Source organism: Vigna unguiculata, chromosome 4 (assembly GCF_037176805.1).
Source record: "Vigna unguiculata cultivar grain cowpea cultivar isolate G323 ecotype 2 chromosome 4, ASM3717680v1, whole genome shotgun sequence".
NCBI classification, from domain to species: Eukaryota; Viridiplantae; Streptophyta; class Magnoliopsida; order Fabales; family Fabaceae; genus Vigna; species Vigna unguiculata.
The window spans coordinates 14,522,271-14,594,359 of record NC_140795.1 but is presented as its reverse complement, the minus strand read 5'-3'; the positions used below and the strand labels follow the sequence as shown (position 1 = coordinate 14,594,359).

At 35.0% G+C, this 72,089-nt stretch overlaps 3 protein-coding genes and 1 non-coding gene across 5 annotated transcripts; 1 reads left to right on the top strand and 3 right to left on the bottom strand.

Moving 5' to 3' along the window:
* Window positions 1-10,478: 10,478 nt before the first annotated feature.
* On the bottom strand, window positions 10,479-10,585 carry LOC114172267 (small nucleolar RNA R71). Its single transcript, XR_003601971.1, has one exon. It is a non-coding gene; the product is annotated as a small nucleolar RNA R71 (small nucleolar RNA).
* Window positions 10,586-10,643: 58 nt separating this feature from the next.
* Window positions 10,644-15,564, top strand: LOC146886832 (uncharacterized). The gene is made up of 9 exons (XM_085671895.1): window positions 10,644-10,781; window positions 10,865-11,254; window positions 11,351-11,533; window positions 11,645-11,861; window positions 12,212-12,550; window positions 14,036-14,224; window positions 14,391-14,497; window positions 14,740-15,200; window positions 15,345-15,564. The coding sequence occupies exons 1-9, from the start codon at window positions 10,644-10,646 to the stop codon at window positions 15,562-15,564; spliced, it is 2,244 nt and encodes a 747-aa protein (XP_085528021.1).
* A 12,135-nt stretch (window positions 15,565-27,699) lies between these two features.
* Window positions 27,700-30,026, bottom strand: LOC114180474 (uncharacterized). Its single transcript, XM_028066790.2, has 4 exons — window positions 29,904-30,026; window positions 29,689-29,827; window positions 29,395-29,594; window positions 27,700-29,289 (listed from the first exon to the last, which is right to left on the bottom strand). Exons 1-4 carry the CDS (start codon window positions 30,024-30,026, stop codon window positions 27,967-27,969), a joined length of 1,785 nt encoding a protein of 594 aa, XP_027922591.1. The 3' UTR covers window positions 27,700-27,966.
* A 9,523-nt stretch (window positions 30,027-39,549) lies between these two features.
* Window positions 39,550-50,404, bottom strand: LOC114172269 (chaperone protein dnaJ 72-like). 2 transcript variants are annotated; one of them, XM_085672719.1, is made up of 3 exons: window positions 50,007-50,404; window positions 48,846-48,915; window positions 39,550-39,615 (listed from the first exon to the last, which is right to left on the bottom strand). In XM_085672719.1, the coding sequence occupies exons 1-3, from the start codon at window positions 50,402-50,404 to the stop codon at window positions 39,565-39,567; spliced, it is 519 nt and encodes a 172-aa protein (XP_085528845.1). In that variant the 3' UTR covers window positions 39,550-39,564. The 2 variants fall into 2 exon arrangements, with proteins under 2 accessions (XP_085528845.1, XP_027912657.1); XM_028056856.2 differs by lacking the exon at window positions 39,550-39,615 and adding an exon at window positions 45,846-46,170.
* Between the last annotated feature and the right edge of the window lie 21,685 nt (window positions 50,405-72,089).

Sequence of the window (72,089 nt, the reverse complement as noted above, 5' to 3'; positions counted from 1 at the left end):
CTCTTACGAAATGATATCCCGGTCTTACCGGTTATTACTTGCGCGACCTGGTACACTTGTCAGAGTCTTAACATCACGCACAACACTTAGTTTCAGATTTTCAATTCAATCATGTGTAGGGTTAGCCTATGCACATAAAGTTATTTCATTGTTTCGTGAGCTTAACCCACTCAAAGCCTACACAAAACTGAGGAGATACGTTGAATTATCCACATTTACGTCGTCCTGACCAACGAAAGCTTTTTTAAACTTTTTCAAGTTTTTCTAGTGTTCATGGGTTTGACCCACGCATAGGAAATTCTTATTATATTCTTTAATAGTTTTCGTCTGTTGAGCCGATGATAAATTCGCGACAAAGGTTCGTCCTCGTTTGGCTGACGCTGGACCGATGCCTTCATCCCCTTTTCGTTAGTTTTACACTGGTGGTGTCCATTTTTGGCCAACAAAAAACAGTAAATTCTTGTATTGTCTATATTTTTGGTGTAGTTTTATGGATATTTTATTTAATAAGGGAATGCATCCTCTCTCATAGGGCTACATTTTTGTTGTAGATTGTGTGTTCATGAATCACGTGGCAATCATAGTAGTGTGTGAGTGTGTTGCCAAGGGTTTGTGGTGCATAGAAATATTTTCGTTGGTGCGTGGGGTAGAATACGTAAGGTCTGGCATGCCATCTTTTCTATTTAATACTAACATATATTCTTATTGACGTGAAGGGCATTGCATGGGAGTGAGAGAGTCTTTGTGGGTCGTGTTTTATGTAGTTTAGATGAAATGTTTTTCTTAGCTTTTAAGTGCAACTTTTGGGTGGTGCAGACACGTGAAATTGTGTAGATTATTTCTCATGCCATTTGGTTTTCTTTATGTATGGTTGAGTGTATTTCACGACTTTTTTGGTATTTTAGGTTAGTTTGAAGTTGAATTGGTAAATATGGGTCATTTGACTTTTTTAAAAAAAAAACAAGGTGAAGTTGTCAAGAGTGCAGATAACATCAAAGCTGAAGTCATCATGATACAAGCCGATTTCCTTTTTTTCTTTGAAAAAGCAAATTCATCACTAGTCATGACAATTTCAGTGTATCAGAAAAGTGAAGTCCTCATGACGACTTCAGTGTATCAGAAAAGTGAAGTCGTCATGACTCATGACGTCTTCGGTGTATCAGAAAAGTGAAGTCATCATGAGTCCTAATGACTTCACTACTTTGTTACATTGAAATCGTCATAACTCATGACGACTTTGTTTTTTTTTTTAAAAAAAAAGGGGAAATTGTCCTGTATCATGACGACGTCACTTGTAAAGTTATTTTGACGACTTCACTCTTTTTTACAAAAAAATAAAATAAACCAACCCATATTTACAATTTTCACTTCAAACTACCCCTCAAATATAAAAAAGGCGCATTTCACACGTATTTTCATAGTTTAGGTTAGATTGTGCCTTTCCCTAGTTTTCTTATTAATGTTTAATGTCAAGTTCACGTAAAAGCATGGTTCTCTTATCCATCCAGTTTTCACATGTTTTGGTAGCCTTGCATATAAGGGTTTTATTTTCTTGTTTGTGGTGCATGCTTCCATTGAATAACCAAGCATATTTCTTCTTTTTCTCTCTTTCCATGATTGATGGAACGTGATGCTTGGTGGGCAATTCATGCATGTTTCTTCTTTTTCTCTCTTTCTGATAACGTTAGCATAGCTAGGTTGTCTTGTTGTGATGCTTGGGAGAAGAAACCCACGATATGTGCAACTTTTGGCTCCCAATTATAATTGTATATTTGGTATTGATGCTTGGATAGGGACCCGCGACTTGTGAATCTAGATTCCTTGCTTATTTTATGGTTATGGTGTAATTTCTATGCGTGGGATTACTATTTCTTATATCTTGATGTGTGATGCACGTGCGTGATGCATGTGGTCTTTCTTATAGCGTGAGTGTGTTCATGTTTGATTGAAGCCGTGGATAAAACACTACATAAACAACGTAGGGAATGATGGATTGAATTGTAGTGAACCCATTTGTTGTATGAGTATATTGCTTTGGTGTAGTAAATGATAAAAGTGCGAGGGTTTTGAGTGAAGACATACGAGTGGTGGGAGGTTTTCTATCGTATCTAGAAATCCAAAGATGACTCTTTCGCCTGCACCAGACAGTGGAGGAGGATGGGTTCGAGTGTTGTATTCTCTCGCCTGCGCGAGGGAGTGGAGAGGGGAAAGATGTTTCACCCTTAGTTTTGGCTCGTTATTGAATATAGTGCCTGATGAGCGATTCACCGAAGTTTTCACTCGTATGTCTTTGAGGAACAAGGGAGGTAGATCCTTGCCACGAGGGTAGGACGACTTAGACCAGATAGTTCTAGGGAACTAGATCTTGAAGTTGAAGGTAGGTGACAAGAAAATTGGAGTGTGGGAGTGATTACCATGTTGAATATCGTGACAAGAAAACCAGAGTGTGGTAGTGATCGTAACAACCCAATTTTTTGGATGTCATGGAAACTTATAAAATGAGCACTTTTAGCAGAAATGATTATCGATAAAATGAACCTAAGTAAAAATTTATAATTTAATTTATTAAAAATCATAGTTCAAACATCCATTGTCTAAAAATTTTAAATAACAACGACATTGAAAATAAATTACACCGTCTTTAATGCGTAATGTAACAACTTAATAAAAAAGAACATAAATCCCGAGTTGACCCCTTTCTCTCGTTAGTTTACTCCCCGTCAGAATAATCTGCAATATCATCTACTCCCGTTTAACACACGCATCATACGATCATCACACACACACACATACAAACAAACACAGACAACCAAATAGGGGTAAGCTAACAATACTTTTGATATATAAACGAAAGTTAATAAAATAAGGCATTGTAAATAATACTGAACATCACATCTAAATACAATACTTAAGCATTATAATCACAACCCAGCTCTAGTTTTATTTTATTTTTTTCAGAAATCATACTTCAGTTACTCATGCACACATTATTTCTTTTTCTAAAAATTAAAAGTTCAATACTATTACCTATTATTATATTCTACATTAGTTTTAGATTTATAAAGACTTGTCCAAGAGAAAAAATAAATAAAATTAATAAGTGAGCATATAAAATAACATGTGATCATCCATCTCTTTCATTTAAATAACATAAAAGCTATCATCCAAATTATAATATTTATTATAGCATATGGCATAATATTTTAATAAATAATATATGTATGATTTCCTATTTCACGTAGTTTATATAAAACAAACGCATGCATGTTTTTCTTTCTTTTTATTATATTAAATATTTTAATATATATATATATATATATATATATATATATATATATATATATTTAAAGTGAACCAGGACTTTAAACCCTTTTTCCTCACGTGGGCCCCCTCACAAACCCCTTTTTCATGTTTTATACTAATACATAAACCCAAAACATCTCTGCATCACTCATCATTAATGCATTTCAATGTTAATAAAAACTCATGGGCCCTCCCCTATGCACCTAAGCAACATATAGAATTTAAAAGTGAAAACATAGCTCCACCTTGTAACACCAATGGACCCGCACCTAAAAGAAAATAGAAGACCTTGCATGAGTGAGTAACAAAAAGCAAACTTTACTATCATGCAAAAAGTGAAGAGTGTTAAATAATGCTTGATGGACCTTTAAATGCTTGGCTCAAGAGAAAACAAACCACACATATGTATCAAGAAAACGAAAAACGTAGCCTATAAAAATAAACCCACACACAAAATGCATCGACTGCATCACATATGTATGTATTCTAACGTTGCGTCATTGCAAAACCAAAGGAACTAGGAAACCATGCAACCCAATGCATGCACTTGATTATTTAAGTTTTTAAGGACCCTGACCCAAGGTATGAAGACATACAAGTACTGCCACAACATGGACTATAGCACAATGCAATGAATTAGGGTCAACACTGCAAAATGTAGAGTAAGAAAGCATAGTCTAAGGCAAGTCTGCAACGAAATTCTCTAACGGGTGAGTTAAAAAAATGCAAGGGATTCACACCATGCCTCACATAACACATGAACACAACCCAAGAGTACCATGTAAAGGAAGAGAAAGAGAACAACAAGGTTGCCCCACCACCAACTAAAACATTCACCCATGAAAGGTCCATGCTCTAGATACAAAGACAGCAAAAGAAAGAAAGATGGGTGCAAAACTATCCCCTAGTTATCACGGAACACACCACCACAATCAAGGCTTCAACACATTAACGAAAAATAGAATCAAATGATAACAACACGCGTTGGATCACAAGCACAAATAACATAGAAGCCTTGGCAGACTAAGTAAACCCATAAAGCATCGAATCAAGCAAGATAAAAACTAGTACATAAATATCAACAATCAAAATGAGAGTTTACCCACTACAAAAGGACGTAACCCATCTGCAAAAACTATGAGAAGGTTTCAAAGACAACCACCCATACCATAATTAAATTTTCAAATATTATACTAGTCAACTAAGCAAGAGTAACAGACCCCAAACTAGCGGAACCTCACCAATATCACACATAGAAAGGAAAATATATCATTCAATTATCAAGGAATGTGTGAATCAGGAACCACAACAAACAAACCTTTTCATCATGTATACTAACACATTCCTACTTTCCACCCTTCATCCATTCGTAAGTCAGAGAAAACTATTAATAGAAAGAAAAGTCGTGGTTTAGCTTCCCCATACAAAACATCATCGGAACACTAATAACAACATTATTCAAGCACATAGAAATATCATTCATCAAGGAAAATTAACAACGATGTAACCTCAACTACCACACCATTAACCCGTGAAAGACCCCTCCCAGAACTCAAACAATGATCACACAGAAAACACCTAAAGGTTCAATTTCATTCATCAAGAAACATTAAACAAGAAAAAGCTTCCCATACCTAGTGAGTGTCTCCAAAACATGTTTCCTTCTTTGCCTCACTTCACTTGTTTATGGCTTCTAACCTTGGTTTTGCTTTTCTCTTCTCTCTTTTCCAAACACTCCATAAAACCTAAAGAAACGAGAATGGTTTATCCCCCACAATCGTCCACACTCTCCCCACTTACTATTTAGGGTACTCAACTTCCTTGGTTGGCAGCCACATGAAAATTAAGTGAATTTTCCTCACTTTTCAACTCTAAAATTAATTAAATTAATTTAAAAACGAATTAAATTAATTCTGCCAATTAATTAGGTTCTTAAAGCCTAATTAAGTCCAATTAACCTCTTTATTTGTGTCCAGATTTGTGGAACCTATCTCCAGCTCTTCATCTCCTCAATTCGTTCCCAAGGCATAAAAAAAATCTTATGATTTTACTCTAGTCGAGGTTTGAACCCACAACCTCCTAATTACCAAGTACATGCACAACTATCAAGCCAATTCATATTTATTGGTAATTCAAACTTATATATGATTTTATCTTACTACTCTAGTCTCAAGCATACACGCAAAATAATAAAACAATTAAATTAACAAACAATTGGCATACTCAAGACTCAAACCCATCTCCCACACAATCAAGTACTCTCAACCTTTTAAGGTATAATACTTTTCCACGTCATGTAAACTAGCATTAATTGTCATAAAGTATCCCACTACCCGTATTTATTAATTAATTAAATTTCTCAGGTCTTACAATGATTACCATGTTGAATATCGTGATGGGAAAACTAGAGGGTGGTAGTGATTACCATGTTGAATATCTTATTGGTCTGATGTGATAATTTATTACTTGCAATGACTTGATCTGCTAAATATCCTTAAATATACTTTTGCATGTAGTGTACTCACTCTGTTCTATTTGTTTGTTATGTGTGTTTATGTGATGATCGTATAACATGTGTGTTATACAGGAGCAGGTGATAATACAGGTGTGTCAAACGTGGTGTAGATTGACGAGAGGATGGCATGAACTCGAGGTTTCATTTGTTAAGATTAATTTCGAATAAGTATTAAAGGCAATGTAACTTAATTTAAGTTATTGTTGTTATTTGAAAACTTTTGGAAATTTAGTTTGTTTGACTTACGCGTTTAAAGATGGCTTTTATCTTTGTTGTTTTTCAACGAAGCGTATGTTTTATAACTGCTCGTGACATCCAAAATTGTGGTGTTACACACATGAATTTTTCTTTCTTCAATAACTTTAGTAGTGGCACTCTCATGCCTCGAGTTCATGTGATAAAGTTAAATCTTCATACTCTTGTTCCTTCTAGTGAGTCCAATTTGCCCATGTTTGTGTTTTAGAAAAGGAAAATAAAGGTGCCTATATTTCTTCTTCACTTCCACTATGTAGTATTTTTGCTTACCCATGGCTATGTAAGTGTTAACCCATGCTATACATTTTGCACATAATTTTTTCTCTCTTGGATAACTTATGAAGTGGCATTATCATGCCTTCATGACTATATTAGACAACTACATCTGACATTAATTCCGTTATGACCCAATTTGGTTTTAGATAACTATTTAACATATCCAAAAGCAATAGTAATTGTTAAGCCAAATGTAAATAAGTACTTACCCATGTTAATCATGTAACACAATTGAAGTACCAAGTAATGGTCAAACATAATAACTTAGTTCATAAAAAAAAGTGCAGAAAATGACCTTTTTGCCATGCTTATGGACCATGGTCATTAACATATACAGTTTCAATGTCAAGGAAGTTGGCATATAGAATCTAAATCATTAAATTTGAAACCTAAATTTTAGGGCCATTTAGAACCCCACATCCAAAACATGAAATGTAATGGTCCATATATAATTCTAATGGCACTATTGTTGTGACTTGGAGGACTCTCCTTTATAAATACGTTGAAATTTCTTTAATGGATCAACCTGCTCTTTCATCATTTCACAAACACTATTGTTCATGATCATGTCATCATCACTATTATCCTCAAAGGTTTGTTGAATGAAGTCGTCATTGTTGTGGACATTTGGGTTCACATTTGTGTCCATACTTATGTCCACATAGGTTACCACATTGTTGTGCACGTTGTTATCAACATTGCTCTCCATATTTGGCTGTATACCCCTTTCAAAATTGGTTTCCACATTTGGCTTCTAAACTGCCTTCTGTTCCCCCAAAAGGAACTAAAGCATCAAGTTGTTCCTTTGTGGGAAAGTTTATGTCATGTTTGAAGACTTGCAATGTTTAATTCAATTTTAACATTGTGGATGTAAAAGTATTTAGTTGTTGACGCTAGCATGGGCTTGTATTTGATTGGTCTAAAAATGAATAATACAAAATATAAGTACATGAACCAGGCTATCTTTTAGACAAGGTTATACATGCCAATGTTAACAAAGTTCACCTTGACAATAATACACACAACCCCTAACCTAATTGGGTAAAACTCCTTGACAACACATGCGACAAAAAGCATTCTATCAAAATACTTTCTAATGTTGAGTGCAATCACATTTTCAATGCCACCATCCTCAAGTAAAGCTACAATTTGTAATCAGTTTTTGTCCATAAAATTTGTGGGAAATAAATATTAAAAAGTATATTCATAACAAATCAATAATATTATGCCAAAATTTTGGTAAATACCATGTTGTTTGATGAACCTCGTGTCCCAAATCAAAGCATTTGTGCAAAAATCATGTGCATATGTTGTTGCAACAATGTTCTCCATAAATTGTTGTGTACTCTAGGCTTCCTCACACTCTCGATTCATCAACACTAGGAAATTCCCAACCGGTTCAAGGATGAAGGACGTTAAACTGCAACGTTGCATGAAGGAATGAAGCTTCCAGAATTGCATTTATGTGCGCCACATTCCCTCAAGTACGTTGAAAAATGCATTGATGAGTCATTATTTTCCTCCATTCCTTTAGCCTTTGTGTACCCATTTGACAATTGTTCAGTGCTTAATTGTTCATTTTTAGTTTGTTTTCATCTATTGGGCTTTATTAAGCCACTATTCCGAATTTGAGTTAATTTCACATTATTTGACCTAATTTTTGTTTTTTAATTATTTTTAGGTATTTGGGTGAAGCAATTTTGGAGCTTGGACATCAACATTCAGTTGAAGAGACTTCCCACATCGTTGCCACATCATTTCCACGTCATCTGAGTGAATAGGCCAACATTTGAGGCCCAATAGTGGCATGTTTGTAATTCTGAGTGACATAATGGCATTTTTGTAAATAGTGCTCCAAGGGTGATGGGACCACGCGAATTATGTCATTTGACCATGCAAACAGCCGCACAATTCTTCCACTCTTCTCCAACTTCCATTTTCGTTCTCCAAGCTTTGGTGGGTGTCCATGGAGGTGCTCCTTGCGATTCTTCATGTTTTTGCCTAGTTTTTACTGTTTTTATGCACATTTGACAGCTCCCAATGTGGGTTTTATGTTTTGAATTCTTTTTCTAGCTTGGGCAGCTCATTTTGTGGATTTTATTAACTTGGAACAACACCCATTGGTGGGGCTTTCGGATTTATCTATCACAATAGTGTTTTTCATTCCGTTGAAGCTTTAAAATCTCTCTTTTGCTCTTGATTTGCGTTAATTTTTCGTAGGTTAGGGTTTTTGATGTTCTGTTTTGTTGCATTCAGATTTGAAGTGCTTAATTGCCCCATTTCCATGTCTAGCTAAATTCCTGTATTGACTCCTTAATGAAAAATGCAATAAAGCTTTGAGATTGTGATTGTTTTGTGAAATCTGCCATGTCTCTTTGTTCTAAATTCGGGGAACATATGTGCTGAATCTGTTTGTGCTTGATTTACAGAGTAATTGCATGTGTTTGATTAAGTTATGGTCATGCTTAATGTATGTAGCTTGGTTGTCACGAATTTAAGGATGTGTGCATTAATTAATTGCATAATGAACCTGGATTGTAATTTTTACTTAGTGAATTATTATCTAGTGGATTGAGAGAAGGCAGAGGTGTTAATTTGGTGGCCTATGATAAGTGAAATTATGTTTGAAGCAAGGATGTCAATACGTTTTTAATCATTGTCGCATTTAATTTAATTTGTTAATTAGCATACTGAATCTGCTAACCACCCTTTGTGTTTGAATCTAGAAATTGAAGCTTTGAACAAGAAAATTGGTCATTGAGAGACGACTTGGTTCAACTATTACATACAGCCTCTATCAAATTTGGCGCTGTTGCCGGGGACCAATAGTTTTGTTCGAAGTAAAATTTTCAGTGCGTTTGTGTTTAGTGTTTTGGTGTGTGTGTGTGTATTTCAAGTGTGGTTGAGTTGGTATATGTTGATTGTGGTATTGTTTCTGTGTGTTTTCGTGTAGTGTGCGTATTGTCTGTGTAGTAGAGTGAATAGTGTCACGACGCGCAAGAATAATGTCAATTATAGTAGAGTGAATATTGTTGAATAGTGTCTGATTTTGGCATTTAACTTGTGGATTTTTGTTCTAGTAGCTACGGTGCTTGTTTTGACTTGAAATTTTTCCCCCCACTTCTAAGACATTGAACTTGATGGGAAAAATAGTTGGAGCAGTTGCTATGGTCTGATGTGAGAGATTCAAAAAACATTTTGGACTGATTTTTAGGCAAACTTCAGAGAACCATAACTTTTGTTCTGGTTATCAGAATCAATATTATTTTATATGCATTTGGGTGGAATTTCATTTCCTACTTTCTTAATACCCGCTCTGTTGGTTATCAAACTCGTATTCTCCAGAAAATGCCATTTTCTACATTTTAGCAATGTTTTTTGTGATTTTTCTTCATTTTTTCCACTTTTGAAAACATTTTAAAAATACTCGCACTTTGAGTTTTGAGCTGAAATTTTTGGTGGTACTGTTTGAGCACTCAAAGGACAATCCTACTAATTTTCAAGTCATTTGGAGTTTGTTTGAGTATACTTGTAGTTATACCCTATGTTATGCCAATATCACTAGAATTAATGTATTTTGGTGCATGACTAGGGGAAACCCAAGTGAATTACGACCCATTGACCCTGAGATTGATAGGACATTCCACAGAGGACGTAAGCATCTTAGGAATTTATCTTTGCATGCTGAATATTCAGTGATTTTTCCCGACTCTTCTGATTTGAGCATTCTGATTTTCATACTGATAACATGGCTCAACCTCCTCCACCTCATGAGAGGACCATGAGTGAGCTCATTGCACCAGAGTTCACTTATGACAGTTTATGCATTCAATACCCGCAGGAGGAAGTTCCATATGTGTTAAAAACTGGATTAATACACTTGTTGCCAAAGTTTCATGGCCTTGCAGGTAAGGACCCGTGCAAAAACTTGAAGTAGTTTCATGTCGTTTGTTCCACCATGAAGCCTGCAGATGTCCAAGAGGACCATGTATACTTGAAGGCTTTTCCTTATTCGTTGGAGAGCAATGCGAAAGACTGGCTGTACTTCCTTGCACCCACGTCCATCACGAGCTGGGATGATCTGAAGAGATTGTTCCTTGCCAAATTCTTCCCTGCTTCCATGACAACAGCCATAAGGAAGGAAATCTCTGGCATTAAGCAGCAATCTGGGGAGACCCTCTATGAGTATTGGGAGAGGTTCAAGAATCTTTGTTCAAGCTGCCCCCACCATCAAATCTCTGAGCATCTCCTTCTATAATATATTTATGAAGGCCTACACCACATGGATAGAAACATGATTGATGCCGCAAGTGGTGGCGCTCTTGGTAACAAAACCCCAGTTGCAGCCAGGCAACTAATCGAGAACATGGCTTCCAATTCTCAGCAATTTGGCACAAGGAGTGATGCCATAGTTGTTAGAGGAGTTCATGATGTAGGGGTAGTCGAATACACGAAAAGTTGGAGAGTAAGATTGATGCTCTTACCACACTGGTCAACCAACTTGCTTCCAATCAGATAGCACCAGCTGTTAGAGTTTATGGCCTTTGTACATTTTTTGATCATTTCACAGACTCTTGCCCAGCATTGCAACAACATGTTGCTTCTTCTTCTACACCAGTGGATACTCCTCAGGCTTATGCAGCCAATATTTTCAACAACAATAGGCCCCAACACCAGCAACAAAACCATGATTTGTTAACAAATAAATACAATCCAGGATGGAGGAATCACCCTAATCTGAGATGGGGAAACCAGGGCAACCAACAGCAGCAAAACCAACCGTTTCAAAACGTGCAGCCACCTCCTCAACAAAGAGTTGCACCTACACCACAAGCTGCTCCTGTTTCACTTGCTGCTACCCCAACTCCCATTGCACCTTCATCTTCTACTTCATTGGAGGAGTTAGTCAGAATGATGACCCTTCAAAATATGCAATTCCAGTAGGAGACCAGAGCTTCAATTCAGAGTCTGACAAATCAGATGGGGCAAATGGCCACTCAGCTAAACCAAGTACAGGCTCAGAATTTTGACAAGCTTCCATCACAAACGGTGAAGAATCTGAGAAACATGAGTTCCATCACATTGAGGTATGGGAAGAACATTGAAGTTCCCACTCCTGAGCCTACACCTCCAAAGGAAGTTGGCCCTACTGCTACACTTCAGAGAAAGTGTGATGCTCATGCAGTCGGTCCTTCTACATCTGGTGTCACTTCTACACCTTCCACCTCTACTGCTCCACCTTCGATACCTCTTCCTTTCCCTCCAAGAGCCATTCCAAGCAAGAAGATGGAACAGGTTGACACGGAGATCCTAGAAACATTCAGGAAGGTGGAAGTGAACATACCTCTGTTGGATGCCATCAAACAAATTCCTAGATATGAAAAGTTCTTGAAGGAGTTGTGCACGCACAAGAGGAGGCGAAAGGGAAACGAGAAGATCAGCATGGAGAGAAATGTGTCAGCATTGATAGGTAAATATGTTCCTCAGATTCCTGAGAAGTGCAAGGACCCAGGTACATTTTGTGTACCTTGCATCATAGGCAACAATAAATTTGAAAATGCAATACTTGATCTTGGTGCTTTGATCTTGGTGTTTCAATAAATGTAATGCCTTTGTCTATTTTTAAATCTCTTTTTCTTGGACCCCTGCAACCTACGGGTGTGGTGATTTAGTTGGCAAATAGAAGTGTTGCCCACCCCGCAGGTTTGGTTGATGATGTTTTGGTTCGTGTTGGTGAATTTATTTTCTTTGTTGATTTTTACATTCTTGATATGGAAAAGGGATTTTCACATGGTTCTGCACCAATCATTTTAAGCAGACCATTTTTGAAAACTGCACGAACCAAGATTGATGTTCATGCAGGTACTTTGTCGATGGAGTTTGATGATATTGTTGTGCGATTTCATATTTTGCATGCCATGAAACATCCTTCTGAGGATCATTCTATTTTTCACATTGATATCATTGATCATGCTGTTAATGGATATGGTTATGATTTCCACCCTTTGCATTGCATGAAATATGCATCTGTGTTTGAATTTTCTGAATTTGCATGCATTGGTGTTGATTGTGATTCATATTATGATTCTGATTCTGAATATGATGTGGCTAATGTTGAATCTGCTGAGTTCGACTCTTTGGATGTTGTACCTATTAACTTTGATGTTATACAATTAGATTGCACTAACCATGTTGCAAGAAGTACATATGCATCTTATATTATGCTGAGGTACAGGTTGTGGAACCCATTTCTCCCTCCCCTCTGGTTCCTGATATTTAGCCAGCATCCAACACTCTAGAGTTGAAACCCCTGCCACACAACCTCAAGTATGTCTACTTAGAGGAGGAGGAAAAACTGGCTGTTATCATTTCCACCTTCCTCACTACTAAACAAGAGTAGAGATTGTTGCATGTTCTTAAAAAGAACAAGAAGGCAATTGGATGGACATTGGCTAAAATTCCTGGTATTAGCCCATCAACATGCATGCATAGGATATTGTTGGAAGATGGAGCAAAGCCAGTGAGACAGTCACAATGGCGATTCAACCTTGTCATCTCAAATGTTGTCAAGAAGGAGGTGACCAAGCTTCTACAAGCTAGGATCATCTACCCTATTTCAGATAGTCAGAGAGTCAGCCTCATCCATGTTGTTCCAAAAAAGACAGGCCTTACTGTAGTGAAGAATGAAAAATAGGAGTTGATTCCAACAAGAGTGCAAAACAGTTGGAGAGTTTTCATTGACTATAGAAGGCTAAATCAAGAAACCAGGAAAGACCACTTCCCCCTGCCTTTCATTGATCAGATGCTTAAGCGCTTGGTAGGTAAGTCCCACTATTGCTTTCTTGATGGTTTTTCTGGTTACGTTCAAATTCATATTGCACTTGAGGATTAAGAGAAAACCACATTCACCTGCCCCTTTGGCAATTTTGCCTATAGGAGGATGCCATTTGGCCTATGCAATGCCCTTGGCACATTCCAGCGGTGCATGCTTAGCATTTTCAGTGATTTTCTTGAAAAATGCATAGAGGTGTTTATGGACGATTTTACTGTGTATGGATCCTCATGTGATGCATGTTTAGATAGTTTGGATATGGTTTTGAATAGGTGCATCCAATCTAACCTTGTTCTCAATTTTTAAAAGTATCTTTTCATGGTAGAACAAGGCATAGTATTGAGGCACATAATTTCGAGTAGGGGCATTAAAGTTGACCCTGCCAAGATTTCAATTATTTCACAATTGCTTTACCCATCTTTTGTGCGAGAGGTTTGTTCTTTTCTTAGCCATGCAGGGTTTTACAAACGCTTCATTCAGGACTTCAGTAAAAAGGCCCTTCCACTGTCCAACTTACTACAAAAGGATGTTGACTTCATCTTTGATGAAGGATGCAAAGAGGCTTTTGATTGCCTCAAGAAAGCCCTGACCACCATTCCAATCATTCAGGCGCCCGATTGGACAGCCTCGTTCGAGCTGATGTGCGATGCATCCAATTATGCATTGGGGGTTATTCTAGCTCAAAGGATTGACAAGCAGCCAAGGGTAATATACTACGCCTCCAGGACATTAGATGTTGCCCCAAGCAAACTACACCACAACAAAAAAGGAGCTTCTTGCAGTTGTTTTTGCGCTTTAAAAGTTTAGATCTTATCTGCTCGGTTCTCCTATTGTTGTGTTTACTGACCATGCAGCTCTTAAGTACCTGTTGAAGAAGGCAGAATCCAAGCCCCAGCTGATAAGATGGATGCTCTGGCTCCATGAATTTGATTTGGAGATCCGTGATAGGAGAGGAGCAAAAAACTTGGTTGCATACCACCTGAGCAGGATTGAGAGGTCTACTGATGATGCTTCACTGATTCGGGATGACTTTCCCGATGAAAGTTTGTTGACACTCTCTACTTCTCCCTCACCTTGGTTTGCTAACATCGTGAATTATCTTGCTGCTTCTATTTTTCCTCCCCTAGCATCAAGAGCTCAATGTGATAAATTCAAGAGCAATGTTAGGTATTACATTTGAGATGACCCTTATTTGTGGAAAATGTGCAGTGATCAAGTTACCAGGAGATGCATTTCGGACCATGAGATTGACTCGGTTCTCAAATTATGTCATTCATCTACACCTGGTGGTCATCTTAGCACACAAAGGACAGCTCGTAAGGTGCTAGATTGTGGATTTTATTAGCCCACCATCTTCAAGGATGCGTGGAGGATTTGTAGCACATGTGAGGAATGCCAACGAGCAGGAGGAGCCATTTCTTGGAGACAATAGATGTCTTAACAACCTATGTTATTTTGTGAGGTCTTCGATGTTTGGGGTATAGATTTCATGGGCCTTTTTCCTGTCTCTTTTAGTTTCGCTTACATCTTGATTGTTGTTGATTATGTTTCAAAATAGGTGGAAGCTAAAGCCACTAGGACTAACGATGCTCGTGTTGTTATAGACTTTGTCAGGTCTCACATATTTTGTAGGTTTGGAATTCCTAGAGCTATCGTTAGTGACCAGGGCACCCATTTCTGCAACAGATCCATGGGGGCTTTGCTTCGAAAGTATGGGGTTGTGCACAAGATTTCTACACCATATCACCCCCAAACTAACGGGCAAGCCGAGATCTCAAACAGAGAAATTAAGCGGATCTTGGAGAAGATTGTGCAGCCCAACAAGAAGGATTGGAGGAGCAGACTAGAGGACGCTCTTTGGGCTCACAGGACTGCTTACAAGGCACCTATAGGGATGTCTCCTTATCGGGTTGTCTTTGGTAAGTCACACCACCTTCTAGTGGAGATAAAGCACCGAGCCTACTGGGCTGTCAAGTCATGCAACTTCTCACTTGATCAAGCTGGGGAGGAAAGGAAGCTGTAATTGAACGAGTTAGATGAGATTCGTCTGGAGGCATATCAGATCTCTCTGTTCTACAAACAAAAGACCAAGAGATTCCATGATAACTTCATAGCTAGAAAGGAGTTTGTTGTTAGTCAGCAAATATTATTGTATAACTCCAGACTTGGACTCATGAGGGGTAAGTTGCGATCAAAGGGGATTGGTCCTTTTGAGGTGACTAATGTTTATCCTTATGGTGCAGTTGAGATCAAAAGCCAATCCACCGATAAGAGCTTCAAAGTGAATGGGCATCGTTTAAAGCCATTCCTCAGCAATCCTGCCTTGGTGGATACTGTTGTAGAGAAGACTTCCATGCTTGACCCCACTTCTGTTTCACCATGATTCGGGGAGTTTTCTTTCCATGCTTAGAGGTTTGTCTGTTGTTGTTTCCTTTTGTTTGTTTCCTTTTTGTTAATTTGTGTTAATTTGTGTTATGTTTTTGTTTTCTGTTTGGGACACTCACTTCACTTTTGGAGGATGAGTTATTGGTTATTCTGTAGGCTGATCTCCTTCCTTTCTCTTTGCATGTCAAGTTGCTTTTGGAATTGTTTTACCCTGTGTGAGAATTTGAGCCACTCTCTGTTCTTTAATTGTATGATATATGCCTCTTGAATGCTTGCACAGCGGCCTTGGCTTGACCCTTTTTTGATGCTTTTCTATGAGCCTATAGTCAGATGAGCCTACCTTGAACTGTTTCTGTTGATACCCCTTTTTGAGCCTGCATACCCTTTCATTGTTCTACAGCTCATTACAAGCCCTTAGCCTGAAAAAACATGATTATTCCTACCTTAGGAAATTTTGGAGCTTTCGAATTGTTTTGAGAATGGGTGCTCAATTAAGTGTGGTCGCGCACAACAAGTGTGGTTGTGCACGCACTTGTTATTGGTTCTTGGAATTGCTCATTTATATACCCAGGTGGGATTTCAAAATTGTTGTTTCTCTACATGTTTTTCGTATATAAAAAAATGAAAAAGAGAGAAAACAAAAAGAAAAGAAAAGAAAAGAAAACAAGGAAAAGAAATAAAAGGAGCTTGGGTTTGAGCATTGTGTGAGAACCATATTTGGAAGTGTTGGTGTTTGGGATTACTTTCAAGCTTGATTGAGACTTATTCCCCATTGCTCCTCTATTCTTTTGTTGCTTAGCTACTTATCCATATGTTCCACACCTTGTCCTCAACCCCATTACAACCTTGAGAAGTCCTTCTGATCTTGACCTGCATGTGTTTTGATTTAGTTGTTGGTTCTAGAGGCTTGCCAAGTTTGTTTGATGTCTATTTTTCAGGGGTGCTTTGAGAGTAAACAGTAGCCTAGAGATTTGAGTGATATAATGCATATTTTGTGAGGTTATGTTGCTTTCAATTCTCTCTCTGAGCTGAACTAAGTACTTGACATGTTTTGAACTGCTTGGATGATGTTTGTAAGACCCGTGAAATTTAATTAATTAAATAATTAATTAATTAATTAATAAATGCGGGTCGTGGAAGCCTTTATGGCATTTAATAGTGATTGATGTGATGAGGAAAAGTACTAGCTCAAATGGTGGAGAGTACTTTATCGTGTGAAAGGACTTGGGTTTGAGTCTTATGTATGCCAATTGTGTTTATTTAATTATTAGTATTTTTAGTAATATGCTTGATCATGTTAAGTTATAATATAATCATAGAATTATATTAATCATCACGAAACATGAATTGGTTAAATGGTTATGCATTGATATGACATTGGCAAGGGATGGGTTTGAACCTTGGTGAACCTAAACTAAACTTTCTTTTTGCCAAAAGGAAAAGGAAAAACCCTAGCTGAATTGTAGCCAAGGGAGGCTGGAGAATCAGCCATAATGGCCCTTGAATGGTATTTACAAGCACCATTAAACCAAATTTTCGTTTTGGTAATTAACCTAGCATTAAGGCACACTTAAAAAGCCAATTTTAGGTTAGAAGAAAGGTTTGCAAGGTTGCCATTGTTACATAGTGAGAGGAGAGCGAATTTGAGAGTGTGTTGAGAGAATTAAGAGTTTGTTTGGAGCTGCAATGCGGGAGCACTAAGGGAAGAATTTTTTCTTTTCCAAGAAGAAGAATCTCACATTCAAATTAAGCAAAGGAGACCAGGTAAGGGGTGCTGATTAACGTCATTTTAATTGGTTAAAAATTAAATGTATGTTGTATCGTATGTTATTGCATGATCAACGTCTATTTTTGTTGAATTTCATATTTTTGGGAATTTTTCCAGAAACCGCCTAGCAAGTGATGAACTGCCGCCAGGCGACACATGCATTTTGCCTATTTTTCTGGGTTCCTAATAGGAACCGCTTGGTGGTGAGCTTAGTGCCGCAAGGCGACGCAAGCCCCGCCACCCAGTTTTCTGGGTTGATCATGAACTGCCTGGCAGTGAAGAACACTCGCCAGGCGATGCTTTTCGTTTTGATTCAATTTTCGGGTTCTGCATGTTCTAGGTTGCTTTGGTTCGGTGGAAAAGGAATTTTAACAACATTTGGACCAAAAGGAAGGGATTAATTGTGAAAAGTCATGGTAGTGCAAAGGAATCAAATGAGATTGGCTGTGAATGAATGTTAGGGTGGAAGAATTGCGGTTTTCGGAAATTGTATAACAAATTGCGTAATAAACTACAAAATTATTGGATGAATTGTGATCCTAAACCTTTGAGTGGTGAGTATTGAGTCGAAACTGAGGATGGTTGGGCTGGTTGAGGTTCGTAGGCGCAAGGGAAGGGTTGTTGGGTTCCTTGAACTGCAGGAACCGCATGGCGGCACCGAATTGGCCTCCAGGCACCACACCAGAGGTGCGTGGTGTGTTGATTCACGAAAAACGCTATTTTTCGTACTTTTCGCGCAACAGTAACCGCCGAGCAGTAGTTTATTCCCGCTGGACGAAAGTCGTCTGATTTTGGGCGCTAGGCGCCACCAATTTTTCTGGTTTGCGCAGTTTTCGTAAAACTGCATTTCCTGGTTCGTTAATCGTCCGATTTAGGTAAAATTTGACAGGTGGTCCATAACATGTGGTTCTTCACTTTGAACGGTGGAGATTGGATTTGGAGGTCAATAGCTAGAGATATACATTACTTAATATTGCTGATTTTGGAGTTTGTAAAATACATGAATAAGCCCTTGATTAGTTCAAGTAACTTCTAATGAAGCATAATTGGGTTATGTGGTAAGTCTCTATCAATTTGAATGTTCCTTTGGGTTAGTCACATGTGGAGAATTGGTTTGGTTAAGGCATGTGTGTCAATATTAAATTGCATCAGTGCATAAGATCATGTGCTTAAAATTTTTAGAGTGTCGCTGCTTATATTTTGTTTGAGCATGTTTGGGATGGTCTATACGACTAGGGGATGAATGCACATGTGAGATGCTATAAGTAGGGATGTCAACGGGGCAGGGAGGGTACGGGTAGTAGCTCCCTCGTACCCTACCCGCTGGATAAATATTCGCCTCATACCCGTACCCATATCCGTCGGGTATCCGTTATGCGGGTACCCGTCTATTTTTTTCATATCCGCGGGTATCCACGGGTACCCGCGGGTATTTACAAAAATATTTTAAAAAATAAATATTTAACCATAATTAGTGCTTAGATCAACAAGTCCCCTTTCTCCGATTGATTCTTGAAAAACAAAGAAATAAAAAATCACTACCAATTTATATTGTAGTTTATTTTTGAATAAAATATTAAAGAAATTACTAACTTTATAAGTTTCATGTTTGTCCAATTTTAATCTAGAAGAGCCTTAAAACATAAGAAGTTCAGTAAAAATTTTTAACAATCACTTAATTAAAATATCTAAGTAAAAGTGTTAATTTCATTACCTTCCATGTTGGTCCATCACCAGTCTTAGAGACACATCAATGCCTCCACAGTATATGGAAGTAATTTACTCATTTGTGGGGTAAGAATTTGACCACCATTATTGAATGAAGACTCATAATATTTTTTACTAATATATATATATATATATATATATAGAAGGGTACAGTTTAGCGGGTACGGGTATCCACCGGTAAGGATACTATGATACCCGTACCCGCCCCGTTAACATGCGGGTATCAAAAATACCCATACCCGTGGGTAGCGGGTATCCATTTTTAATATCCATTTCCTACCCGTTGTGGGTTTTATCCACGGATACCCGCGGGTACGAATTTTTTTGACATCCCTAGCTATAAGGCCTAGAACATTATAGATGGAAATGCTTTTCATTAGGGGTACTCTAGAATGAGAGCAAATGAGAGCAACCTGTGTGAAGTGTACTTGAACCTGAACTAAAACTAGTAATGTGCAAGTACTGGTGTAGCGACTAGCGGTACGTGTCCCCCGCCAGGCGATTTTGCTATAGCAGATTGGTGTTATGCTTGTTATGATGTGCGTGATCTACAAGGCTTCTAGGATATCTTAAAGGTCGGCTTGCTGGTGTTCCTTGAGTTGAGCTCGGAACGTATCCCTTGAGTTGAGCTCGGGATAGGGGTTAAGCATGTGGCATTCCTCGAGTTGAGCTCGGAATGGCATCCCTCGAGTTGAGCTCGGGATGGCGGATGAACACGAGGAACCCTTGAGTTGAGCTCGGGTTGGCGAGTGTTGCCGATATGAGTGTGCTGGTTGTGGCCAGTACGGATGGGTCCAGATAGATTGCCCTGCTCAGTAGTTGACTGACGAGTTTGGTAGTCTTGGGACGTTACAAATTATGTTCGTATATGGGAACTCCACCTGGCGTTACGGTGTATGATCCGTAGCATGGTTACCCGCATATGCTCTATCGGTTGTGGCCGATAGGTATGGCAGCAAGACACCTTGAGGTACCCACTAGAAGATCCAGAACACGAATAACATGGTGGTGGCCATGTGATGTGATATCAAAGGATGGAATTCCTTTGGTGTGATTGTTGGATTGGTATATTTGTGTCATATATATATATATATATATATATGTATGTATATATGTTTATTTTGTTAGCTCACCCTATCTGCTTGTGTTTGGCGATGATCATGTACGCGGTACACGAGAGCAGATGATGTTGCAAGTGGATCTGGTGAGGCTCAACAGCGGAGCAGGGAAAACTCATGGGAATAGTTTTATAGAGTTTTATCATTTATGGTTTTGGATTAAAAATGTAATCTATTATGAGACTGTTTTGGTATTTCATTGAATTTTGAGAAGATTTGAACTCAGAGTTATCTTTATTATGAAATAAATTATTTGAAATTTCCCACGTTTTTGGGAAATGGATTTATAATTAATGCGATTTATTTTTCTTATTTTATTTTTTTGTTTAAACCCGTAATATCCTAACGGGATGTTACATTTGGTATCAGAGCAATGGTTTTCAAAAGATTTTTGGGCCTTGGGGAGTGAGCTTGACGTGTTTCGATTGTATCTTGTGTGTTATGGTTAAGTTCTAATGCTTAATTGTATATGTTTAAGCTTAGTAACAGTGTCCTTGTTGGGTTTTGTTGAGCAGGCAAGGAATGTTGCTCTCGAGGCTTAGGAAAAAGTGACGCTCTTACCTGGTTTTGGTGAACAGGTAAGGGTGGGGCTCTTGTCGGGTTTTGATGAACAGACAAGAGTTGTGTTTGTGAGGCTCAAGGAAAACAACACTCCTACTGGGTTTTGGTGAGCAGGTACGGGTTGGACTCTTGCCGATTTTTGGTGAGCAGGCAAAGGTTGTTGTTGTGAGTCTTAGGGTATGCAACGCTCTTACTGGGTTTTGGTGAGCAGGTAAGGGTGATACTCTTGCTGGGTTTTGATGAGCAGGCAAGAGTTGTTGCTTACGGGTCTTAGTAGAAGCAGCGCTCTTACTGGATTTTGGTCAACAGGTAGGAGTGGTACTCTTGTTGGGTTTTGGTGAGCAGGCAAGAGTAGTTGCTTATAAGACCTAAGGAAAGTAATGCTCCTACCGGGTTTTGGCAAGCAGGTAAGGGGTATTACTTGTCTTTCCCAATGTGTTGGTGCGCAAAGGGAGAGGTTCTTTCCAAGAAGCGTTGGTGCGCAGGAAAGGAACTTGTGAACTGAAAGTATTAAGAACAGAAAATGTCTTGGTAGAGTGATGAGGGTGCACACTCATGACTATATCTGAGATAGTTTCCCTTCTTAATTCTAAAGGTTTTGGTAAAAGAGAAAGGTGATAGGATGAGTTTGTCTTTTATACTTTCTTGTTATGTTTGCGTTTTTGTGATCTGTGTGTGTTATCTGTAATGGTTGACTACAGAATCAAGGTCAAACTTGATCTGTTTGTTTTGCAAGAGTTGGGTAGGGATTTTAAGAAAATCTCTTGATAGAAGATGTGAGTACGCAGAAGGATATCTCGGTGGGCAAGGAAAGCTAAGTTGGTTTGATGAGCCTAAAAGCGACATTAGGACCCAAAAGCAATGCGTTAGGCAAGGGGATCTTCAAGAATGAGTTCTTAGGACTAATACCTCAAGTGTTAAAACGTCTATTGGTGTCGCGAAGTTGGGAAGTTAAATTGGTACTACTCTCTAGTATAGGTATAAAGTTGGAGGTAGTAAGTGGTGGAAAGTACGAAGCAAAGGTTAAAACAAAAGGGTAGAGACCAAGAGGGATAATCTCAAGTTAAAGGTAAGTTGAGGCAGAGCTCGGATGATTAAATCGAAACGGGAAGACCAATCTGGTGGTGAGAATACAGTGTGTTCAAGGTTTTATACCTGGGTAAATCATAGGAGGTAGTTGAAATTTGTTAACAAGGACCGCGATTCAGGTCAAGAGTATAAGGGACATCATAATGGGGGTGGCTCGCAAGAGAGACAAGTTTGAGTTGGGACATGAGCTACAACGTAAGTTGTTCTTAAGGGAAGCAGGATGATAAACGGTGATGGACTGATTGAAGCAAACAAGCACATTCAAGGATACAAGGTATAAAAGTAGTACCTGAGAGGTGAATTTTGTGTTAATGGAGATCGTATACTTTGGGTTGTGCCATAAGAGATTTGGGTTCTGATAGTCTGCAGAGGGAGTTGGTAGTGAGAGGTTGGTTTTTTTCGACTATAGTTACGGCCAAGGGAGAAGTATTCTCGTATGGTGGGCTACTGGGGATCAAAGGATTCAACCTCGAGATTAATTGGAAATCGACTCCTTTGTGTGATTGGGACAGAAACGAAAGGAAAATTGGTTATTCCCTGCTTTCCTTCCCTGATCGAGGGGATACCAACAAAGTGGCGTAGATGACACAAAGGAGATAAATCGACCGTGGAGTACTATTTATTGATCAAGAGGAAAGAAGGGGGCAGAACATCATGGCAATCCGAGTCGGCTAACAAGGATGGACGAAATATAAAGGCAAGGGATTGCAATTACGAAAGATTTCTTAGATGCGTTTCCGGAGAAGGTGCTAGAATTTTCATCTATAAGTGATGGGGTTCACTACAACGTTGATGTGTCAATCAAAACCAAGAGAAATTGTATTTAATGGGATAGTTTCTACTGAGGGTGTAAAAATTAAAGAAGCAGGTGGAGGAGTTATAGGGGAGGTAGCAGTGTAGACTCAGTGAAATCGTCAGAACAAGTTTGATAAATCTTGCAAGGGAGGTAATGATATGTTAAAACCATCCCAGGGTATGTCTGGGTAAGGAGGAGTGTAGAGTTGAACAAGACCAAATGAACATGATAAGAAAGAGAAGTGGGTGAAACAAGATCTCGAAGACCTAATAATAAGGAATCAGTGTAAACCCCAGAAGGATTGCAAGACTTAGTGGATCGCTAAGGAAAATTCAGAGAGTTAAACTATACAAGTGGAGTATTGACCAAGGCATGAGTGGTACCGTAAGGGGCATTGGATGGTAAGAGAGGAAGAATGCAATGGAATGGGTGATAGGATTGGGAGCCAGTGATTATTGGACTGAGTTGCTATAATCGACAAAATTAAAGGCTATTTTAATCCAGGATTGTATACGTGTGTCACAGAACAAACAGAAGTTATATGTGGATAGGAGGAGAAGGATATTGGAGTGTGAGACTGGAAAGCATGGGACCCTTAGCATTACTCCAATTATTGGCATTGGAAGAATGATTAAAATCAGGAAGCTAACTCTGAAATTCATCAGACGATACCAGATCACGGGGAGTATATGTCCAGCCGCATACGAGATTTCTTTGGCACAGCATCGGACAAACTTACTAAATAATTTTCATGTGCCACCGTTGAGGAAGTACGTTGCAAGTTCGATGCACGTGTTAGGGAAGGAGGACGTTTAGGTGCGAGAACCCTAACGCTGAGACTAAGATCAGTGAAAAATCTTAGATTCCCAAGTCAAGCAGCTCAGAAGGAAGGAGATACGAACTGTGAAGGTTCACTAGGAAGAGGTAATCCAACAGATGACATGGGTGGTGGAAGACCTCATGAAGAAGTCTTATCCTCACCTATTTCTTGGTAAGTCCTATTTTCGAGGACGAAATTTTTAAAGGTAGGGGGAATGTAAGACCCGTGAAATTTAATTAAATAAATAATTAATTAATTAATAAATGCGGGTCGTGGAAGCCTTTATGGAATTTAATAGTGATTGATGTGATGTGGAAAAGTACTAGCTCAAATGGTGGAGAGTACTTTATAGTGTGAAAGGACTTGGGTTCGAGTCTTATGTATGTCAATTGTGTGTTATTTAATTATTAGTATTTTTAGTAATATGCTTGATCATGTTAAGTTATAATATAATCATAGAATTATATTAATCATCACGAAACATGAATTGGTTAAATGGTTATGCATTGATTTGACATTGGCATGGGATGGGTTTGAACCTTGGTGAACCTAAACTAAACTTTCTTTTTGCGAAAAGGGCAAGGAAAAACCCTAGCTGAATGGCAGCCAAGGAAGGCTGGAGAATCAGCCATAATGGTCCTTGAATGGTATTTACAAGCATCATTAAACCAAATTTTTGTTTTGGTAATTAACCTAGCATTAAGGCACCCTTAAAAAGCCAATTTAGGGTTAGAAGAAAGGTTTGCAAGGTTGTCATTGTTACATAGTGAGAGGAGAGCGAATTTGAGAGTGTGTTGAGAGAATTAAGAGTCTGTTTGGAGCTGGAATGCGGGAGCACTAAGGGAAGACATTTTTTGGCCAAGAAGAAGAATCTCACATTCAAATTAAGCAAAGGACACCAGGTTAGGGGTGTTGATTAACGTCGTTTTAATTGGTTAATAATTAAATGTATGTTGTATCGTATGTTATTGCATGATCAATGTCTATTTTTGTTGAATTTCGCATTTCTAGGAATTTTTCCAAAAACCGCCTGGCGTGTGATGAACTGCCACGAGGTGACACATGCATTTTGCCTATTTTTCTAGGTTCCTAATAGGAACCGCCTGGCGGTGAGCTTAGTGCCGCCAGGCGACACAAGCCCCGCCACCCAGTTTTCTAGGTTGATCATGAATTGCCTGGCGGTGAAGAACATCCGCCAAGCGATGCTTTTCGTTTTGATTTGATTTTCGGGTTCTGCATATTTTGGGTTGCTTTGGTTCGATTTTCGATGAAGTCCTTTATCATCATTTCCTTATTGTAGAACAATAATCCCACTTCACGACAAACATCATTATCAAAAATTACGTCTTCACCAGCTGCAGTCAACCCCAAACAAATCTACACATCTTCACAACTTAATTGTACCAAGTATTGCCTAATTTTTATGAATTCGCCATTTCAAACCCATCGACTATCAACCTCTATTATCAGTGCACAGTTAATGTTCAACTCGTCCTCCAACTTCAAGCACCATCTAAAAGGAGTCAATTCAATTCTAGAAAGATGATTAGGTCTCAATACACGGTTCACTTGAACAATATACTTTGTTTGGCATCAATGTTCAATACAAACCTACAATATAACGAAACGATTAAATAAAAAATCACAAATCACAAATCAAAATAATCTACAACATATGAAACATAAGACTAGTACATGACTACATAGCAAAATTGCACTCATATCCTTCTCTATTGATGCCTTCACTTTAGTCACTATGGTTTAACTTTACTTCTGACTTCTTTCTCCAACTTTTGCACTGATGATTGACGCTTACATTAATCATCCATGTAAGGTAATGCAATAGTAATCAACAAAACTATGCACCTTCATGCCAACAACAAAATCAAAACACACTCCGCAATCAGGATTCAAACACTCAATCAAATATTTTGGTACAACAAGCAAATACACAAAACCCAACAAAATTTTCCAAATACCAATTTAGGGAAAAGCATTTTCAAAGGAAAACGAACAATTTGAGAAACATAAATGATTGAAACTAACAACAAAAAAGTAACCCTAACCCAAACAACTCACATTCCAACAAAATACAATCTTCCACCTCCCCTTCTCAACAAGTATTAATTAGAAGAAAAGTGAAGAAAAAAAAAAGCTTTACTCAAAAACAACTTCCTCTACAAAAAGAACCCCCGATAAGCTTTGACGACAAAGACAAAACCCTCAAACACTAACGCGACGAAGCTCACCATGCCACTACACTAAAAATGGATGGCTACTTTCCAAGGGATATGGAGGCACAACATACGAAGGTTTCCACCAATGGGTAAGCCCACACCCTTGCAACGAACAACACCAACACATAAAATGACGGATAAAATGGGGTTTAGGAATGAATGGTGACAAGAGGAAGAATAAAGGTTCAACAAGATTCATCACCTTTTCAATAGTTTATCTGTCGCGGTTAAGGATGATGAGAATGTGCTCTCCAGTACAACAACGACACTCGCAGGTTTCTCCCTTCGTGCCTCTTGCTCTACCATTCAAACAAAAAATAGAAAGTGAAAAACCTTTCTCCTTTCATACAGAACCAATGTGCATTTTGAAATTAAAAAAAAAAATAGAAAGTGGCGGTGACACGTCAGGTTGTAAGAGAAGTTGTAAAAATTGGTGTGTCACTATGTCATTTTCCTTGGGGAGGATCCACGAAAGACTACAAATCGAGGCACATTTATGATGGTGGAGACAACTTGAGTTTTATTTCCTTTTCACTTCACGTTCACGGTGCAATGTAGGGGTTAAATTTTTTTGCCAAGCATCTATGTTGTTCCTTTTCACATGATTGGTGGAAGACCATGGACCCTAAATGTACTTTGTTTTCATTCTTTAAAGCTTTTGGGTTTCATGAGAGAAGTCATTCAGGTGTGTAGTTGCATATTATTTGGGTTCTCTCTCTTTTTTGGTACATGAGGGGTCCACATACACATAAACTTATTCTTTTTCCTTCCTTTGTGGTGTAGTACATGTAATTAGCATATATTCCAATGTTTTGATGGGTTGAACGTTTGTCTAGGATGTGGTTGATGGGTTGAATGTAAGATTCCATCACGTCTAGGATGTGGGGTAGCCTTGCATTTTCCTTTAGTTTTTTCTTTTTACAATTGTGCGTCAGACCTTGTGGTTTGGAAGATTACCTTTTATATATTTATTAGTAGCGTTTGGTTCAATTAGATAAATCATTCACGGGTGTAAGTGCATGACATTAGGGTTATAGTTTGGATCTTTTCTTTAATATAACCATTATATTTTACACGTTGGGAGGGGTTTTCTTTATGGAAATTTATTTCTCATGCATGATGTGATTGTAATTATAATGCTTAAGTATATTACTTGGATGTGATGTTTAGTATTAAATGCAATGTCTTATTTTGGTAAATCTCTTTTATATATCAGTGGTTATGGTTAGCTTACCCCTATTTGTTTGTTTTGTGTGTTTATATGTGTGCAATGATCATATGATGTGCATGTTATATAGGAGCAGGTGATAATGCAGATGATTATGGCACGGAGTAGATTGACGAGAGGAAGTGGTAAACTCGAGATTTTTATTCGTTTTTATTAAGTTGTTTAACTTAAGTATCAAAGACGATGTAATTCTCTTATTTGTCGTTGTTATTTGAAATTTTTTAGACAATTGATGTTTTTAACTACAATATTTAATAAATTAAATTCTAAGCTTTTACTTAAGTACGTTTTTTCAGTAATTGTTTTCCACTAAAAGTATACGATTTATATAACTCTTCATGACATCCCAACTTGGGGTGTTAAAACTATAAAATGGATGAGAGTGAATAATGTTTTTGTCTTCTTATTAACATGAACTAATATGTTAGCCATTAACATTTGATTACTTTCATTAATCTTAATAAATAAATTTTGGGATTCATATAGTAAGAAAATAAATAATATCATAATAAGAAGTAGTTTAATTTAAATAGATAGATAATTTATATATATATATATATATATATATATATATATATATATATATATTCTAATACATGAGTAACTAACTCACTTAGTTAATGTATTTTAAACAAAACAAACTTCAATCTATATTTAAAAAATCAACATGAGATGTAAAGTAATTCAAGTCAATGGTTAACATAATTGAACACTTTGACTTTTTCCTAAATTTTAAGAAGGAACATTAGCACATAGTTGTGGGTAAATTCAAATAAACAATTATAATGTAAATATAAAACAAGTTGTAACATTGATGACAATTTAACACTATCATAGGATAGTTGGCTATATTCACAAATAATGTCGAGTAATTGTGATACAAAATTCCATTACAATGGTTAGTTGTATTATATTTATAATTTCCACTTTGCCACAAAGGGGGGTATAAACTGAGAGAACTACAATGAGAAACTAACAAGCCACTTTGGATATTTGTAGGAGAAAACTCTAATATAAGTAGTCATAAGTCATTTAGGTGAAAACAAAAGAAGACATTAAGTATTTATCCTTCGATCGGAAAGACTTTTCTTATAAAGTATTATTTGGCAATTACGTTCATGTACATTGACACCAAGCTTCTCAATCAGGTTGGTTCTTAAGTCAAACCAAGCTAGGTCACCATCATTTGTTTGGAAGAGTATATTGCCCATATTACTTGTTCCAATTGGAAACGAAAGTGAAGGTAAAGGTCCAATAGTAAAGATTTTAGTCCATGTTTCTTTCTTACCAACTTCAACCAGAATTGATATGTAAAATATAGTTGTATCGTTATAATTTGACATTAAAGCAATGAACCCATTTAAGAGAAATAATTGTCTCCTCACCAAATACAAATTAAAATCATTGTATATTTCTGTGGGTATATCTAAGGGTGTGAGGGTGGTATAACATACCTCATTGCTTATGTCAAATGATACCAAATATCCTTCCTTGTCATTGTTACACAACCAATGGCACATTCCCTCTAAGTAGAATGTATCATTAATACCCTGGCAGTTAAGCAATTCAATATTAAGTTTCCTCCAAGAATTACTTCTTAGGCTATAAATCTCCCATAAATCTCTAAGATCCCATTCCCCATAATTAATTCCGTCCAAGTGTCCATCTTCAAAATAACATACGTTTCTAATCACCTTATAATCATCTCTAGCCCAATCATACCCAAATCCTTCATATTTAATCATAATGTCGACATAATACGGTATATCCTCAGTTGGGCTAGGCGGTGTGACCTTACATTCATTGGTAGAAGGATTCCATAAATACACAATTCCTGTACTTTCTAGGTAGAGGCAAATAATTCCATTAATACTAGAAGAACCCAAAATATAACATCCATAAGCGTGACCTTCTATATGTGGATTTGGCCAATTTAATATTTCCAAATTCTGAAACTTATTACCACAAAGTGAATATAAGGAAGACTTACGAATAATTTGGTTGTTAACTGGACCGAGGCATAGTAGGAGAGAGGTATCATCAAAGCATGAATTTTGGTTCCATATTAAATTAAAGCGCAAAAGGTTCGTGAAATTTGGATTTTCCAACAAGAGAGCCCATGATTTGCGTATGCACCCAAATCTTTTAAGAGATTTCAATGACAATTTGAAAAGAACGTTGAATTCAAGATGATCTGGTAAATGTTTTCCAAGATTTTGAGCCACAAATTTATTGCGCATCTCTTGATCGTGCAACCAATTGTTAATGAGTTTCCAATGGTCTTTGGTGTTCTCGCTCCAAAGGTAAATAGGATGGGTAATTTGTTGACAGTCTTTGCAAATGAGATTCTTGATGGTGGTCTCTTCCAAGTACTCCAACTATTGACAATAATAAGTGAACAAAAGATGTAACATAAAGTATATGAATGACTTAAATTGAACAGAAGAAATAATGTAAAATAAGTAATGACTTAATTTATGTACTTGATCGTCCTTGAGGAAGAGGGTGATTTTAGTTCCCCTAGGGAGTCGTTGGTCATCGATATCCTTGGTTAAAAAGAAAGACGAACCAGGTTGAGAGTCCCAAATATATTGGTCATCGTCATTATGCTTGGAGGTGAGGATAACCTTATGAGCAACCAAATAAGTAGAGTAGAAGCCAACACCCAAATTATCGACCAAATCTAAAACAAACACACAAACACACACATACACACACGTGAATACAATTAATGACAATGCAATGCAAATGAAAGTGGAATATCATCACCTACCTACCTACTTTGGTTATGCCAATACCATTGTCGATGATAGAAAGTGTTTTGTTAACCTTGTGAAGGATTAATCTAACAATTAGTTCATCATTATTTAAAATATTTTTTTTCGTGAGCCTCTCAAATTGGATTTCATCCAAAGCCTGTTCATGCATACGTTAATCAATAACAATTACAAAAAAATTACAAATAGAAAATAAAATTTGAACGATAACTTACATTAGAAGCATTAATGATAAGTTCACGGAGAAAGATTCCTTTGTTAGAATAGAAAGTCTTCTTCACCAAGCTTAACATCTCGCTCTTCTCACCTGCTAATACAAAGATCTTATCATTTGTCATTGTAGTTCCTTTGGAATAATAACAATCTAATTGAATCAATTTATCCAAACAAAACCACTCACAACCATACCTTTGTATTTGTTAACCACAACCACCCATTATAACCCTTTAATACAAAATCATCATCCATTTTTGGTTGTATTACCTTAAATTAATATTCATTAATTAATTATTAAACTTAAATAATACATAACTTTTAAAATTTTTAATTAATGTGTATCATCATCCATTTTATTAACCAATAGTTTTCTTAAATTTTTAAACAAATAATTAATTTTTTCCTTTAAATTATTAATTACGTAATTATTTCATTGGAGCATGAACACATTGTATTTAATTTGCATTATTAAAAACAATATGATTAGATATAGATAAAACACTATGAATAAAACAAATAGTGAAACAAATACTAATGAAAAATTGAAGTAAATATAAAATAAAAAGGGCAAAATATTCTACAATTTAAAAGTTTTCAAGCTTACATAATGTTAAATCTTTTATAATATTAATTGTTATTATTAAGTTCTATTCGACCAAAGTGGATACACTTGTTTAGTCGTAATCTTTATGAGCACACCACCTGTCTAGTGCAATTCTCTTTAATTGTTTGCCATTCATATGTGAGTGTGAACATATATTATTGTGCATGTTAAAACTATATTATAAATTATTTTCTTATTTTGAATACAATGAAGTTCTAACATATGCAACAAAAATATATTTCAAGTTGTAAAATTCTATTAAAATAATTTATATAAAAAAGATTTTAAAATCCTAAAGAGTCTGATTTATTATATTAATAGGATTGTAAAATCTTAAAAAGCATAATTACATATTGGCATACAATAAAATCTTACTAAGACTATGAGATTCTCTCTCCCCACAAATATTATACCATCACGCCATAAGACATGCCTTACTCATCCTCTTTCCTCGAATAGCAAAATACATCACTCTATGATAAATCACTAATCTAATTGTCATTTTCCAAGTATCTTATGTTTGAATTAGTCTTAGGTTTCTCTCAAGTATGAAAATACAAAGAAGAATTTAATTGTTAAGAAAAAGTCCAACACTTTTTGAAAACAACTAAGCATAAAGCATGATTATGCTTCATCCATAAGAGAGAAGTTTTGATAAGCAACAAATCATGAATACATAAGTGTTTTGTCTATATGATGATATAACATTATAGACTTATTACTACTTTTGATAAGCATTTATGAGCTCAAACGATAAGCACGTAGCTTTAAGCAAACATCATATTTTACCTACAATCATTTACTTATTCTATGTTGCAAAGAATGTTACCTTTTTCGTATGATCAACAAGATCTATTTTAAAGCTTTTATCACATTAATAATCCCTTGGAACTCGACGTTAAGTTGGTTTGCCTCATCAACTCCATGATGTCCACTAATGAGTGCAAATTTGAGTACTCATTTAACTTATAAACTTAGTTTCTTATTTCATTTTGTGCTTTAAATGTTATTTTAATTAATATTTATTCAAAGAAAGCTAATTAATCGTTAGTTACAAAAACATGTTAAAAATAAGTTTTTAGTTGTATAAATGTTCTATGGATATTCTGAGGTGTTTTGATGCAGTTGAATCTAAGTTTAAGCTCTTGTATTAGCTAAGCTACAAGAAATTAAGACAAACATTGCAAGAAAAAGACCAAAATACATGTAAGATGTAACATCTTGTCTCCATGCTACTAAAATAATAAAATTTTCAAACTATGAAAAACCGTTATTTTATTTCATCAACATAAACTTTCCAATTTAAAAGAATATCTATGTTCAAATCATCTGACTCATACATTTTTCCTAAATAAAAATTGTTCCAAAAAATATTAACAATAAAGTATCTTCTTCTCTTATAACCACTCATTACCTTTTATACACAACAACACCTCTTGAAAAGGGCCCTTTTGCTTTCCATAAGACTTTCAAGCATCAACTTTACCTGCTCACCAGAACTTTAGGTAAGAGCATTCTTGCTAAGCTCATGCCAAAGTCTTACGGTTACGAGAGAATACATACACCACCATCACAAACATACATACATACATGTATATTATACTTCATCATCATATGATTAACCATACATCATCATCAAACCACAACCCCAATATTATTTTCTTGCACTTAAGGATTTTAACATATAACTTACCAAAAATTCTTCATACAGAAACAACAACCATAATTCTGCACCTAGTAATATAGAACAACACAATTTTTAAAACAGCACCAACTTTTAAAAAACAGCAACAACACCATTTATTTTTAAAACAACAACACCAAATTTCTAAAACAACACCGACATCCAATTTCTAAAACAACATTTTAATTTTTAGGTTAAATTATCATTTTGGTCCCTCTATTTGTCATGAAATTTCATTTTGGTCCTCACGTTTTTCGTTGTCTCAATTTGATCCTCATTTTCTTAAAAATGACTCAATTTGGTCCTCACCGTTAACTTTGACCAGACGGTGTTAAAGTCAATGCCACGTGTCAATTTATTATTTTTTTGAATTTTTTTAATTTTTTTTGAATTTTTTTTTTGAATTTTTTTTTGAATTTTTTGAATTTTTTTTTTATTTTTGACACATGTCATTTCACCGTTGTGCCACGTGTCAAAGTGACTCAATTTGGTCCCTATATTTGTTTTTAGTTTCAATTTAGTCCCAATTTTTGTAAAAATGAAGCATTATTGTCCCTCCTTAGATTGAAACTCAATTTAATCTTTGTATACAACTTATGATGATATTCTTAATAAAATTGACATTTTTATTAAATATTTATAGAAATATTTTTAAATAATTTTGTTTAGTTTTATTATTAAACAAAGTTAAACCCCAAACTTAATTTCAAAAATTAACAATTTTGTCATCGTATATAAAGGCATCAAGTGTATCATATTATACAAACTTCGTAAAGATTAAAAATCAAATAACTTGTCACACATAAATTTAGGAACTAAATTTCAAGTTCAAAACAAAATCAAAGTCTAATGTTTTGTGTAGAATTTAAAGTTAATTTAAAATATTTATAGAAATATTTAATAAAAACGTTAATTTTAGTAAGAATATCACCATAAAATTTATAAAAAGGTAAATTTAGTGTCAATTTGAGCAAGGACAATATTGCTTCATTTTTACAAAAATTGGGACTAAATTAATACTAAAAACAAATATAGGGACCAAATTGAGTCACTTTGACATTTGGCAAAACCGTGAAGTGACACGTGTCAAAAAGAAAAAAAATCCAAAAAAAAATTCAAAAAATATTAAAAAAATTCAAAAAAACCATAAATTAACATGTGGTATTGACTTTAACACCGTTTGGTCAAAGTTAACGGTGAGGACCAAATTGAGTCATTTTTAAGAAAATGAGGACCAAATTGAGACAACGAAAAATGTGAGGACCAAATTGAGATAACTCTACCCTAGTTAAAAGAAATACTTTAATTTCATTCCAAAATTAATAAAAATGACTAAAGAAAACATTCCGAGAAAAGAAAACGACTAACTTTGTTAACCAAAAGTTGCTTGTATATTTATAGAACCAAAACATCACTTGTCACTTTTCTTTTACTGCCTATAATATCATAAGAAAATTCCAATTCACAATAACCAGTAATAAAAAGAAATTAAATCCTCCGTAAATCAGCTCACATATCCATAAAATCATATATATATATATATATATATATATATATATATATATATATATATATATATATATATATATATATATATATATATATCACTACAAAAATAATTATTTTTAGCGGGGTTTATATTTGGCATTTCTCGGGGGTTTAACCCCCACTAATGGTTTTATTAGGGGTTTGAAATTTTCCCAGAAGAGCAAGCGTGGTTAACAGATTACCGGGAGTTTTTAGCAACTCTTGGAAGTCGCGCAACTTACTAAGGGTTTCGAAAACTCCGTTAATACTCGGGGTTTCGAAAACCCTCGTTAATGCCCGAGGTTTCGAAAACCCTCATTAATGCCTAGGGTTCTGAAAACCCCCAATAATGCCTAGAGTTCTGAAAACCCCCAATAAGGCCTGGAGTTCCAAAAACCCCCGTTAATGCCTGAGGTTACAAAAACCCCGTTAATTCCTCGAAAACCCCTGTTAATACCAAAAAGTTAGTGTTCATATTGTTATGGCATTGCTATAATGCTAAAGTTGTACTTTCCTGATAATTGATTTGTTTAGCTAATTCTTTGAGTACGAAACGAACCTTATTCTATAGAATTTCATATTTATTGCTTAACATTTTGGTACCAATCAATACAAATAAGCAAAAAATTCAAGGTCACTTCAAAATAAGGAATCAATACAAATATTCATTCAAATGGTACCAATACAAATATTCATTCAAATGGTACCAATACAAATATTCATTCAAATGGTACCAATAGTGGACTAGCAGTCATAATACTCTTAATATAATAAGTGTTAGAGAAGTAGTATTTGAATGATAGTGACACAACAAGCAGTGCACTATCTACCTACAATAAACAAAAATGTAAAAGGAAATTAGAGTTGTTCCCTATTAGCATAATTAACCAAAAGTTTCCTAAAAGCATATTTGTTGACAAATTCCAAAAGTAAACGAAAAATATCATCTAATGCGGTGTTGGATGTTGATCATTTGTTTCTTCGTTAGGAACACTTCCTTGATCAGATATCTAACATATCAAAAATAATGATAATTAATAACTTTCCCCAGTTGGGAAAAGGTGAGAAAAATTTGTTGTTAACGTGCTTTGAATCTTACCCTTTATAAGAAGTGTAGTAAATAAAAACAATGTGTTTTTTTAGGTGGTCTTTAATTGCTAGAAGAATTCCTGGAAGAACAGCATGAAATAGAGAAGTATTGGACTTCGAGACTCTCGAGTTCTCGTGAATGAAGTGGCAGAGTACTACTTATTGGTGGTGTTTAGTGTAGGATGAGCAACAAGATTTTGGGTACAACATTAGTTTTAAGTTGTGGGAATGATTTTGTGAGACATAAAATGAATTAAAGTTGGTCTTATTTATTTATAGGTATTTGTATTTGTATTGGCTATAAAAGAAAGAAACGACAACTATAAAACCTGGTTTGTATCCAAAATGACTTTTTGAGAAGCTAAATATCCAAAATGTTTATATGCAGAACTTTGTTCCGTTGGTGCTATTATTACATAGAGCTTGTTGCCATACCTACTAAGAATTTACTATGAAGAGAAAACTTGAATGCATTAGAATATAATATAAAATAATTAGTGCAAAATTATTTCTAGTGATGATAGAAAATCTCCTAAAATACATATTTTGTGCTAATATAAAATGCCACTTGAAACGAAGCAATCTATTGAGTGATGATAATATGCCGAAAGACAAAGTTGCTATCTCTTTTAGTAATTACCTTATTATCTGCATATAATGCCTACATTTTGTTCTCATTTCTAGTCATACATACACATATATACTACTTTTTATAGTGCTTCTTACAGTACCAATTATAGTTGACTTCTATCTATTAATTATAGCAGAATCATTTCCTTCGTATCAACAAATCAAACTTATCAACAAATCATAAAGTAAATCATTTCTTTTATTTCATCATACACCACACACACATATAAATACACTCAATTTTCTTCTACAATGTTTGACAGAAAAACTATAGATTATACATGTTATCTAGTTTAAGAAAATCTTAGTCTAAAATGTAGTAATGCTACCTATATTTTCTAGTCTTATAAAATGTAACAATGCCTTCTTGTTTTCTTCTGTTTTCTTCTCATTATTTGCAACCAAACCCTTTCAAATTCACAAATTAATTGCATTTCATTTCAAATAGTACAAGCATCGACAACTACTTAGGATGTGCCACTTGATGATGTTATATATATAATAAAGCATTAAGCCCTATGTTAGAAAGAATCACAAGCCAATTATTCCCCATTCCCCATTCACAACCTGGTTGTCTCACAATCATCCTTAGATTCACTACAATCTTGTTTGTCTTATCTCACCAAAGGACTCATAAAGTATACAGGAATCTTTGGTATCCAGACAACACAGCTAGATCTGCAAACTTGTTCATTTGACTAGTACAATCACACACGACCCACAAACATAGACAAATTTTTTTAAAGCTAACTCCTCTTCTTTTTTGTGATATATTATATATCAGATTTTTCGATGGCTCTTTAAAGGTGCATATGAACCAGAAAGAAAGAGAAGCAGCAGTAACAACTTCAATATCCCTCCCAAAAGGGAATATTCCAGTGGTAAAATCAACTCTTTCTTGTTCTTACATGTTACAATCACTAGTACTACTTGATATTGATCAAATGAAAATGAACTCGTTTTTTCTGATTTTGGTGTGATGAATGAAGAATCTTGATGCAAATGGTTTCATGATGTGGTCCCCATAGCTACTATAGAAGAGAAGGAAGTTATTATGTCTATTCCTCAGATTTTCTGGCACGAACATCAGACACCGAAGATGGTCATATGTATATGTAACGAAGTATCTGGTTCTTGTTCGTGATTGGACATGTATATACTCTTCTCTGCACTTTTATATTTCATATATTTGTGTTCTCTCTGTGTTTTGGAATTGAACTCGTTGCTCTTTCTACCAGAAATTGAAGCCATTAAGTAATTTGTTTCCATAACTAAGCCAGTATTTAATAGAGAGGTTTCATACCAGTTTATAAGGTGATTGAAACTACTGAACTTATGCATTCATTATTTTTCTTCAGAGGACTAATCACCTTTTGTTCTCATTTCAAAAGGGAAAAGCAGAAAAACAACTCTTAAAAAATTTTACAAGTATCAAGGCTCAACCAATCAACCAAGAAACTCAATCCAAGAGTGTAAATTAAAAATGAAATCCACAAGCAGATTATAAACTAAATCTAGAAGCAAGAAGCAAAACACATCTACTACATAACAAATATGAGAGTATTTGTTCAATAAACTCACCTAACGAGACCATCTTCATTAAATCACAAATCAATCTTTAGCTTGACCAACCTTTACTCGTATTTCGTCTCTAAACCACACGAGTTCTCTATTTAGGTTAGTGTTCACAAAGGCTTTACATTTACATTTAATCAATCAAGGGTTTTAGTAGAATGTTTTACCCAAAGTGTGATAATCTAACCTTACAGCTCACCACCAGCACCGGGAATGGAGAGAAGAACAGTTTATCTTCCTCTTAGGCACTATGATTTGAAATCAAAGGAAGAAAATTTGCTGAGAGGCACACGAAGATGATAGAATGAGACGTGAGCCAAGTTGTTTCTCAGTTTTTGAGTGAAAATAAAAAATAAATAAATTCGAAACTAAATTTTACTGGGGTTTCTTGAAAAGCCCCTAAAACTTAAGGAGGGTTTCTAAAACCTCTATTATGTTTATGTCTTAGTAGAGGTTATTATAACCCCAAGTAATAAACCCTACTAAAATTATACTAGATTATTATAACCCCAAGTAATAAACCCTACTAAAATTATACTTTTTTGTAGTGTATATATCCTTTTCAAAAAGTAAAAGAAAAATAAGGAAGAAAAACACCATCTTTAAAACCACAATTTTCATTTAAAAGAAAACAATGTTGCATCCTAAATTCAATTTTGAAACACCAAGCCCACTAACAAGATTTCAAACTAAATAGAATGCAACTCGCCAGGTACTTAATGACTAAACCCAAAACGCAATTTACTATAACTCCATTGAATATAACATATAATTTATATAATTATACCCACTAACTTAAGTTTTTACATACATATAGATACTACATAGCAGTTAAGAATATATATATATATATATATATATATATATATATATATATATATATATATATATTATAATTTTATACCTATTTCTCGTTTCACCTTATTCGTACAATACCTAATAGTCTCGCATTACTTAGAAGTCAAAGCCTAAAATTGTTTAAATATCCATTCCTCCTTCCATCCTCCGAAGCGACTTTTAAGGGTAAAATCGTAACGGAATTAACGCTCAAAAGCGAACAATACCTCAAAATTATTGTGATTGATAGTGATTTTATCAATTGATTGAATACATTCATACCAGAACTATATGCAGTAGGCCTTTTATTTTAACCTTTTAAAACCCTTTTTAACATATTGAAAAAGACGAACACAAGACAAAAGATATCTTCACCATGTCATACAGTCTACGAATTGAGTCCAATCTTCATGCTTTGTGATCTTCACATCAATCTTCGAGCAAAGTGTCTTGTCTGATCACACACGTAGCACTTGCCAGTGCTACTATTGTCACTCGAGCTATTAGAGGGTTTTGGACAATCCATCCTCAGATGCTCCCCACTATAGTTAAAGCACTATAGTTTATTGGCCGACTTTTGCGGACGGCTGTAAGATTTCTTTTGATGTCTGGTATCAACCGAAGTCTTCTGTGGTCGTGCAACTCTATTGGGCCCCATCTCCAACTGCTCGACTGCCTTGGCCTACTCCACCAAGACTGGGAATTCTCTGATCCTCAAGGGTACGAGAAATCTGCGGAGCTCATGTTTCAATCCTCCCTCATATTTTCTACATCTCCACTCCTCCGTGACAGCGGGCGAATAGAACCCTGCAAAATACTCCAACCTATCTATGTATGCCTGCACAGTCAGGTTCCCCTGCTGGAATGTGAGGAATTCAGCTTCCCTCTCATGTTTGGTAGAGTCGGGGAAGTATTTCTCCAGGAATCTCGTCCTGAAAGAAGTCCAGGTCACTGCTTCCTCACGGGTCTGCACATATGTTGCATGCCTACCCACCAATATTTTGCATCTGCCACCAACAGGAAGGTGACAAAGGACAGCTTCTATGCATCAGTGCACTCTATCACTTTGCAGATCTTCACACACTCTATGAGCCACTTGTTTGCCTCATCAGGAGTGGATTTGCCCGGGTTTGTGCCTCATAAAGTCCTCCATCGTCACTAGGTGAGTGGGTGCTACCACGGCTCTAGGTTGCACTGCAATGGGCTACATCGCATCCATCATCCGATGAATCGCATGTGCAATCTCATCAGCCCCAGCATTAGTCCTCCTTCGCCTGTTTGTCATTGCTTGAGCACGCCACATTTTCAGTTGTTCACACCAAACAGCTCCAGTTAAGACTTACAAAACAAAAAGTTAGCAATCATAACTCAGAATAGTCTCGCGAGCGAAACACGATAAACTCACTCCCCATAGAACACAAAAATCATTTTGAAAACAAAGCTCTGATACCAAATGTAACATCCCAACCGGATATTATGGATTTAAATAAATAAAATGGAGAAATAGTAAATATACCTCATTTATTTCAGTTCATTTCCCAAAAAAAACGCGAGAAATTTAAAACTTTATTACATAGTCAAATGGACTAAATCCAAAATTATAATTCGAATAAAACTTAAGAGTCATATAATGTTTACAAATAACAAAGTCTAGTAATAAGAGTTACTAAATTATTACAAAATCATAAAACATTAAAACTCTAAAAAATCTTGTTCAATCGCCAGCTCCATCTCTAGGCCTCACCAGATCCACCTGTAACATCATCTGCTCTCGTGTATCACGTACACGATCATCGCCAAACACAAGCAGATAGGGTGAGCTAAAGATTAAAATAATCATATACAAACATATAATAGATATCGCATTCACACCAAAGGAGTTCCATCCTTTGATTCCATGCCACATGGCCACCACCATGTTGATCGTGTTCTACGTCTTCTAATGACTACCTCGAGATGTCTTGCTGCCACATCTATCAACCACAATTGATAGAGCACGTGCGGGAAACCATGCTACGGATCACACACTGTAATGCTAGGTGGAGTTCCCAATACGAATATCATTCGTAACGTTCCAAGACTACCAAACTCGTTAGTGCTATGCCAAGGAGGGCAATCTATTTGGACTCGTTATACACGCCACAACGTACACACTCCCTCTGACAACACTTGCCTACCCGAGCCACAACTCAAGAGTTCCTCGTGTTCATCCGCCATCCCGAGCCATAACTCATGGGATGTCATTCTGAGCCACAACTCAAGGGATGCTACGTGCTTAACCCCTATCCCGAGCCATAACTCAAGGGATACGTTCTAAGCCACAACTCAAGGAACACGAATAAGCCGACCATTAAGGTATCATTGAAGCATTTTAGACCACGCACATCAACACAAGCAAAACGCAAGTCTGGCCTCTACATTATCGCTTGGCACTACTTCTGAGCCGCCAGGCGAAATTTGCTTCCAGGCCGCCTAGCGGAGGACACGTGCCGCCAAGCGCCAAACTCCTTAGAGCACACTGACTTGCAGACATTGCCTGGCGGGACGACCTCCACCGCCAAGTGCCACACGTTCAGGTTACCTTCTGAACCCATCGCTATCGCCTGACAGCTCACATATTACCATCAGGCGCCATATCAGTATTTGCGCAATATGGTTTATAGCCATCCCAACCCGTTCCTGCTCTTCATTCAAGTCATCAAGGCTCACGATGATTCATACCAGCTTCTCAAGTGGCTAATCTATTATCAAGGTTCCTACATCCATTAAGTTTAACCACCCAATTATACTAAAATTTGGCTTCCTTAAGGTCAACTTTATTCATTCATAACATATACCACACTCCACTCACATCCTAATTAGTAGTCTCATATTAAATTTCCATTCACTACTACCCAAGCATTCACCAATACTTCAGTCATAAATCTGAATCTGTCAAGGACCTGATCAAGTTTATGGACCTTCCCCACCTAGCTTGCCCAAAACCACATTATACACTATGCTACACCTTAGCCAAAACTAAGTCTCAGAATAATCAATACCATACAAGTTAGTCCGCATTCTGTAACGTCCTAGCCAGAAATTACTTATTTAAAACAAAATTTAGATAATATATGAATAACCTCATTTATTAATACTTCATTTTCCCAAAAACGCGGAAAATTTAAAAACCAAGGTCAACTCGCCAATAATAATTAAAATTGCGGTGTTCAATTATTACCAAACATAATTGTCCTAAAAAACCATTACAAAATAGTTCATGACTAAAAACTAGAAAGAAAACTCCTATAATTGATCCCCACTCCGACGTTATGTGTCGACATGCTCACCTGCATCACCATCTGCTCCCATGTAACAAGTTACATGATCATCGCCACACACACACAAATAGGTTGAGCTCAAAATAAAAATAAATAGATACAACATGATATAATTTAAAACATCTCAAACATATAATTCATATTAGTATTTCTCATTCCTCGGTTCCTCGACTTCCCATCTTTATATTAGACGTCTCTTGATTCTACACCCTTTGGGTGAGTCCACTGATCGATCTTGGCTGCACGAGTGTCTACTCGCCCCTCCGACTACAGGCCACCACCTGATAGTCCACACGCGGGAATAATTTTGCCACGGCTTCACACCGCGACACCAAGTGGAATTCCCCAAAATGAACAGAAGTTCGTAGTTGTTCCCAGACTACCAAAACTCTATCAGATGCACTGAAGAGGGCAATCATTTGAAATCTCGTCGTACGAGCCACGATCTAGCACACTCCACTGGACTTCCTAAGCCACCAGGCTACAACCTAGAGTGGCCACGTGTTACCCCAATACAAGTTACACTCGTAACTGGGTCCCCAGCCAAAGCATCGCATCATGAACTTCACCTAACGTTGTGTAGGAATCCTCTTCGCGCTCCAACTCTGCACCCAAAACCGCTTGGCGCGCCTCTCGCGTCGCTAGGCAGAACCAGGTTCCAGACCGCCTGGCGGGGATCTTACACTGTCAGGCGCCACGCGCCTTACAATAGTCATGTCGCACCGTCACCGCCTGGCGGAACCAACCCTGCCGTCAGGCACCTCGTGTAGACAGTGGACACTGCCATTGTTTTAGAACTCTATCAGTAGCGCAATGCTACTGGTTTTTGGCATTTTCCTCAAGTCTTTAAGGGACCCCAAACATATAATGCATCATTCTTATATCAATCATAATATTTCAGACATAATACTATAACTAAAACTTAATATATACAAATAAGTCATGCCTAAATCAAGTATTATCATGTCTTAGCATGCTTTACTTTATTCACTAACTAGCACAAGCCACAAAATTGTCAATATTGTACCCACCATTTGCCACAACACAATTATACAGTAAATAGTACCATGCCCAAATCACCAATACACACCTAAATCATACCACGAAATGGTCAATAGTGTACATACACATTAAAACAACCCAAACGGCGAAGCATACAACCTAAACCACCTCATAGACATCAATCTCATTCATCCAAACATGTTTATAAATCAGATATGCACTTTTACACACTTCACTTAACATGTTTCTCCATTTATAGCATCATATCCCCTTAACCAACCATGGTACATTCTACTTTATATTCATCCCATTACAATTAACCCATCCATAACATTTAATCAACCACACGTGGTGTCTCATTACAGCTTCCAATTAAATACAGTCTCTATCATGTTCAACACACAACTTTATATAGTTTAAAACATGTATCCCAATTATCACATACTCATACGTAATTCCTTTGATGTCCAATGCTTAAGTTTCCTTGACTTCACTTCCTCCCTTATCCTTAACATACAACTAAGTTATCCAGCATAACACCCAATACACGCAATTTCAACAGCACTTAAAATGAGCAGCAGAAATATGGTGTCGCCTAGCGACAACACAGGCGCCGCCAGGCGGTGCTTAACCAATTGAGTTCTGCCCAGATTTATTTCACTTTAGCTTTGATTCCCAAGCACCCCAAATCACAGTACCCATTTTCACACTGACATAATTCACATGCACGCATATGTTAGAGTTCATACTTTATTCATATTAACATCAATTCCATCAAACAATGCACTAATCATATACATAAATCATGCTTAATTATTTCCAACCCCATCATGAACCCTAGTCCCCATTTCATACAAGAATTAATGCATTAAACATAACCATAACATTCGCAGTCAATTATACTCATCAAAATTCACATTCACACATATGAACATCACTACGACATCGTTGAAACACAAAAAAAATCCAAAGCAACCAAGAACTGGGCACCCCAGTTCGCGTCACCTGATGGATCATTCTCCGCTGCCAGGCGATTCATGAAGAAAACCCAAATAACTGGGTCTGGAGCTTGTGTTGCCTGGTGGATCACGCGTGACTGTTAGGCGGTTTTTGGAAATTTCCAGAAACCTGAGCAAACGCGAATGAATTGAAAGATTGGCATGTCCAGAAACTCAAAGCCATCACGAATACATGCAATTAAAATTAAAACATCAAATAAGAACTCCTCTAACCTGGATTCCTTGCTTAATTTGATAGTTCTAGTTACTCTTTGATCACCACTAGCCTTTGGTAATCTTCTCCAATTCCATTCCTCCTCTCACTCACCACTTAGTTGTTAGCATGAATTTTCCTCTCCTCACAGTACGTATCAATGCTAGACTCTCCCAGCCCCTTCTCTCCCCTTATTTGCTCTCTTAATCATGCCTTAATTAGAGTTAATGATGGCAAAACGAAAATTCATTTAAAAGGGTTTAAAGCTCTTGATTCACCATTAAATCATAGTTTCTGGCCCTCCTATCTGCCTCCCAATTAACTAGGGTTTTCAGGCTCTTCACATTCATGCCAAAGTAGGTTTTAACAAAAAGAAAGTTAAATTTGGTTCTACTAAGGTTTGAACCCATAACCATGCCAATGTTAAATTCAATGCACAACCATTTAACCAATTCATGTTTCGTGATAATATTTATAAACCTAAAAGTTTATACTCTCTTATCACACCCAAAACATCATAAGAAAAAAAAAATTAAATAACACACGATTGACATACATGGGACTCAAACCCAAGTCCTTTCACGCAACCAAGTACTCTCAACCATTTGAGCTAGTACTTTTCCATGTCATGAAAGTTAGCATTTAATGCCATAAAGACTTCCACTACCCGAATTTATTAAATAATTATTTATTTAATTATTTAATTTTCTCGGGTCTTACACATTCAATCTCAGTCCTCCTTCGACCAACCACCTTTATACCTCTCTCGCATCACTTGGCTACTATATCCAATCAATTCTAAGTTTTAAGCTAATTACCTTAGTTCATGCATTAGAGTTCCACCTTTAACTATTCAAAAACCTCACCAAATCCATTCTTTCAGTTCCATTTAGGATTGCAACAGAACCCAACCCAATGCAGAATCCATTGCGCTGGCGCCTAGCGGAAATGCAAGCGCCGCCAAGCGGTGCATGAAGATTTGGGAAAAATTCCATTTTTTCCCTACACCTGCGAATGCCAAAATTCCCAAAACACCCTACATTGATCTTTTTCCCAATCCCAACATCGAATGAAGAAATTTATATGGAGCAACCTCTGGGTTTTGTTGCTCAGGGGAGTCTTCTGGATTGGTATGTCGTCTTCACAAATCTTTATATGGCCTAAAGCAGTCTCCACGAGCCTGGTTTGGAAAATTCAATAGCGTTGTTCAACAATTTGGCATGTCTCGCAGTGAAGTGGATCATTCAGTTTTTTATCATCACTCCAGTGCTGGATATATCTACTTAATAGTATATGTTGATGACATTGTTCTCATAGGAAGTCACAACCTTGGCATCTCCCTCTTAAAGCAACATCTTTGTCGTCATTTTCAGACCAAAGATCTTGAAAAACTCAGGTATTTCTTGGGTATTGAAGTAGCACAATCCAATAGTGGTATTGTCATATCTCAGAGGAAATATGCATTGGATATTTTGGAGGAAACTGGGTTAATGAATTCTAAAGCTGTAGAAACATCCATGGATCCTAATATTAAACTTCTACCTAAACAAGGGGAGGCTTTCTTAGATCATGAACAATATAGACGTTGGAAAGTTGAATTATCTTACTGTTACTCATCCTGATATTTCGTTTGTTGTTAGCATGGTGATTCAATTCCTTAATTCCCCATGTGAAGAACATTGGAATGCAGTCATTTGCATATTAAAATATATCAAAAGCTCTCCTAGAAAAGGTTTACTATATGATTCCAACTCTGATACAAAAGTTGTATGTTATTCAGATGCTGACTGGACAAGATCTCCTTCCGATAGAAGATCTACTTCCAAATATTGTGTCTCGATTGGTGGTAATTTGATCTCTTGGAAGAGCAAGAAACAAAGTGTTGTGGCAAGATCTAGTGCAGAAGCGAAATATGGAGCTATGGCTTTAGCCACTTGTGAACTTGTTTGGCTTAAGCAATTGCTTTAAGAATTGCAATTTGGAGATGTCACACAAATGATATTCATATGTGACAATCAGGCTACTCTTCACATTAGTTCTAATCATGTGTTTCATGAAAGGACCAAATACATTGAAATTGATTGTCACTTCATTCGAGAAAAAACTCCTATCCGAGGACATCAAGACCGATTTTGTCAACTCAAGTGATCAATTAGCAGATATTTTCACTAAGTCTCTTCGAGGACCTAGAATTGATTATCTTTGTAACAAACTTGGTACATACGATTTGTATGCACCAGCTTGAGAGAGAGTGTTTGTTAGATGATATAGTATTTTGTTTAGTAGTTGGGCTCAGCCCATTATGTATTTCTGGATTTGGCTCATTATCATTATAAATAAATTATCCTTTGTGTAGGATTTGTACAAGGGAAATTAATCCCAAAATCTCTTTTTTCATCTTATTTTACAAATGTCATAAATCAGTATTTACTTTTATTGATAATAATAAACATGCTAAATATACTACTTTAATGCTCTATTTACAAGAATTTTGTTCGTTACAAAGTATCAGCCATAGGCTAAACAAGTAATTACATAGTAAATTCCAAAGCAATTAAAGGACAAATAAATATGAAATATAGCTGGAGTCGACAAATGGAACAGACAGATTAACAACCGCACTTCTCAATACTCTTTTTGCAACAATCATTCAATAAACACGAAGAAGCTTTCAGGTGACAAACGAAATGAGAAACAGACAAATTCAATCAAGGACGTTCCTTCATGTTATCTTCTCTATAAGCTTTGGCTTTCTCAATGGACTTCATGGCTTCTTCAAAAGATTTCTGAGTACAAAATAAATTTTAGTGCCAAGGAACAATTCGGTATCTCTGCACTTAATGTTAACATGGACGCTTAAAAATGACACAGAAAATTTACAAGAATCGATTGCTAATTGTTTTATACACATAAGCAATTACTTCAATGGGTTGATTTCTTCCAATTCCAACTCTCTTCTATTTTCTACTCATAACTAAAACGATTCATGTTAGTTTGTCAAAAGAGTATTTACAAGTTAGATTTGGCTAGCGAATCCAATCAAATTTGACAAAATTAGTGTACGTTGAAATGGGTTATTGGTAGAAACATAGCTCTTCGAGGACAGAACCTCAAGAATATGGAATATGGGAAAGAGATAATATGATATATTTTTCCTCCCCGCCATGAATCGTCCAAGGAAAAAGGCTCTATAAGAGAAGCAACATATTCCATACGAGAATTCTAACAATAATGCAATAGCAATATTTATTTTTAGCTGAGTAATTCATTTTCTAGGAGCTTCTTAAGTATAGGATTAAGTCAAGTTCATTTCCTTGGTTGAATAGTGTTCCTTTTGGGCCTTTCAGTGTTCTGTCAGTCGCTTGGTTATCTGTTTTGAGCTCTTTCATATATAATATGATAAATTAATAATTATAACACTATAAAAAATTATTTATAACATTATAAATATTAAATTATTATGTTATTTATATATATTTTAAAATAATTTTATATAATTTTATGTGAATTAAATTCTTATGATTTTATTATTCGAGTTTACGAAATTCTTATTAGTTCATGTAAATTCTCGACTTTGACAACCTTGTCAACTTGGATTCTTCCTTTTGGTCTCTCTCCTCACTAGATTTTTGGTCTCTCTCCTCACTAGTGATAATATCTCCCTCCTCATTCACCATTCATAGCCTCCAAAAACTATCAACCTTAATTGTCATTCTGCACAATATAACTGATGGTATTTTTCACCACACCTGAAGCATAGTCCATGTGCCTTATGGTTCATTAATTCGGAATAAGGAAGACGTTTCGTACCTCTATTATGTTTAGACGTAGAAATTTATCCTTGTTGGCACGTTGCACCTGTGAACCAACAACTCACAACCCTCTTTAGGCCACACTTTCGTTTGAGAATCCTTTGGATTGGACTTTAACACTTGGGCCCAATCCTACCCCCATCTTGCTTGGGCTATAACTCGACCCGATACCACCCCTATCCGGACTATCTGTCCCCTAATTATGACTCCCTCTCCCCACTCGTGCCCCAACTCCTCTACGACTTTGTTCTCCATATAATTCAACTTCGACGTTCCTCCCGATGCGTATCGCCTGCAAGCGGTTGAATAGATTGAAAGTGCAAACACACCGTCTCTGGTCGAAGTCCACCAACGAAATATCTCAAGTATTGTTCCTCCGACAAGCATTGTACTTGGGAAGAAATAAATTCGAACTCTTATAGGTATTAATTACACTACACTTCCTGTTTGATTTAAGTCCTTAAGCTCCTCAAGCTCCTCGTAAAGATTGTCACTCCGACCACCCTATATCTCCCAATCAACTCATGTTTCAACTTCATCCAGGTCAATTCCTAACCAGAGTCATGGAGGAGATTGAACCAATAGATAGTGCCCCCTCCATGCTCATCTTGGCCAATCTCACCTTCATTTCCTTAATCCACCCTGAACCTCAAAATTTGTCTATATGTGACTAATCTAGCCTACAGGATCGGTTTCGTTGAATAAAAGCAACTCTACCTTCTTCGTTGTCATCCTATCCTCTAGTAACGTTTCCGTTTTTGAAAACAACGAACCTCGACGCTTTTCCCTATGTGCCATATGCAATCTAGCAAATTCCTCCAACATGAATTGACAGAACTCCACAAACAACTGACGCATTGAAGCCTCCATTGCCGTCAAATGCTCCTCCAATGCATCCACTCTATCTGACATCTTTGGGGCATGGAAAATGGTAAGCACGCTAGCTCTCCTAGAAATGATCCGGCAGGTTGGACCAACGATAGACTTATGAAAGAAAAATCGGTCAGAAACAGAAAAGAATCAAATAGCATATTGAAAATTGTATTATTGAATATATGTGAAGAGATAGCTCTCCTTCCTTAACAAATTCTCCGTACTTCCTTCTCTTTCCCCCTCTCAAATACTTAAATTTACACTAATTCAAGATCCCTTGCCACGTCACTACCCTCCTAACTAATTAACATCTACTTTCTTTCTTCTAGAATAAACTTTCTAGACTTTGGACCTTACACTAACCCAGTCTTCTCCAGTACCTTTTTCATGCTGTATCAGTCCATCCTCAACTGTTCTATCACATTCCACCAGAAATCTACTATAATGACTCTTGATTTCATAGTTTTGAATCATCTTATTGTCGTTATGTTCTACGATTTGTGGTAAATGACTCAATAGCTATTTGTGCCAGAAATCAATTTGTATATGAGACAGTTACATCTTTTATGCAGGATTTATTACTTGAATAAACAATTTTTAACATTGACAAAAAAATCATGACTCAATACCGAGAAAACATTCATGCTTATGGATCAATTATGTATGACAATATAAGAACTTACACAACGAACCATGATAGAAAATGAAATAAAGGCTATGATTAACATGTGATATTGTATAGAAAAATTGGATGGCTAAGAAAATTAAAATCTTACCCCAGAATTCTGCATTCTCCATAAGGATTCTCGGCTTGAATCAATGACAACTATCCCGCATAATATAGCCCTGGGCAAGAACTAACATTAATTTATTGAAAATATTTTTATATTAAATGTCTCTTAACACTTGATAGTTAATCACAAATGAAAAAAAAAAGAGGGTGATAATTCCCCATCCTTTTGCGTTATCTATCCTCAACCATGCATATATATCTAGATACAGCTCATTTATGCTCAGTCTAATAGGAACTTGAGTATCATGAGGTACCTAAGTACCACATCGACTTGGTGGAGTATGTAAGTGCTTGATCATCCCTCTTTAACAGTTAGCTTCCGGTGGGTTCCCCATGTGCTTGAGTACTTATTGATTGGTAGCAAGGTTGGTTGCCGATGTCTCAGAAAGGGCTACCAACAAAGGTTCTGACGGTGGAGGGTTCTAACCAATGGGAAGTTGAAGTGTCTTAGAGAGAAAGCCGCCTAGGACAGTGCTACGATTGTGAATTGGGTATATGGAATGTTTAACTTCCACATTGAGTAGTATGGGATACTCAGTGAAGTATTTTGAGTGTTTGGTTATCCCTCCTTAATAGTTAGCTTCTAAGGGTGTGTTCTCATGTGCTTGGGTACATGACCCAGACACAACTAGTTCTTAGGTTCTTCTATCATCATGTATCTTAAATTCAAATATCAAATGTCCAGGTATAGGTCACTACATATCACAGGAAAAAAATAGTTGAAGTAAGGAAGATAAGCATAATATATCCAAAAGAATTAAAATTTTAAGGAGAGTAGATTGAGTTATTTTCAAGATGTACATTGATATATTATATAAAGATGAATAGCATGAAAATATTTAAACTTGAACAACCATCATATATATATATATATATATATATATATATATATATATATATATATATATATATATATATATATATATATATATATATATATATATATAATGTAACCATTATATATAAAATAAACACAAAAGATTACATAAAACCAACTCATGTAAGAAGTTACGGTAGGTTATTTAACAATCAAACTCTGAATCAATAATCTCTTGCATCTTGTAGATCTTCCTAGCATCAAATTTTAACTCGAACGAACAGCAATTAACAAGTAAAATCATGAGGTAAAAGGAAAGTGAATTACGCTGCGAAGCCGAGATAGAGAATTGAAGACCGCCCCGTCAAAATTCGAAGAGCCATTTCAAAATTGGAAGCTAAGCCACCACCACCACCAGACCCAGGTTTGTACTCGTACCTGCTCCCGCTCCTACTGTATCCGTAGCTGTACTGAGAATAGTGGTTGCTTCTGCCGGGGTCGCCCGAGCTCCGCCGGAAATTGTAGTCGGCTCGCTTTCGGTCATCCATAAGGACCTCGTAGGCCTCCGATACCTGCTTAAATCGAATTGTGGCATTTTCCCTAATGGCCCTCGGTGATTGGGAATGCTTGTCCGGGTGAAACTGAAAAGCTAATTTCTTGAAAGCGGTTTTGATTTCCTCCTTGGTCGCGGTTTGGTGCAAGCCGAGAACCCTGTAGTGATCCATTTCGCTGACCGAATTGGGATTGAGCTTGTTTCCGTTTTTGTTGATTGCTAGGGTTTAAGGAATTTTCCTCCCCTCTAGTGTTAATTTTCTCCGAGAAGTGGCGAAGGAGACGTACAGGAAGAGGTTCTTCCGGTTTAGAAGATTGGGGAGTTTGTTATTCATGGCTTGAAGGATCACGACGAATCGTGGTAGTGTGCCCGCTGCTTTCTTTGATAGATAAGTTTAAGATGTTTTTATTAACGTTTTTATTCTCTAATTTTATTTGAATGGTTTAATTATTCGGATGGTACTCACTTTAATATAAGTGTATCAATTTGATATTTGTTTTTAAAAAAAAATGTTAATTGCATCCGAACTTTTTAAAAAGTGCTGCAATCAGATCTAGTTCAGACGGAGTTGAGTCGTTAGTCAACGTGACACGTATCAGTACGTGATTTTTTTTTCTTTTTTTTTTTTGAATTTTTTGAATTTTTAAAAAAAAATCAAATTTTTTTGAAAAAATAAATAAAAATGCTAAGCGTCAAGTCCCTGTATGTGACACGTGTCAGTGTCACTATGTCATTATGTTGATTTCGATTTAGTCCGCGTATATGTCTTTTGGTTTCAATTTAGTACCTACTTATGTGTATCTAATTCAATCTTGACCTAATTTTTTTTAATAATTAAAATCCATTTTTTTATAAAATTAAAAGTAATTAAGTATAAAATTTTTACAAAAATTAAGTATTTAATATTTATATTAAAATTTAGTGGTAAAAGTCATTTTATTAAGTCATTTTTAATAAAAAAAAAATAGTATAACATTCAGACAAATAGATAAAGTGATTTGATATATAAGTTTAAATAGGAATTAGTTTTATGTAAAATGTAAAAATAAAATAATTTGAATATTTAGATAAAGTGATTTGATATATAATTTTTTTTTAAAATTTAACATGTATATATAAGTTGTAATTAAGTTTAATTACTAATTTGGTCTCAAATTTGAAAGAGACCAAATTGCTTCATTTAACAAAAAAAGATAGGACCAAATTTGATCAAAATTATAAATAAGGGGACTAAATTGAAAACAAATGCTGTCAACTGACAATAACATGACAGATGACAGTGCACGGATAAGACGTTAACATCAATTTAACGAAAATGACTAAATTCAACATTTTTAAGAAAATTGGAGGACTAAATTGAATAAATGAAAAATTAGGAATCTTTTTAAAAATTCGAATAAAATTAGGGGACCAAATTCGGTATTAAGCCTTTTATTAAAACTATTAAACTAACCCGTCCTTTTGCACGGGTGTTGTATTTTTTTATATTTTGTATGTTAAAATTATAAAGTAGTAAAAATATTATATAATGCAATATTATAAAAATTAGCTTATGTTTTTGTAAATGTCATTATTAAAGTAATAAAGTAGTAAATCTAAGTGATATGATAATAATTTTAGTTTTAAATATAATAAATAAAATTGATATTACAATATTTAATTAATTTTATGAAATAATTATGATAGTCTCTCATCCGAGCATGTACACATAGTTTTTTTTTCAATTCTTTTTAGCATAATAATATAAATGTTATTATATTTATTTAATCTTTAAAAATACTAATAATTATATTAATATAAATTATAAGTTATAAATTTTTAAAAGATTAAAAAATATATTAGCAAAAGTATTTAGTATAATAACGTTTTTATAATTAAAAAACAACATTTCTAACACTATGAATCGTAATTGTAACGTCCCATTTAATTTATAAACGCAATTAAAGGAAACGCTACACATAGCAGGAACTAGTTGAAAGGTCAACAGATGAAGTAGAGTACTAAGCATAAATAATACATGGGCCCAAGCCTTAAAGAAAAACCCATCAAGAAATAAGATCTAGTCTACGCGGACTATGCAGCAGAACTATCACCACCACTTTGCCCACAGGTGTTCCTCGCATCTGCTCACACCAACAAGTTGATGATCATCGCAAGAGAGAGTACCACACAACAGAACACACAACAACAAAAGTAGGGTAAGCTAAAGCACAAAAGATTTCATCCATCAAATCAGATATAATTTCACAATATCATACACTCAATTCAACCAAGCATGTTATGACTTGTCAGGCAATACACTAGGACTCGACTCGACTCATCCGGATACGTATAGCCTGGTCGGATTCAGCGGATGCTTGCACTTGTGGTGGATACCTCTGCTCACCCCCGAGTTGCTCACCCCCGAGCTATGTGTTACAAATGTTACGATGAATCAATTTCCCTAACCACAAGGTTAGCCCTTAATGAATTTCAGGCCTCCTGCTACTCTCACCACAGGAATCAGTCCGCTCTAAGTGAGACTAACAGGCTCCTTAGAGTGTCAGGATGCAATCCTTACCTTGAATCCTTACCTAGTTATACAGATGGGGCACCACCATAGACACCCACTAACAAGGGCCATGGAATTACGTCCTGACCACTGAAGCACGACCCTAAGACCCCGCCTAGAGGTCTCAAGGATTTACGCACTGACACGAACCAAGCATAAATCAACAATACGAGAACACTAATCATGCTTACAATTTCATACCACCCTCTAAAAATAATTCCGCATTCATATCACATGTTGAATCCTTACTACTGGTCATTACCACCCCATGAGTGTAGGGCCTCATCTCATATCAATGCCATGTCCCATCAATTCCAACTCACTCATTAATTTCACATGCTAAGTTCCCACAATATCCATCATTCACCATTTATGAATTTTGTCACGCATACATAGCAACCCATTATATGTATATATGTATATCATCATAACAATCATACCCAAACAATTACCAAGCATCCAAGAACAACCAAGCAACCAAACAAAGCATTGTCCCGCTCAGCCCCTCGCTCAGGCTGAAGGGTCTCGCTTAGGCGAGACGTTCTCGCTAAGGCGAATCCCCTTCGCCTAGGCGAGGGCTCGAAAGAGGGACCAGGAACCAACACGGGATCTCGCTTAGGCGAGACCCCTCTCGCCTGGGCGAGATACTCGCTCGCTCAAAAATAATGAGCGGGTCGCCTGAGAGACCTTTCGCATAATGGGGTCTGGGCGAGTCCCTATTCATCTCGCCTAGGCGAGACTGGGTTGCTTGGGCGAGATTAGCAGGTCTCACCATTGTTTTCCTGCAATAGTTACCCACGCCAGCCCAAACCACATATATTCATACATTCACAACTATCACAACATCACACCAGCCACATAACCTCAAAACAACAGTTGCATGACAAGAAAGAAACGAAACACGAGAATGAGCCAGAGCTTCCCTACTTGGAAATGGGTTTGTACGGGACTTTGACACTAAATCAAGGAGCACAACAACTCTAGAACCCGACTCGCAAACTGGAACAGCGGGTAAAACGAGTTAATATAGAGTTTCCCACTATGACTACGAAACTATACTAGACAGAGGCGATAAGGAGAAAAAGTGCTTACGTGAGCAGAACAATGGCCAAGCTAGACGTGAATCTGAAGAACGTTGGAACCCTAGTAGAAGACGACAGCAACAACAGCTCTCGGAAGTGGGGTTTCCATTTTACAAAAAGTGAGCTTAGGTTAGGGTTTGGGGCGGACTAGGTCTGTTTTCCCTTTCTAGGCCAGCCCTAAGGCCCAATGGTTAAGACAGCCCTAAGAAAATGGGCAAAATGGAAAGTGGGCCTTACAGTAATAATGTTAATAATAATAATAATAATTATAATGATATCAATAATAACAAACTAATTATTTATGCTATAAATATTAATGTTAATGTTGATACTAAGGGTAATGTAAACGATAATAATCCATAATTATATAAAGATATACATCAACAACAAAACAAAAAGAAATGACAAGTAATTGAAATATGATCTTGTAGTAAATAAAATTAAGAGGTGTGTCTATCTATAATAGTAATAATACAATTATAATAATGTCTTGTAGTGGTAAAATAATATTAATAATAATAATAACAATAATAATGATAATAAAACAACTACATATATAAAGAGATACACATATTTTATGTCCTCTTTTATTTTTATAATTTTATCCTCTTAATTATTATTTGTTAAATTTAAATAATTCTTAATGATAAAAAATTATTTGCCAAATTTATCATTTTACTAATTTTAGTAACTATTTTTTTTTTAATTCAAATAATTACACAGGGATAAAATGAATAACAAACAAATAAAAATTACAAGTAGTTGAGATATGATCCCGTAGTAAATAAAAGTAAAATATGTGTCTAACTATAATAATAATAATAATAATACAACTATAATTATATCGTGTAGTGATAAAAATAATAATAATAATAATAATAATAATAATATTATTATTATTATTATTATTAATATTATTATTATTAATAATACAACTGCACATATAAAGAGATAAACATCTTTGATGTCCTTTTTTGTTTTTTCAATTTTATCCTCTTAATTATTATATTTTAAATTTAAATAATTATTTTAAATTATGATCTTTGATATTATTAGTAATTATTTTCTGTTTTATTATTTTACTAAATTTAGTAACTATTTTTTTGAATTTTATTCAAATGTAAAGATAAATTAACAACCAAACAAATAAAAAGAGTAAAATTGAATCATGATCGTACATAACATGTAAGAGTAAAATGTGACCATAGTAATAATAATAATAAATAATAATAATAATAATAATAATAATAATAATGATAATAATAGTAATAATAATAATAGTAGTAATAATAATAATATAACAATAATAATAGAAATACTTATGTTAACAATAATGATAATAATGCTTAAAGGTGATAATAATAATGATAATAATAATTATACTTGATAACAATAATGATAATAATAATTACAGTTAATAATAATAATAATATAATAATTATAATTATAGTTAGAGTTAGGGAGGACAATAGGTTAGGTATAGATAGTAACTACTCGCAACCTGATCCGAAAAAAAAAAAAAATTACTTGTTACCCACCCGTTTACCCGTTGGGTACATGCTTAAAAAAATCTGTGGATTTTATTGTAGGTACCCATGAATACTTGTATACCTGCGAATATTTAAAAAAAAATATTTTATAAATTTTTAAAAAACAGTAAAATTATATTAAATTTTAATTTTAATTAAATTTAAGCTAATAAAATATAATTTTAATTATAACTAAAATTAACTTAATAAAATATAAATTAAATTTTAATTTTAGTTTTTTGCAGGGTATCCATGGGTACAGGTAGTATGATACCCGCATCCGATCCATTTATAAGTAGGTATCAAAATACCAGCTACCTTCTACCCGTATCCGGAATGAATTTTATTTGCGGATACTCCGGGTGCGGGTATTTTTGTCATCCCAAGTTAGAATTGATAATAATAATAATAATAATTATAGTTATAATTGATAATAATAATAATAATAATAATAATATAAAAATAAAATAATAAATATCAAGAAAATTAGGTTATGTTGTTGTATATATTATTAAAGTAATGAAGTAGTAAATCTAAGTGATATGACAATAATTACAATTTTAAATATAATAAATAAAATTGATATCACAATATGGTGCAATTAATATATTTTATGAAATAATTATAATAGCATGTGACCCGTGTGCACAATTTTGTTTTTTTTTTCAAATCTTTTTAGAATTTATAACAATATATAAAGAGATTCCCTCTTTTATGTCCATATTTTAAAATTCCAATTTTACCCTTTAAAATATAATTATTTATTAAATTTTTGAAAATTGATCGTTATTTTTACAAGCTTTTTATAAAATTGTCTATCTCTGTTTTTTCTCATTTTTCCTATTTATCAACAATTATTCTCTCATCTTTTTTAATATATTTCACTTTATTTTTAATAAATATAGTTTTATTTTATATATTAACTTAATAACATTACAATATCATCACCTACTAATATAATATCACCCATGTTTAAAAAATGTGTACACACATGCGCGATAACACAAGCGCGATATTGTGCTTGTGTTTACGGTAGTTATTATGTAATTGTTTTCTTTCTTCATGGGTGTTATTTCTCTCAATTTATTTTATTTATTTTCTTAGGGCGATAAGAAAATACAAACAGGATACTTACCTATTTTACCATTATTAGCGCGCTTGTGTGTACGTATTTTTTAAATATGAATGATAGTATGTTAGTAGGTGATAATAGTGTAATGTTATTAAGTTAATATATAAAATAAAGTGAAATGAATAGAGAAATTAATTATTGATGAATAAAAAAAGATAAACAATTTTATAGAAAATAGGTAAAAATAATCTTAATTTTAAAAAAATTAATAAATAATTATATTGTAAAGGGTAGAATTGGTATTATGAAATATGGACACAAAAGTGGAATCTCTTTATAAATGGTTAAAGGGGATTAAAATAATAGTGTCATGGAGAAAATATATCCACAAATAAAAAACATAGTATCTAACAATATATAAAGAGATGCCCTCTTTTATGTCCACATTTTGATATTCCCATTTTACCCTTAATTATTATTTTTAAAATTAATTATTTTATAAATAATTTACTTTTAATTGTTATTTTAAAACCTTTTTTTTGTTTTTTACGGTTAAGTTCAAAACTTATTTCATGTACATATTTTATTTTTAAAATTTTACATAAAAAAATATTTTAATAATTAGATATATATATATATATATATATATATATTTATTATTCATCTAAACTTAATTTTTTATGAAAATTAAGAAAATGCGAACACGCACAATAACACCTGTGTGTTCGCTAGTAAAAAGAATGATAATAATAATAATATTAAAATAAAATAATAATAATAATAATAATAGAAAGTCCTCCCCTAGCCTTTGTTGAAAACTCTCCACACTATGCTTTCTTTAATGGTATACACAGGACTCGAACCCAAGTCCCCTCAACACACCTAAGTTTTTCTCAACCACTTAAGCTAGTACTATTCTTTGTCTTCTCTCTCTACATTAATTAACTTAGAGATTCCCTCCCTTTCATTTATTACTATAAAGATCCCACTACCCGCATTTATATTAAATAAATATTTATGTATTTATTTAATTTTCCCAAGTCTTACAAAATACACTTGTTCTGACTCTAAGATGACTGAAAAGTGGTCCATAGAGGCATAACACACTTGAATCTTACCTTTGAATGTTTAGTTCTTTTAGGTGAATTGTAGGCATAACATAGTTTGATTTATTGAATTCTAACTTGCTTTCTTAGTTGTAAGTGTAGCTACTGCTTGAGAAGGGAGCTGTTGGAAGGGAATTGGTTGTGAGAAGATGCTATTATGATGAATATTGAAGCGAAGCTCAAGCCGTACAAGGCTAGCACGTGAAAGACCATTGGATCAGTGAATTTGGAGTTGCTATGAGCCAGTTGGATTCAGTCACCCATTATAGTAGGTCATGAAGGTTGAAGCATCACCAAACACACGAAAATAAATTGAAGTGAGTTGTGACAACTATTGGAAGACTTGCCACCCAAGTTTTAAGTGAGATTGCAAAGTAGTTAGGACAAAATAGCTTAGTTTAGTTAGTTATTGAAATTGTTAGAACTAGTAGTAGGTTCTTAATATGTTTTTTGTGGCTCCAAAAACACATTCAATAGAGAATTACATACACACACCATTCACAATTCATACCATCACACTACTAACAATTCATTTGAACCACCATACACCATACATACATTCATTCCATCACAATTTTTCTCTGTTTTCTAGCTTTTTTGCTACGTTTTGGACAATTCGTGAAGTTACTTTTGGTGTGATTCATTCCATTTCACTGAACCAATTGTTGTAAGAATGTTCTTCTTCAATAGATTCATGTATTCTGTGCAATTCCACATTTATCTGCTACGATCTTCCATTTCTTTTGCTAAACTAAACCTATGACGCAAAAAAGCTTTGGTTAAGTGAATTTGATATGCTTCAACACTGAAATTAAGATGAAGTCTTCTTAAATTTCTGAAGATGCAAGGTCGTCATACTTATATATCAAATGTCTTTTAATTTAGGATCAATCATTACATAAACCATGCCTCTTGAATCACAAAATTCAGTTCTGCAAAAGCGCACACTGTCACACACGGTTACATTCACATTTGATTTTCGACTTCGATGATCTCATTTTTCTTTTGTTCGTTTCTCATTTGTAATATGTGATGTTTATGAACCATTTGCACACTCAATTCACCAAGCATTACATCCAATTCATCGTTCACGCATTAGTTCGTTATTTCCGTTAGTTAGGGTTCGTCAATTGGGATTTTGCGTTTCACTTCATTGTTTCATGTGATTTTTGTTCCTATGTTCAATAAAGACCATTTCAAATTGTTCTACATCATTACATTTTCATTTCACGCATTAGATTTTGAGTTTTAATGTTGCCCTGTATCCACACACATGAGGGCTCTTGGGAAGTTTTTCAGATATTTTATTCTTGCATACGTGAGTGTTAACTTGATTCTAGTGGTTTCCTAGAGTTCCAATTAGGTATTAGAAGCATTATGCATAATTAGATTGCATTTATGATTCTCACATTGCATAATCACACACACATACACACACAGTTAGTTTTAACATTTCATCAAATACTTTAGGTGCATCTTAGTTCATTTATGCATTTCATCGAACAATTTGCATTTGCACACATTCATGGCATTTTAAGTTCGTTTCAGCTTTAGTTTTAATAGAATTTATTAGATTTCCTCCCTTTTCATAAGACATGTTCAATAAATCAATCATTTCCCTTGCCTATCGTTTAGATTGATCTTCGATTGTCCACTTGGTCCATTAGTTAATTTTAAATGAGGAAATCGAGTTTTGATTAAATCTTTACGTGGCAAGAATTTTATCAATTGCAGCCAAATTTTTGCTTTTCCAAATAAGGTAAATGGAAATAATCCTAGATAATTTTCCTCCTCATCTTCTCTTAATATTCCCATGGTGCCATACAATTCATAGAAGGTTGCGAGATGATTGTAGGGGTCTTCATTGTCGAAACCTCTATACTAATTTGCAGTTATAAGTGACAATAAGGCAAGTTTCATTTCCACTCCTTTCGTAGATCTAACTGTCAACATCCAATTTTATCCGAATAAATAAAATTGTTTTCAAAATAACCAAAAAATAAGTGTTAAATAAAAAGAATAAAAATATATTGTCTTAAAAAATAATAAAATTGATTAATAAAAGTTTTTGTAATTTATGTTTTTAAAACTTTAGTAAAATAAGGAGTTTTGTGTTTTGAAATTAAAAAAATTAAAAAATAAATATTATTAAGTAATTTTCGTTTTTTAGTTAATAAAATTCAAAATTCAAAAATTAAAAATTAAAAATAAAACTGTAAACCCAAGATTGGAGGAAACGGTTTTCTTCCTATCTCAATTTATACTTCAACTCCCACTGATGTGTTAACTCTTACTGGTGCGTTCAGTTTTTCACATATGATCATCGTGGTCACAAAAAAGCCAACACCGCTCACCCGCAGGATTTTCCTCTCATTTGTATTGGTATCATTTCCATTCACGAAACGAAAAACATTAATCACCACACTGCATAGAAAACAATTTTTTTTATCCTCTCTGTTTACTCACACAAAGGTTCATCTTTTCCGTTATCAATTTTTCCGGAGAGCCACCGAGAGGAACCCAAAGTTGTCACGTGTTCTCTGCTCCAGTCTCAATTCTTTCATTGTCGGCACTAACCAGGTTCCCTTATTTCCTTTCCGCTTTGATTTCTTCCTTACTTTGATTGCATAATATTTGCTCTGTTCTTTCGATGGTGTTTGCATGGGGTTGAACTTAATTTAGGGTGTGTGGATTGGTCGAAGTATTCCATGAAAATGGCTGTTAAAATTTAAGATTAATAATATTGGGCTTTGGAAAATTATGGGGTTTATTATGTTTAAATGGATGATGAAGATTCATGTTTGTTTAGATGAGAAACCTTCATTTTTGAGGAATTTTCTTTAAACCTGTTTCGTTTTTATTTGAAAGGGTGTATACAGTGGCTTAATTTGGAGTTTGTTTTTTTCTTTTGACTTGAAACGTGAAATTGGTATTAGGTGTGTGTTAAATTTTTTCTATAATAAAATTTGGTTTGTTTGTTTTTTTTTATTTGAAACGTAAAGTTGGAATAAATTGTATACCTATGTTAAACTATATATATATATATATATATATATATATATATATATATATATATATATATATATATATATATATATATATATATATATATAATTAGTTACGTCAATTTTGGTTTGTGTTGAGAATATGAATGGATTTATTGGTTTTAAGTGCAGGTTTGTTTTGAGAATGTTAATTAATTTATTGGTTAAGTAGGTGATTAGACATTTTTTTTACTCATTGCTGAACGCGCTATTTAATAATGGAATGGAATTGGATGACTTTCGTTTTTGGTTTTGATTGTGGACAATAAATCCTTTGATTTCACTTGAAATATTATCAAAGCTGTTAGAGAATGGTGTATGCATGGGCTGGAGTCTTGCTACTAATTGTATTGTTCTAGGAGGTACCCCTTATGTTTAATTTTTGCACATCTTACTATTAGATTCTCATTTATGTTTGTTTACTTCATCCAATTCCCAATGTAATAATCCCATACCCTTTGCATTTAGTTTTTATTTTGCCTCATGTACCTGCGTTTTCACTAAACACACACCCCACTCTTTTCATTTCCTTTTTTTTAAGGCTAGGATGTGTTTACTTTATGCACCATACGTTTCTCTTTATGCACTCCATTCCCACGTGTTTAGTTTTTTCTCATTTCACCCACATACTCACTTATACACTCATTTTCTATTTCCAGTTTTACCATTTTTCTAATTAAATCTCACATTTCAATCACATAACTTTCTAAAATAATAAAAGTATTTTAAATTGAAATAAAAATTAAAATAATTTTCAAAAAGATAAAAATAAGAATAAATAAGAATTAAAAATTATTTTCTTTATTGTATCTTTTAGTGTCTAATCAACTGTTCGCATCGCACAACACTTTTTTTTTAAATACAAAAGTTATAAAAATAGTTTTAGTATCTAAGGGACCGTTCGCGTCGCACATACTTCTTTTTTAAAAATACAAAAGTTATAAAAATAGTTTTAGTGTCTAATTGATCGTTCGCGTCGCAAAAAATTCCTTTTTAAAATACAAAAATTATAAAAATAGTTTTGGTGTCTAATCGACCGCTCGCGTCGCACTACACTCCTTTTCAAAATATGAAAATCATAGAAATGTTTTGGTGTCTTATCGACCGCTTATGTCGCACGACACTCCTTTTCAAATATACAAATATAAAAACGTTTTTTGGTGTCAACTCGGCAGCACGCATCGCATGACATATTTTCAAAAATGTCAAAAAACAACTTTAAAAAATTAAATATTCTAATCAAGTTTTATCAAGAACACTACGTGATCCTTGATTCTCCATTGTGAATAGAGATACGTAGGAGCAGAACAAGTCTTTGTCAGGTTCACTTCCCAAAAATCAAAAGGTTTTCCAAATCATTTTCAAATAGTTTTATAAAGAACTACGTAGCCCTGATTTCTCATTTTTAATGAGAATACGTAAGACCAAGGTTTTAACCCTTGTCGGGTCCCTTCCACTAAAAACATATATTTGTTCAATTTATTTTCTTATTTTTGGGAAAAATAAATATTATAAAATAAACACATCTCTTTTGCAAATTTAATTAAAAGTACCGCCTTTGGGTGGTCGTTGTAGGGTGCTAATACCTTCGTCAAGCGTAACCGACTCTCGAACACTAAATTTGGTTTTCGCATAATTTATAGTATTTTTATGGTTTTCCATAGTTTTCCAGAATAAACTATGGTGGCGACTTCAAATCTTTTTTTCAAATTAATTTATATTTAAGTTCGTTGTCCCGTCGCAATTTAGGTTGCGATAGATGGTGACTCCACTAGGGATATGAAAGAGTCAGACCTATTTAATTGAATATGCGAAAGTGATGTGTTTAGTTTAAGTGTTTATTTTTCCTTTTTTTTGTGTATGTCCATTTAGTTTTGAGTTTGTGTATGAAATAATTGTTGATATTGAACCTTAGGGTAGTAAACATCTTTTGTCTTTTTTGATTGTTTTATAGGTGAGGGTTTAGGTATGCATTTTTCTCCCTACACACACTCACTTTTATATTTTGTACATGACATGAATGAGGCCTTATACTCGGGTCTGAGTAGCTTAGAATTAGAAGGAGATTGTGTAGTAGTGCCACAATGGATGTACTTCCCAAGTGGTCATTGGGAGAACCCCAGTTAGAGTCTGTTTGCTTCATTTGGTACTCTCACATCGTGTTGTTTACCAACTATTGTGAGAAATACCGTGAAGTGGGCCATAACTCTAGTGACCTTGATCCTTAAAAAGTAAGAGACCCTCCTAGTGAGCACATATATTGAACCTTAATCCAATAAAGTGTTGAACCTTTGCTAGGGCACAAAGGGAGATTTGTACACTAATTCTCATTATGCTTTTCATTTTTTTTAAAAGTCTTCCATTTGTACATAATTTCATGTCATGTGGTTTAATTTGTTCATGTTCAGCATGCATTTTGTCATATCATCTCATTACATCTTGTTGATACAAGGCAAAAAATTATAAAGTTGCGATTGAATCTAAAAGAAAATGGAAATTAACACGAGAGTTGGAGTTGAGGGGCATTCAAGTTTAAACACTTTGAAAAAAAGGATACCTATCAAAGTAAAGGAAGGAAATGTGAATGGCTTGAGAGAACTGGTCAAGAAAATGATGACAACCTAGAAGGATACTTTCAGAAGGGAATATGGGAATTTGCATAACTTGTTAGAGGTGGAGGTCTAGACACCAGCGATTACTGCTCTAGCTCAATACTGTGACCCGCCTTTAAGATGTTTCAGTTTTCAAGACTTTCAGTTGGTACCAACAACGAAAGAATTTGAGCAAACCTTGGACTTACCTCTAGAAGGAAAAAATCCATACAACTACCTTGGACGATACACCCTGGTCCTAACACTGGCAGAAATCATGAAGATACATCTTATGAAGTTTGAGAAAAAGGTCACAATTAAGGGCATGGTCATGGGCCTTCCTCAGGGATACTTGGAGTGGTACTTGCATCAATTGATGAAGAAGGAGAGATGGACAACATTTATGGATGTCCTAGCTCTTATCCTATATGGTGACATGCTTTTCCCTAATATCGAGAATCTTGTTGACTATACCGCCATTAATGTATTTGTGGCATATAAAACTAAATATGAAAACCTCGTCATTGCTGTCCTAGCTAAGGTTTATGGGACTTTGGCCCAATGTTTTGAACTCAAGAGAAAAAAGATGTTATGTTGTTTGCTAGTGTTATATGTGTGGTTTGTTTCACGTGTAAGTAAGTGCACTTTACATGCTATATGTCATGTGGAGGAGTTACTACATAGCAAATCAGAGTTAAGAGAACCCAAGGAATGGGTACAACTTTGTGCAGACTTGAATGAAGAAAAGATTAACTGACATGTGTCTTGGATACAAAAATCGCATATCATATATTATTATGGGAACTACCCTAATGTGCCTCTCATGGGCACCCAAGGTTGTATTAATTATAACCCAGTTTTAGCTTAAAGGCAATTTGGATTCTCATAAAAGGGGCGCTAACACCTGCATCTCTCGTGACATTGCAAATTTATTATGAAGAAAGGTTCCCTACTAAAGTTCTTCGTTAAATCAGAAATGCTTGGAAGAGGGTTGTTCGTGCCGAGAGGGATCCAAGATCATGGAGCATAGATAAGAGAGTCTCTTACCATCAATGGGTTGTAGAGAGATTTCGGGAGATTAAATTGCCATTCAAGGCAATTTCTCTTTGTCCGAGTACTGAAAAGCCATCGCTAGACAGTGAAATTGAAGAAGTGGAATTTCTGAGAGCAAATATGGAGAGGATGAAACAAGAGAATATTAGATTGACTAACGACCTTGAGAATCTACAACGAGACTATACATATTTGAAGCATGTTAGTGTGGAAAGCAAGGGAGTATATGAAGAGTTGCTTAGAAAGCAAAAGGAAGACCTAGCTACAACCCACACTGAGTTGAGGATTAAAGCCTTAGAATGCAGTATATTTGAGTTAGCAAAGCGTGTTTCAAAGCAAATGTTTAATGAACTCAAGAGAGAAAAAGAAGAAGCATTGAAGAAGTTGCACAACATGCAGATAACACTTGATGACTCTAAACAACAGGTGAAAGAATCAATGGCAAAGCTAGAGAAGGAACATTGGCACCATGCAAAATAAAAAAAAAAGGCACCAAGAATTGATGGTTCAGATGAAAGAATATACAGTTGAACAAGGACATGATATAGAGCACTAGAAGAGATTTCTCACAACTAGCTGATGTTGAATTTCCAATGTCAGTCTCTAATCCTCCCAGGGAGATTGAACCCTTCCTCAAACACTGCCAAAGGTTGGTTGGAGAAATGAAGAATGTGATGGCTAGGGCCCGAGATAGTTGATCATAACTTCCTTTGCTTCACGTGTTGTGAACTTATAAATAGTGTGGACGTATGTTTTGTGGACTACCTTGTGGACTCTATTTTGTGTTAATTTCCAATTTATACTTTTGATAATGTTTTCACAATTTTATAGTTTTTGATCGGAGTATTTGCATTACATTATCATTTCATTAGTCTTTTCTTTTTCATAATTTATTCATTTAATAAAATTAAGTAAAAATAATGTACGATAAAACCTCCAAGAAACCTTAGAGGACACGAGCCAATTGCAAAATCATGGAGAACCAAGGTGAAGCTCAGGAAGTGGTGAAAGCCGATGTTAAGGAGTTAAAATGGTAAATGGGCCAAATCCTAGAGGCCTTGAAGGTCCTACAAAGTCAAGGAGAAACACGCACATCATACCTTCAACAACTAAGTGAGGAGGCCCAGATTATCCCCCCATATGGCCTCCCCTTGAATTATACTCCACCTATAGGAGCCAACTTGGGGCAAGTTTGCATTCAAAAGTCTGAAAACAATGCGACTACTAGAGAAAATGAGATTGGGACAATCACTTCCCCACAGGTTTCAAGAAAACCATCCAGCCAAATGATGTGCACGTAAAGATGACAAAGCAACTTGAGGTGTGGTCTTCACCACATATTGCTATATCAGTGGATGTTGACAACACTGAAAGTAAATTAGAAATGCTTGAGAAGAGATTGAGAGTTATGGAAGGCGAAGGAATTTTTGAAGTCGTTGATGTTGCATGACTATGTTTAGTCCCCAATATGGTTATACTTCCAAAGTTTAGGTTGCCAAAATTTGAGAAGTATTGAGGGAAAACTTGTCCAAAGAGCCATACAACCATTGTCAACATCCAATTTCGTCCGGACAAATAACGTTGTTTTAAAATATAAAAAATATAAAAAATAAAATAAAAATAAAAAATAAAATAATTATAATAAAAATAAAATAAAATAAATTAATAAAATAAAAAATAAAATAAAATAATAAAGTAAAATAAAATAAAATAATATATATATATATACATATATATATATATATATATATATATATATATATATATATATATATATATATATATATATATATATATATATATATATATATATATATATATATATATATATATATTCAAAAATAAGTGTTACATAAAAAAGATAAAAAATAAAAAATTGTTAAAAAAATAATAATAAAAATTAATTGATAAAATTTTTTAATTTATATTTTTTTAAGCGTTAAGTAAGATAATTTTTTTTATATATATAATTAAAAATATATTTTCGTTTTTTAATTAATTAACAAGTTCAAAAAATTAAAAATTAAAATTGAAAATAAAAACTGTCTACAAGATAGCAACAAAGGAGAACCAATCAGTAAACTAACAGTATTTGGAATCAAAAACAGAGTTGCAAAATAGGTATGCATTTTTCTATCTTCAAACCTTTTGAATGTTGTATGATATTCTAAATTGAGGCTCTTGATTGTTGATTATATGTCGGTAAAAACAATTGAAACAATTTCATATCACAAAAACACTTTTTTTTACAATGCAAACCAATTAGATAATGAAATAGAAAGAAATAGAAAGGAGTGGATTTGCCATTGGAAAATAAAATTTGGCGGTGAACATTGTCATTCTAGGAAGTGTAATGCTGGTGTCGACTTTAGTAAGTGTCGGTTCGCGGTGGTCACCATCGTTGCTGTGGGGATCGCGGCAAGAGAGATGGTGAGCTACAGTTGAACCAGTGTTGGATTCTGGGATGATGTGATGTGAGAAGGTGTTGGTGTTGCTAACGTCATTGATGGCATTAGGGGTTGCCACCGTGTTTGGCCGTTCGCCGTTGTTGTTGGTCGTTCGCCGCCGATGATGGTCCGCTTGTGGGTCTCGAACAGGGACAACCATGGTGTTTGGGTGGTGGCCATTTGCGAAAGGTAGGAGATGAAGTAAGAGTTGAGATGTTGCGTTTTTTTATATGTATTTAGGGTTTGTTTAAGTTTTTGCTTCATGCACCACCACAATTCATTCATGCACCCCCTATTCTTTTATTAAGGTTAGCAGGTTTAAGTTTTTGCTTCATAACCACCATAGTTCATTCACACACCCCCTCTTCTTTTATTAAGGTTAGCAGGTTTAAGTTTTTACTTCATGCACCACCATAATTCATTCACACACCACCTCTATTTTTATTAAGGTTAGCAGATTTAAGTTTTTTCTTCATGCACCTCCATATTTCAGTTTGTGCACCCCTGGTTTTAATATTGGATTTCGTTTATTTATTTGCTTCATGCACTCCCCAATGTAATAACCCCACACCCCTTACATTAAGTTTTAGTTTACTTTACGTACCTATGTTTTCACTAAGCACACACCACACTCCTTTATTTTCTTCTTAGATATACTGTGTTTACTTTACTTTATGCACCCCGCGTTTTACTTTAATGCACCCCGTGTTTACTTTATGCACCTCGCGTTTTTCTTTATGTATCACGTTTCCGCGTTTTTTAAGTAAATTTCACATTTCAATCACATCATTTTCAAAAATAATAAAAATATTTTAAATTGAAATAAAAATTAAATAATTTTCAAAAAATGATAAAAATAAGAATAAATAAAAAATTAATATTATTATTATGATTATTATTATTTTTTCTTTCTTCTTTCTCTTTTAGTGTCTAATTGACCTCTCGCGTCACATGACACTTCTTTTTAAAATAAAAATATAAAAATTATTTTTGTGTCTAATCGACTGCTCGCGGTCGCATGACACTTTCTTTAAAAATGCAAAAATTATTAGATTTTGTTTTGGTGTCTAATTGACCGCTCGTGTCACACGACACTCTATTTTTTTAATAAATAAGTTATAAAAAATGTGTTTGGTGTCTAATCGGCCGCTCGCGTCGCATGACACTCTTTTCAAATATGTCAAAGGACAACTTTCAAAAATTAAATCATTTAATCAAACAATTTTATAAAGAACTACGTAGCCCTGATTTCTCATTTTGATGAGAATACATAGGACCAAGGTTAATCCTTGTCAGGTCCTTTTCACTCAAAAATATATTTGTTCAATACACGTTCTTACTTTATGGGAAAAATAAACATTTAAAATAAACACATCTCTTTTGCAAATTTAACTAAAGGTACCGTCTTTGGGCGAGCGTTGTAGGGTGCTAGTACCTTCCTTACGCGTAACCGACTCCCGGACCCTAAAATTTGGTTTTCGCAGACTTTATTTTATTTTATTTTGATGGTTTTCCATAGTTTTCCAGAATAAACTATGGTGGCGACTTTTAATCTCTTTTTCCAAATTATTTTATTTTTTAGTTCGTCGTCTCGTCGCGATTTAGGTTGCGACAGATGGCGACTTCACTGGGGACATTAGAGAGTCAGGCCTATTTAATTGAATCTGCAAAAGTGATGTGTTTAATTTAGATGTTTTATTTTTCCCTTCTCGATTTATGTATATTATATATTCCTGTTGGTGTATGACATATTTGTGGATATTGAACCTTAGAGTAGAAAATATGTTTTTGTATGGATCTCTTTTGCAGGTGGGGGTTTAGGTTTGCATTTTTCTCCCTTCACACACTCACCTTATATTTTTGTTCATGACATGAGCGCGACCCTATACTCGGGTCTGAGTAACTTAGAATTAGAAAGGGATTGTGTAGCAGTGCCACAATGGATGTACTTCCCAAGTGGTCATTGTGAGAATCCCAACTAGAGTCTGTTTGCTTCATTTGATACTCTCACATCGTGTTGTTTACCAACTGTCGTGAGAAATGTCGTGAAGTGGGCCATAAATCTAGTTGTAAGACCCACTAAATTTAAATAATTAAATAAGTGATAATTAATAAATGCGGGTAGTAGAAGCCTTAATGGCATTTAATTCTAAGTGGTATGATGTGGAAAAGTACTAGTTCAAGTGGTTGAGAGTACTTTGATTGTGTGAGAGGACTTGGGTTCGAGTCCTATGCATGCCATTTGTGTAATGTTTAATTTTATTGTTTTAATAATGTGCAAGTGCGTGATAAGTAAGAATATAGTAAATGAATTATGTTAGTTAGCATGAAACATCGATTGGCATGATGGTTTGGTACTGACTTTGCATTGCATGGTTGTGGGTTCAAGCCTTGGGAAGACCAAAACTTAACTTTATCTTTTTTTTTTGCTAATGTTAGATTGGATGGAATGGGAAGGGTTAAAGGAAAACCCTAATTGTTCTGGCAGCAAAGGGGGGGCTGTAAAATAGCCATAAAGGAGACCATGAATGCCAATTAACTATCAATTAAGTGGAAATTTTGTTTTGTATTTTTGAACTGATTTTTAAGCACCGTTTAAAAGGAAAGAGTGGAGTATAGGGAGAGGTTTTGGCAAGGCTGGAACTATAGCATAAACAAAGAACGAAAGGAGAGTCTGGGTGAGGTTTTTGGGTTTGAATTGGCGGAAGAGCAAGAAGGATTGGCAAACAAAGAGGAAGTAGCAATTTATCAATTTGAGCAAGGAAACCAGGTCTCAGAGTTCCTTTTGATTGGTTTAAGTGCCATTGTACGTAATCGTGAATTGTTTAAGTGTTTGGTATTGCGTGTTGTTAGTTTCATCTGAATTCAATCGGGTTTCTGGAATTTTCCAGAAACCGCATGGCAGTCATGCATGCACCGCTAGGCGACACAAGCCGCAGACCCAGTTTCTGGGTTTTTTCTTCATGAACCGCCTGGCGGCATAGGATGAACCGCCAGGCAACGCGAGCACGATTTCAGAATTTTTTCGTTGTTTTGAGTATTTTGTTATAATTGTGATTCTGCTGTGATGGTCTCATACTCGAATGCAAATCTTAATGATTATAGTTGGTTGTGTAGTTATGGTTATGTTGAATGCATCAATTCTATATGAATTAAGGGTTAGGGTTTATGTTGGGGACTGGATGGACTTCAGTTTGATTGATGACTATGACGAATATTATTGTATGCGTGATGAAGTGCTGAATTTGTGAATGAAAGGGGGGAATTTCAGATTATGTTAGTGTGGGGGGTGAGTAAGCATTGAACTGGTGAATTTATGGACATGTGGTATATATGAATAATGTTTAAATGAATGCAGTTAATCTTTGTATGATGAGTATAATGGTGTTACTGCAACATGATAGCGTGTACGGGAAGTGGGGTGCTTGGTCATGCTTGGGTATAGAGATCATATTCAATTATGAATTGTAAATTGTAAATAGGACATTATACTATGAAATTGATAACTTTGGATTTGGTCAAAAGGTAAAAAAATGCTGAGCATGAAATAGAATGTGGCATTTGATTGTGGAAAATATGGTTAGATGTCTGAAATTGATATTTGGTGTTGGTTTGGATTGCATGTACAATATTTGAGTCATCTAAGGTATGAGATACATTGCAAATTTTTGTTGCTTGACTTTCGTGAAGTTGGTAAGCTAGTTATAGAATCAAACCTGAAATGCCATAAGCGTACTATAATTTGATGGATTGAATGCTTTGTAATTTAGTATATAATTGTGACTGGAGTGCAATAATTGTACTACAAGTTTGTATGTGGTGTGATTTGGATCCTTTGGGAATCTGTTAAAGTGCCAAGAAACCAATAGAATTGCGCTACTGGTATGGCGCCTGGCTACGTGGGCGAGCTGCCAGGCGGACGGAACACAAACCTGTGACAGTGGTCATAGTGCGAGTAGGGCGCCTGGCGGTAGGGTGGATTGTTATTTCTTTGTAATTTTGTTTTACGTTCTTTTGTAAGTGTCTTTTGTCATCACACTGAGCTTTTTGAAATAAAATACCATGGGTTTAAATCACGAAGTACAAGTCATTCAGTATAGCCCAAAGTGGTTCTTGAAGGGTGTCATGGAAGTGAGCAAAATAAATAGAGAAGATCACAAGTCAAAATTGTTTGACTATGTAGTTGCAAATACAGTGCATCGCTAGAAGAGGTGAAAGAAAGTGAAGAAAGAGTTAACAAGAGTGAGGAGATATGGTTAGTCTATGTTTTGTGGCATTGAGGGTAGCAGATCAAATACTTCCTATTTTAAAGCATTTTTACGCTCATGTTGTTTGAATCCCCCAATTCATGAAGATTTCCCTAAGATAAAGGATTTGCCAAAAGAAAAGAGAATATAAATAGTATGCTGGGGCACATTTTTTGTAGCCCTGTTTGACTAAAAAGGTTGTTCTGAGTTAAAAAAAAAGTAAAAAGAAAGAGAGAAAGAGAGAAAGAGAGAGGGAGAAGAAAAAGAGAGTTATACACGCAAACAAAAATAAACAGTGATATGTGTTTGATGCCATTTGTTTTTGTCACTGAGTTAACTCTTTGAAGAGAATGGGGCAGTCAAGATTTAAAATGATGTGTCGCCATCTTTTTCTTATCCAAAAAAAATGATTTAAATATATGTTTCTATTGTACCCTCTTTGAGCCAAAAAATAATAATTTGTTTCCCAAAATACCCCTGAATAAGGATCATCAACATGTCAAGAATTGCAAGGCTATTAAAGGGACTCAATAAAGTGAAAAAATTATTTCAATAGAAAAAGCCAAAAGTTGAAAATTCAAAGAAAATCATAAAGTAATGGCGAAAAAAGAACTTGAGAAGGAAAAGTTGAGAATGAAGAGAACTTTAAAAGTTCAAGACCTTAGGTGATAGTCGAGGTGATAATCTTGCAAAACGATCTTTGTTACAAAATATAAAAGCCACTAATATTTTATTTGGGCCTCTAATATCTATTTCTTACAACACCCTTAAGCCCGGGACACGTTACAAGCTAGTTAAAGTCCACACTGATTGAAAAATGTCTGTCAGATTTTGTTCATGGGAATAACTTAGAAACAAAAATTTGGTTGATGACACATATTGAAAAAAGGAAAGAGAGAAAAGAAAAAAGGGCAAAGACTCAATCAGTTCTTAAATGTAGTCAAAAGTTTTAAAGTGAGGCAATCCTTTTTCGATACAAGTTTTTTTGAAACACGTTCTTGACACAAGATTGCATCAGCTGTGTAACACATATCCATGGGTTCAAACATACATGAGATGTATTGTGCATCAAGAAAGAGAATGTAAGGTATACAGTGCTCTCATTCCGCGCAAAGATTTTCCTAATTCCTCGTGA

Bases quoted from the DNA above. Each gene is read 5' to 3' on its own strand.
- LOC146886832 (XM_085671895.1), top strand. From the start codon at position 10,644: ATGATTGATGCCGCAAGTGGTGGCGCTCTTGGTAACAAAACCCCAGTT. The intron at 10,782-10,864 runs GTAGGGGTAGTC...GCTTCCAATCAG, and splicing joins TTGTTAGAGGAGTTCATGAT to ATAGCACCAGCTGTTAGAGT. The intron at 11,255-11,350 runs GTCAGAATGATG...ATGGCCACTCAG, and splicing joins CTACTTCATTGGAGGAGTTA to CTAAACCAAGTACAGGCTCA.
- LOC114180474 (XM_028066790.2), bottom strand. From the start codon at position 30,026: ATGACAAATGATAAGATCTTTGTATTAGCAGGTGAGAAGAGCGAGATG. The intron at 29,828-29,903 runs GTAAGTTATCGT...ATGCATGAACAG, and splicing joins TTATCATTAATGCTTCTAAT to GCTTTGGATGAAATCCAATT. The intron at 29,595-29,688 runs GTAGGTAGGTGA...TGTTTGTTTTAG, and splicing joins TATTGGCATAACCAAAGTAG to ATTTGGTCGATAATTTGGGT.
- LOC114172269 (XM_028056856.2), bottom strand. From the start codon at position 50,404: ATGGATCACTACAGGGTTCTCGGCTTGCACCAAACCGCGACCAAGGAG. The intron at 48,916-50,006 runs GTAATTCACTTT...GTTCTTGCCCAG, and splicing joins CTCTATCTCGGCTTCGCAGC to GGCTATATTATGCGGGATAG. The intron at 46,171-48,845 runs GTAAGATTTTAA...TTTTGTACTCAG, and splicing joins GGAGAATGCAGAATTCTGGG to AAATCTTTTGAAGAAGCCAT.